Source organism: Lycium ferocissimum, chromosome 7, assembly GCF_029784015.1.
Source record: "Lycium ferocissimum isolate CSIRO_LF1 chromosome 7, AGI_CSIRO_Lferr_CH_V1, whole genome shotgun sequence".
NCBI lineage: Eukaryota > Viridiplantae > Streptophyta > Magnoliopsida > Solanales > Solanaceae > Lycium > Lycium ferocissimum.
In genome coordinates this window covers 47601675-47672845 of record NC_081348.1, presented here as the reverse complement: position 1 = coordinate 47672845, position 71171 = coordinate 47601675, and the positions used below count along the sequence as shown (strand labels likewise).

The following is a 71171-nucleotide window of genomic DNA, read 5'->3' as shown; positions in this document are numbered from 1 at the left end:
CAGCTTCGGTAGAGGATTTTGAGATTGTTGTTTCTTCTTAGAACGCCGAGAAACCAAATTTGGACCGAGGAAGATTGCAAAACCAGTAGTGGACCGAGAAGTGTCAAGACACCCAGCCCAATCAACATCTGAATAAGCCACCACCGCATGAAAGATCATTTGCTCGCTTCAACACAAGACCATGATTTGCGTGATCGCGCGATTACCTAAAAGTAATGCTCGCCGACAAGAAGAAGCATTTAGCAAGACTGCAAGGCATGCGACGAAGAGAGAGACGAGATTCACTGCATAAGACATATCAGGCCTAGTCACACTCAACTACTGCAATGCTGCGACCATATTGCGATATTCAGAAGGATCAGATAATAGTTCCCCGATGGCAACGAGGTCCTGGATGATAAGTGTGTGTGAACAGATTTAAATTAAGGATATAAAATTTTGTGATCAAGTCCTGAACATATCTAGTTTGAGAAAGAAACATAGACTCTGAAGACCACATAACCTATACCTCTAAAAAATAATGAAGGTCACCAAGGTCCTTCATTGGAAACTTATGGGAAATAAGAGAAATAGCGTGGTGGAGTAAAGAAGAAGAGCTCCCAGTGAAAATAATATCATCCACATAAAAAAGTAAAATAAGAATATCAGTGGAAGAAGATAAATTACAATCGAAGAATCAGTCTGACTACAAGTAAAGCCCAAAGAAAATAAAAAACTAATTAATTTGTTAAACCAGGCCCGAGGAGCCTATTTCAACCCATATAAAGATTTATCTAATTTATATACATGATTAGGATAGTCGGGATGAATAAAACCTGGAGGTTGAGTCATATAAACATCTTCAGCTAAATCACCATGTAAAAAGGCATTTTTAGCATCTAACTGGCTAATGACCCAATCATTTGTAATGGCAAGAGACAAAATAATACGAATAGCAGTGGGCTTTACTACGAGGCTAAAGGTACCATGATAATCTAGTCCTGCCAGCTGTCCAAAATCTCGTACAACCAATCGAGCTTTATGACGCTCAGCTGAACCATTAAAATCATAGTTGTGGGCATAGTATAAAAAGTTGAAGAAGAAGTAGAGAAAATAGGTGTTGCTTCATCAAACGGGTTAGGACTTGGAGGAGTTTGTTTGGCAAGGCGGGCAGGGATTGGCGTTGAACGATCCGTGGTGTCAGTGGAGACGACCGAGGTCTCAAGACTGAAATAGGACGGGATTGGAATTCCATGAAAAGCCATGAAGGCCGACGAAGAATAGGGCGGCAAAGAGGCTAGCTAGTGTTTTTGAAGAGAAAAAAAATAGAGTTTGGCTCTTAATACCGTGTGACAGAGTCAAAGATGGTTGGAAGGCTCTACCAATTGAGAGCCCTGGGTTTGATATATAAAATAGAGAATTTTACATCCAATATACATGTGGTTCCTTATACAAGAAGGACTCTAAAATATCCTCTATCAATTAACTTTACTACCCAATAGGCAGTTGAGAAAATGCGCAAAAGTTGTTTTAAAAAATGAAGTTTGCTAGCAAGGTTAAGGAGTTGTCAATGTACGTATTAAGCCTTTATAAATCTCAAAAATCAAAGTTATTCCCTCTTACATGGCTGATTATGAATAGTTGGCAGCTAATGATTTCTACTTTATTATGTCAGTTCGTCAAGTTAAAGTTCATGTTTCAATGACGAATACTGCTAGGGGAGTGAAGAATAGACCAATTGATGATAGAAGAGTGAATATCGTCGAGTCCAGAGGCCCAAAAGCTCTAAAGGTAAGTTCAAATCAGAAATATAGTTAGGATAGTCTCGCACTTTAATCAGTTTCGAAAGAGTTCGTTCGTGTTGGATGAAGTATCCCCACTGAGTAATAGGTCTAGTAGTTCACGCAAATTCAAAAAAGTTATCATGAACGAGCCACGTGTGGGTTTGGGTCTAACTTTCTTGGGATTTCTAATCACGTTTGCTTTTACTCGTCGCTGGCACACCTTTGCAAACTATTTGCCATTCATTTCGTATGGTGATATAAGTCTAACGAGATTTTTTGAAAAGAAAGAAAAAACGAATGTCGAAATGTAAGTGTTAACAACAGCGAATTTTAAGTTCGACTAATTGATATCATCACGTAATACAAATAGTTTAGCTGAACAATTTTCCCTGTTTTATTGCGAATAGAATATTTTTTCTAGTGGAGTTGTTTTGTTCTTTTTTGTTTCGTTAATTGTACTATTGTAGTTAAGGTACCAACTAAATGAGTCAATAAAGCATAACGATTAACGAGAAGCCTATCAGCCATGGTGATAAAATATGCCTTTGTCCTTTTATCACCAAATTCGTTTGTACCTATTATTTTGATTTATTTTATTTTGATTTGCTTCTTTATTTCTTATAGTTGATAAAATTCATTATTTTATGACTTTTGCTTGTCTATTATCTTTGGTTGTACATAGACGAGTGATTAGAGATGAGTAAAAATTTCTCCACTATTCTTAAATTAAACTTACTGTTTCAATAATTATGAGTTTAAAATCTTATTTTTATTGTAATTTTATAAGTTTTCACATATTCGTTTATGTTTTATGTCCAAAAATTGAGTTCAATTGAACCCACCACACCAAAATCCAATTGCCTATTGGTAGGGTCATGGTCACATTTATGTCTGACTGATATACAATGTAATCTATGAGTTCACGTGAACCCAATAACTTTTACCCATATTCATGTTAAGAAATTCATTAAATATCTATAATATCAGAATTCAATTATTATCAGATATTAACTCGAAAAAGTATTTAATTTGCTTTCATATTGAACTGATCAATTGGTGGTGCTCTTATCCACCTCCCAACAGAAGAAAATATTAAACGAGAAAACAAAGTAAGATAGAACTGTAGGATAAGGGAATAAATTCGAAAATGACCATCAATGGATCATATATTTATTATGGTTTGAATTGAAATGGTGACATTTATGGTTGTTGGAGGAAGACAAGTGGAGATGTTGGTTCAAAATTTTTGCTGGAAAGGTGGTAATATTTGTTATCCTTTAGCGTTACATCAATTGAATTAATTCAACATAACATATGCGCTTGGACATAAACTGAGTGATATTTTAGAAAAAATGAAATTAAAGTTGAAGTTGAAAATGATATTTAAACGTGGAGCGGGATTCCTTTGTCATCAAAAAATGGCATTTGAAAACTGAGGTCTCTTTGAAAATGCATTTACTTGAAAAAAAAAAAAAGTTAATATTTGTGACTGAGAAAAAAATTTCACATCTTCAATAACTACCCAAAAATCATTGTAGTGTATAACCAAAAAATCATTCTAGTAAAAAAATATAAAAAAAATCCAAACGGGCCCTAAGAGTTACAAGATAAAGTAAGAATATACAATAGTTAACCGTAATTGAGTGAAATTTCTAAATTTAATGCATAAATCTACAGTGATATATAACTGTTGTTGGCGTAAATGTTCGTTTCTGAGTATTTTCTTTTTCATGTATGCCCTTTAAATATTTTTGCTTGGTGTCTACGTGCTTAGGAATTAGGATGAATAAATTATTCAAGATTAAACTTAATGATAGTTACAATTCTTGTTTTTGGTAGATACGTATATTAATAACTTGAAATACAAGAAGCCAAGACATCTAAATATTTACCCTTTTAAATCACAGTTTGCTACACATACTTCTAATTATATATTCATCTTATTTTTTTCCATGACTTTGTTCAACTGCCCCTTCAGTATTTTTGGGATTAAAATTGTTGATAGTGTTTTCATCATGACATTTCAATTTTTTTTCTTATAATCCTTAAATTGAAAAAAGAAATATTCCAACTAGAACAATCTCTCGCCAGGTTCTTTATTGGTGAAAATATTCCATACTTATTCAGTCATGTCCTACTCCATATTTATAATAATGTCCCACAAATTTATAAGAATAGAAAAATGTTCGTCTACCTAGTATATCTTAATAATTCTATAAACTTGTAGTATTAGAAACAAAAACTTCTAACTTTGCCTCCTACAGTTGTATCAAATTCTCAATAATTGTGTACCAATAATAGGTGACCAAAACATATAGAGTGTTAAAAATTTGATTAATGAGTTCTAGTTATTTAAACGTTGTACAAATAGGATTAGATGTACCTGCTTTTGTCAGCTAATATTGCGTTTTTCAACCACCAGTAATTATGTGTATGCTATACCTATTTAAAGAAGTCATTTCTAGCCATTCTATATCACTATCCAGGGTGTACTGTCTTGATTCCAAATCTACATTACATTTACATGTATCTTCTTCTAAGTTTTAATTTCAGTATATTTTATGATTTTAATTCCTATTCACTGCTTTAGCTATTGGAGATGGCCTTTAAAGTATCAAGGGGTAAGTTGGTAGGAGAAGTACTTTTAGGGGGTAAAATTAGTACGTACTTCAAAGTTTAGGGGATGTGGAATTGATTTAATGGGTTCAACTCAACTTTGCCTCTCCCATTTTTTGTTTACTTGAAATACCCCTGCCACTTCTTTCAGTCCTTCAGTATATTTTTAGTTAATAATGTCATTTTAATTAGTAGGGTAACTAGGTGCACGAAATATCTCGCGTTCATGCGAAATTTGAGGAAATCAAGGTCAAAGAGTTGTAATATAGGCCGTCTTCGTAATGTTAAAAAAAAAAAAATGGATGACTAGGCTAATTATCCTCCTAGAAGCTTACAATGAAGCTCTTCCTCCCCTTAATCACTATCGTTGCACTTCATTTTAAAACGGGGTTTAAGCAGAGCGTAAGATATCGATAATTTTATGAGTTAGATTAAAATCGCCACCTAACAATTATTAAGGTTGCGTGTTATGGTACTTAGAATACTAAATTGTGTTGTCTGACTCCGTTAAAGTCTACGACGCTTAAAGATCTAACTAAGAGTTTCAACTAAATCAAAAGAGAAAATGTTAAAGTACATTTCGAAATCCACAAAAAATGGTTCGTTTTTGGGCTCTAATTTGAGAATATAGTGATTAAGTTATATATTATCAATTATTATTCCAAAGAAACTATATGCCGTAGGAAATAAATAAAGGATGAAAAAAGGAGTGGACCACAAAGAAATAATTTATCACAGAAGAGATTTGAGTACACATAAATGAAAATAAAATTTTACTAGTGCAATTTGAAAAAACAAAACTGCTTTATAAAGATACCAAATATTTAATTTAAAATCCAAGGCACAGCAAAATAAAACATTAATAGACCTAATTAATTAGAGAAAAGGCCCAAAATCACACAATATCTTTGGCTTTAGACCCAAATCATACACTATCTTTCACCTGGAGCACTAATAGTCCTTTTTGTTTAATAAAGTGGTGCACTTTTAGTCATAACCCTAACCACCGTTACTTTTTTAACGGATGCCTCCTCACGTGCATATCACACTTCCCTGCTAAAATATTTCTCTACAAACGAATCGATGTTCTCTTGCTTCTCTTCGTCCATTCTCTCCCGATTTGCATAACTTCATTCACATATTCGTGAGACCAACTAGAAAATCAGGTGGGTCAAGTTTGTTTTGTTGAATAATGACAATAAAATGCGATCTTGTACATGAAATTTTAGCAATGGAGTTTTGAAGAAATCATTTGAATTCATTCTACAAGGATGAGAAAGACCCCAAGGTCATGGAAAGCGATCTAAATAAAGACCCAACAAAAAGTATGATTATATTCCCATGTCCGAAAATCATTGTTTTGCTAACGGGACATTACCACCGCAAGTAGTTTTTTAGTCGCTACCGCACTTCACCTCGTAGTAGCCAAGCGAAGTGCCCACATTGGCTAAGCCTTCACATCGAGCGTTGATTATTTCATGACTCGCTCGTTTGGGGATGAAGAATTTATAGAAGAAGAGGAAAAGGAATTTGTCAATGACATATCCGAGTCGATCTTTATGACGCGAAGAATTACATAAGCAAGAGTTTGAAGTTGACATATATGAGAATTCGGAAACAAGAACAAGAACAGTTTGCTCCTAGTATGGATATTGATCCGCAACAGCCGCCCATATTCCAAGTGGAACAATTGATGAAGTGTAGTTACACGAGCTAGGGTGCCTCGAATGCGTGTCATTAATAACTACGTTCATCACACAATTCAACTCCCATAATCGATTCTCGATAGTGATACATATGGCTATGGTGATGAAGTTGATTAAGATGAAGAAATAAATGAAGAGGAGGAGGAAGAGAACTATAATGAGTTAGTGGATCATCAAGACATGTCTGAATACTTGGAAACAAGAACATATTATTATGATCTTGTTATGGATATAGATGTTAATGAAGGTGATCCAAATGTTGATAATGAGGAACAAGAAATATGTGCTATTTGTTTACTTGAATATAAAGATGAAAACACCATTGGCACACTACAATGTGGCCATAAACTTCATGCTGGATGCATCAAGAATTGGTTACAGAGGAAAAAAATCATGTCCCTTTTGTAGAGCTTTTGCCCTACATTAGTCTTAATCTTAAGAATTCAATTAGAGTAATGGTTAGTATTATTATTTTTGTCATGATCATTGTAATCACAATTCTTGTGGGAATTATAGCTTCTTGTAATGTGAATACTGGTCATATACAGTTTAGCATTGAAATAAAAAAATTGATACTCTAAATAAGAGGATTCAAAGAACATTTTGTTTCATGTCAAAAGCGCTTACAACCCCCAAAAAATAGTAAAACAACGACCTAATGTCAAATTTCAAGACCATTCACAAAAATCAAGAAAGAACATCACCATTTTTCAGCAAAAACAGCAGCGAAAAACCAGCAAAACAGCTGTGAAAAACCACCAAAACAGCATTCTAATTGCAGTCATAAACAGCAGCCAAATTCCAGCTTAAACAACATGCAAATTGCTGTTATTTTCAGCAAAAACAGCAAGTAAATTCTAGCAAAAACAGCAGCCAAAATCAGCATCCAAATTGTTGTCATTTTCAGCAAAAACAGCATGTAAATTATAGCAAAAAATAGCAGCCAAACTCCGGGAAAAACAATATCTAAATTGCCATCATCTTCATAAAAAACAACAGCCAAACGAACAAACACAACAGCTAAACAATTCCCGCACCAGCAGCAAGCAATTCCTGCACCAACTTAATAAATTAGCAAAAACAACAGCAAACTTTCATCACCTGCAATACACCAGAAAAACACCATATACTCGCTAGAAAATCATCATAATGGCACAAAAATATACATAAAGAATGAGCCGTTTTTACCCAAAAAACTATTATAGCTTCAAAAAGTAGGTCCACTTTGTTGTACATTGAGAATTTTCCCAAACAAAATCTGGTCCAATTTCTACTTCTAAGATATCCCATTTGTTCCTGTTCTACTACCGCTTGTACAACTTCATCCCGTCCTCTTCTCGAAAAGAATAACAAATCATTTTTATGCTAGTTTAGGATTATTAAATAAAAACCAAATGCTATTATAACAATCGATATTACATGTAGTTTCGGCCGAAATGAAGAGGTAGTTTCTGGTGGCACAACATTATATTTGCAAGTCCTTGTATTCAGGCAAGTTTGTGACATGTACTACAATCTAGAGATTTTTGCTTTCGTTTCATCTTTGTTCGACTAGCTCCAACTTCATCTTGTTCCTTTCTTCTCACTTTTTGTTTTCTTCCTCTCTTATTATCTTTTATAATCCTTGGGCGAGAGGAGGAACTTTACTTGACTTAGGCCACATTTGTGGTCCATTCATTGGAAGAACTGAATTTTCATAAATTCTTCTATATGTTTCCACTTTGTAACAATCATGAACATTGTAATATCCCGTATTTCGTACGTCGGGATAATCCGAGTCAACCATGATAAGTTAGGGACAAGGTTATTCCGGAATACGATGAGACTTTTGACTATGATCTTGTTTTAAGACATAAGTGTGCATGATATTGTGGCATGGAAATATTAAGGAAACATTTGGGGTCAAATGTTATTTTGGAAAGTAATAAGTTCATGAAAAAGAAAAAAAATAAAAAATAAAATAAAAGACCATGTGGCCGGCCACATGAGGTGTGGGCCATGGCCACATGGATGGTTAATATAAGTGAAGCAAAGATGACTAAATAGTCATCTTCAAGACTCCCACCCTTAGAAATTTCAAGAACATTGGAGAGAAAAGAACAAGCAACCACACGGCCATGACCATGAAAAATTGAGGTCCAAAAATTGATCACCAAAAAATATTTTCTTCTAGTTTTTTCTACTAATTGGAGGATCCTCTACAACGTGGAGTAGTTGTTGGAACAAACAAAACGCTTATTCTTGCGAAATTCATTCCTAGCCGAGTGGAAGAATTGGGTGAAGAAGGTATGGTTCAATCTTCTCTTTTATATGTTATGCATGGTTTGTGTATGTTGTGAAGTGTGGAAATGAATGAAAATCATGAAAACATGGATGTTGGGAGTGTAGCCGCGGGTGTATGTGTGTGGCCGTGTATATGTTGTAATGTGCAGTGGTGATGAATTGATTGTATTTAGCATGTTTGCATGTTGTTTTAGTGTGTAGAAATGGATGAAAATCATGGAGGTTGTGTGTTGAAGTGATGGCCGAAAATGGGTGGTTTTGTATGTTAAGGAATGAACAAATTTTATTTAGTATTTTAGTTGTTGTCGTTATGGATTCTATGATGAAAATGAAAGTTCAATAGTTCAAATTGATATTGTAATGGTTACGGGCTGATTTGGAAGTTAATGTGAATCTTATGTAATTTGTGTATTCATGGTAATGACATTGTTAACATATAGATTGTTGATGTAGTTTATGAGTTTTGGAAGAAGGAAATATGTTAGTATTGTTCTCGGGTTTGGGGAGGATTTCGGGTGAATTGGAGTAATGTTGGGATTGTTGGAAATATTGTGTGAATTGCTTAAAGTGTCCTTGAATATTGTTTGAATGATTTCGGATTAGTAATTAAACGTGTGAGTATTGACGTTAGTTTGATTTTATGCGGTTGAATTGAATACAAGTGAATGTCGTCGCATTATGTGAAAGAAGGTTGTTGATGTTAAAATGCGTTTTGAATTAATGGTTGATGTTGTTAGAATGTTGGTTGGTATTGTTGTTGATGAATTTGGTTAGTGAATTCTCGGGGTGTTGCATTTGGGAAATCTTCAAATTTCTGTAGAACTAAGTGTTAGTTTGGAATCGAACTCTTAAGTGCCTTTAGCTAATGTTTGGTATTTAATGACGTATTGTAGATCGTGGGAAGTCCGCGACGTAAGTTTGGACGAGTTGGAGAGCGAACGAGGTATGTAAAGCTCGATCTTTCTTTCTTTTGGCATGTCGTAGTTGAAAGTAAGGTGTGACACGAACCCCGAGGTGACTCTATTCTTGCGATCCGAGCATGTTTATGGTTCTTATTTGTTTCTTGATATTCGTATCCTCAACATAGACGAATTATGGTTCTTATGCCTTTTGTATGATTAAATTTCAAGGTTATATAAAGAATTTTGTTCCTAAAAGATTTCGTAACTACGAATGACCGTAACTTTCGTAGACGAGCTCAGATCGCCTCGAAACGTTCGGAGGAGATTCCATAACGAATAATAACCCTAACTTTCATAGGCGGGGCGGATTGGGTTGACGCTTGTCCGTGGGTCCCGCGACTTTCTATGTTTGGTTCTAACGACCGATTTTTGAAAGAACTTGATATGACTATTTTGTTTTCCGACCCCCGAGGGTGATTATATACTTATCCCTTGAGTCTGAGATGATGATTCATATACTTATGATTCCGATACGTAGCTACGACTTCTAAAACCCTAGTTGATATGTTCCCGAGCGATCTTCAGAAGCAACTGGATTTGACTATTGGCTAGCTTTTAAATAAGGGTTCGTTTTGATTATTCTGTTGCATTGGTAATGATGATTATGTGTGTGTGACTTCTTACTACTCTGCTCGTGCGTATGATTATGACCTCTATTTACTGAGTCCCGGGCCAGGACATGTTTTCGTGCGCAGCTTTGCTATATTATCATTCACCGAGTCCCTCGATTAAGGGCCGGGACACGCTATGTATATAATGATATGATGACGATACGACTATTATACCGAGTCCCTCGTTAGAGGGGGTCGGACACGCTATCCACCGAGTCCCTGGGTCAGTAGGCTTGACACGCTATATGTATATGTATGATGATGATATGATCTCACTTACCGAGTCCCTTACTAGAGGGCCGGACACGCTATATGTATACACATACTTGGTAACGATGATTGTCTAATTGGATCGCTAAGTCCCATAATGATTTGAATATGATATGGACATGTATGAGTTATGTTTTATGGGTAAGCTCTGTGGTTTTCTGGTTATTGTACTCATGTTCCTTATTCCTTACTTCAGTACGATTCTATTTACTGTATTCCATGCTTTACATACTCAGTACATATTCCGTACGACCCCTATCTTCGAGGTCTGGGCGTTTCATGCGTGTACTGTACGATCATTTCGATTGCCGCCGCTTAGGACTTCCATCTCCGTCTGTGGAGCGCTCCCCTTGTTCAGAGCCCGTATTTTGGTACTTCTCCGTTATATATGTATATGCTTATTCGGAATGCGGCGGGGCCCCGTCCCGTCATACGACCCGTTATTACTCTTAGAGGTCCGTAGACATAAATGTGGGTTGTGCAGTAGCATTGTGTAGTGGTGTTCGCGTTCGTATATTTTCGGGCCGTATATATGATATATGTATATATGTGCGCGATGTTGTGCCTTTATGTACGAATAAGTTCTTATTACGTTGATTATGATCGATTATAGGCGATATAAGGTGGGTACGAAAGTGCCGGCTCGGGCACTTGTCACGGCCTACGGGGTTGGGTCGTGACAAACATAGTCAAGAATGTTATCCTTTTTAGCCCAAATTGCTGCAATAGCATGCTTGCAAGGGATCCCAGTGAGACTCCATTTTCTACAACTGCAAGATTTATTCTCCAAGTCAACTGCCTAATTGTCCGTAATTGTAGCTCCTAAAATTTCATAGCTCCAGTGATTAGATTTTCTAGGATATATTCAAGAATTTTGCAATCTGATTGTTGTGTAATATATCCTTGATCCTAGGACAAACATCACCCGATTTCCATTTATGTGCTTTTTCCCTATTAGCTTGCATTCTAGCCATGAGTAGATAGCGCACTTTCTCCAAAAGTGTCACAATTGGCTTGTCTCGAGCATCAAGTATCATGCTATTAAACACTTCACACATATTATTTAGTAAGATGTCACACTTAGCATCTGAAGAGAAATGCGACCTAGACCATTCGCTAGGTTCTTTGTCATTTAACCAAGTAGCAGCATCAAGATCTAACTTTGAATTTTTTTCATGCAATCATCAAATTTTCTCACAAGACAAGACTTTGCGAAACCCAAAGTGCCTTTTTTAATGTGGAACCGCCAAAGCCAGCCTTTTTAAAATTGTTATGAAGGTGTCTCACACAAAACCTATGGCTCACATGAGGCAAAACATCATTAAAAGCTTCAATAAGACCTTTTTGTTTGTCTAACATAAAGGTCCAACCGATCTTATGTATATGCAAATCAGCAGCTAAATGATTCAAAAACTAGGCCCATGTCTCTTTGCTTTCCTTTTCTACAATTGCGTAGGCAACAGGAAATATATTGGTGTTACCATTGATGCCAACTGCAGATAACAACTGAGTCCCATACATTGGACCCTTCAACCAACATCCATCCACACCTACAATTTTTCTACAACCCGCTCTAAAGCCAAGCTTACAAGCAAAAAACAAATATATATTCTCCGAAATCTCTCGTGGCTCATTGGGGACCTCATTATCAACAGCTTCATGTAAATCGTCGCCCGGATTTGTTCTATCAATTTCATTGCAATAGTCCCACATCATTTTATATTGATCTTTAATATCACTGTCAATTAATGCAATCGCTTTCATCTTAGCTCGTTTAGCTTGAGATAACGTCACATAAGCTCTTAGTTCAACACTTACCCTGTCCCTAAATTCCGCCACTGTCCAATTCCTGTTTGATCCAACTTCTTTGATGTACTTTCTTGCAATGAAAGATAAAGTGATCGTTCTATTTTCATGATGCCACTCCTTACAAGTATGTGTAGGATTGTAAGTTCTAATCTGGAAAGTCTTATCTCTTTGCATTCTAGAAGCCTTGATTTTCCATTTGCACTCTGGATGGTGTATACAAATTGCCTCCATTCTTATACTATCATTCCTGTCCCATCGGATATACTTTCCATTCTTAATCTCACGAGTTTCTACAAAGATTTTTAAAGTCCTTCTTTGTCTCAAAGACATATTCTAGACCTAATCTTCGGGTTATCTCCATCGGTCTTTGGATTGTATCGAGGAAAGTTGAAACTTTCGATTCTTTAATCACTATCCAAACTCTCCGTGTCTTCGAATCAACACAATCGTAATCCCCCTCTATATCAACGATCTTTCTCTTTATTTCAAAGACTAAGGAGCTCTCTTCCGTATAGCTTTGATTCTCTTCCACGTGTATCAACTAGAACATCATCGCCTAAACCAGTCACTAAAATCATCACATGATGAATTTTCACACAAAATCCGTTGTTTGTCATTTTCTCCAATATTTGATTGATTTCTCGAATCCACTTTGTCCATTAGAAAGTAAGAATCCAAATGGTCAAAGTATATTTCAAGCACATTGTCCTTTTGGATGTTTTTGCCAACTGTGTAGGCTTCAAAATCTGTAGAGATCAACTTCCATCGATTACGAGGCCTTCCAAACCTATGCCAAAAAGTTATCTAATCATTTGCGTAACTACATATCTCTGCCATCTTCTTGAATTCAACAAGATTCAATTATGCTGTGTTTACATAGTCAATGAAATCCATGTTTCCTCCAACGTAATGCTTATCTGGTGTACGCTTCATAATTCCCCCGTGATAAATTTTCACAGTGACAAGCGAAGACTCGGTTATTGAATCTGAAATTTCAAATATTAAACTTCATAAGGTGTTGTTGCAGACAAAAATAAAACGTATTGGTTGTTTTTTGAAAACGAACTAACGTGATTAACTAAAAGCTAAACGTTAACAATATTAAAAACTAACAGACTAAACTACTTTGCCAGAGAAAGAGCTTCCAAAAAAATCAACAAATTTCAAAAAATTATTTCATCAAAATAAATAATACAAAAACGTGTTCTGCTATGTTGTGCCTTAAATTTAGATGAGAAACACAATACTCAAATTCTAACCCAAAAAGATTCTACAACCTTAAAATAGAGAAAAATTCTCACCATAGAAAGAAGGTGATTGTGTATCACTGTTGCGCCTTAAGAACATTATTACTTCATGATAATTGTTTGTTGCTATAGATACGATTCAGACTTGATATGCGTTTGTTGTTCCAATTTTAACTTTTGGCTTCAATAGGGCCGAGTGTTATGCTCTTTGGAAGAAAGGAAGACAGAGAGACAGAGCATATACGTTTGGAGGGAAAGTAGTAAGTTTGGAGGGAAGTGTGATATGCACGTGAGGAGGCATCCGTTAAAAAAGTAACGGTGGTTAGGGTTATGACTAAAAGTGCACCACTTTATTAAACAAAAAAGACTATTAGTACTCCAGGTGAAAGATAGTGTATGATTTGGGTCTAAAGCCAAAGATATTATATGATTTTGGGCCTTTTCTTTATTTAATTAAGTGGGAATTTAATTTTTCTAAGCTTAAAAGATCTGATCTCAACTCGAGACAGGTCGAATATAACTTCTAATCCTCCTAGGAATAGAAGATCATGATCACTCACGTTGTAGGTCATCTTGAAAATGTCATTTTCTTCTATTCACATTGTAAGAAACCAAGAGATTTCATTTCCTCTCTTCAACTATCCAATTATTATTGATTAAATTATTTACCCAAAGCGCTTCAAGCCCAAATATTGCCTACCTGTCTCGTTCTATGTCTAGGAGGCATCAAATGTTTGTCTATTAAAACGAGGCCTTCTAAACATAAAGAAAAGGGAAAAGGACACTACTTAGCCATTAGGAATTTGTTTAGCTCGTGTTTGGGCTTTTTAGCGATTTGGCCTTTCGACCCAAACTATTCCCAGGCGCTAGCCTACTTACTACAAAATTAGTCTTTTTTGTCGCAACTACAAAAGATTAGACTTTTTTTGTGGCGACTTTAAGATGAAAAAGTCGCCACTAAAGGTTCATTACAAAAAGATCAAATTTTTTGTGGCGACCTTGATTAAAAGTCGCCACTAAAGATCGGTGAAAAAAATTCATGTTGAACCTTCAAAAAATATCTCAAAACATATATAATTAGTAAGTATACGTTGATTGATGCTTCAAGAAATATTCCAAAACATGTATAATATGTGTATAATTAGTAAGTATACATTGATTATCCATTTATTAAACAAAAATTATACAACAATGATACATTTTCTATGCATATACAGTAGCGATACACATCTTATACAACAATAATACAGTTTCTATACATATGCTGTAATTAATTGAAAAATGTCTAGAAAAATGAAATTATTTTGAAAAGACTAAAGATGTCTTTTAAAATTCTTGGGCCATCCGCGTCAATAGTTTCACCCGATGGCCATTTATGTCCCTTTCCCTGAAGAAAAGCCTAAGATGTTGCTTATGTTATCTTATTTATTAAGCCTGAACATACAAAAACACAGGAAAGAACTTAAAACAGTTGGCGCATAATACAGAAAAGCCACCTAAGTTGTTAAGCATTCATTAATTAAATTTAGTGATTGAGCTCATATAATGTGCGAATTATGTATTAGAGACTTGAGAACAGCAGCAGGTCTCAACTCAAAAAAACAGGGGCAATTCGCACGGTTCACCTATTTTGGGGTGGTCTTTAATTTTTGTCCATCAAATTGGAAATCTTTAATTTTGTGCTTCGTCTAAAAAAGTGGTCGAAAATAACTCGAGGTTCTAGGTTCGAACTCAAGCTTAGAAAAAAAAAAAAACGCAAGGTAAGTTTCGCAAAAGTTATGCCTTATAAGACATAATTTGCCTTTAGGCGTAACCAAATTCTGCCATATAAGGCAGAACTTTCGCGAAACCTTGTCTTGGATTTTTTTTTTCTTTACTTAGCTGGGGTTCGTACCTAAAATCTCGGGATATTTTTGATCACTTTTTTAGGCACAGGCCAAAAATTAAAGATCAGCGCCTTTGAATGACAATCCACCCAAAAAAATGAAAAAACAGAATAGAGATTGCCTGATGGACCAAGCCCACATAACTTTAAAAAATAATTATGTTTTCAGGAGGTGGGCCTGAGCCCAAATTCTGTCCAGACTTATAAAGCTACTTTACATTAAAAAAAAAAAAAAAAAAAAGGGAAAAATTACTTGGTGTAGCTTCTTCTAATAAGTAATTATTGATAATAACTATCTTTGGTAACAATTACATTTCATAGTTACATGATACATCAAGAGGCCGTGGCTGGATGGTTATTGCGTGTGGGCTCTGCCCCTGCCCGCGCAAGTTCGAACATAGCCGACCACATTATTTGGCTTCTTGTCTTGTATCTAAATGTATTTGCTTCATATGTATTTTGAATGTACACAGTGTATTTTGAAATTTTGTTGAAATACATTTAAATACAATTAATACATTGAACTTCGCGGCAACTCGAATACATTCAAATACAGCCAAATACATGTGATGTCAGATAAGGTTGGATACAACTGACGAGTGTATTCAAATACACTCAAATACAACGAAAATGTCAAATGGTAGCTACAAATTGTAAATATGAAAAAGGTATTTATGGATGGTTAATTGCTCTTAAAAGGTAGTTATTTACGTAAGTTGCCCCCCCAAAAGAAAAAATAAGCAAAATTTTAATTGTTATTTTATTTGTCTAACAATAATTTTTCAGTGATTTGGGCTTTCAAAATCAAATTTAAATATTTAAATAAAAATTAATATACAACCTAAAAAATAATACACTTTCTTTTAATTTTAAAAATTGTTGATAATACACCATCTAAATTGAAGAAACTATAAGAGTTATAAGAGTTCAGATATCTTCAAATATTAATATAAAAGAACAAATAAATTGATGCATTTAAAAAACACTTTATATAAAAGTCTGACACACGTTAATTTAAGCATAGTATATAGAAATGTATCATATAATTCTATCAAATTTACATCTAAGGAGAGAATCACAAATACTTTTAAAGAAAATCAATCCTATATAAAATGTTTCTAAAATATGTACAAAAAGTGTGTGTATATATATATATATCAGTTTGATCAATTTTTTATTTTAATTTACTCCATCCAAATCAAATTAAACCAAAACCAAAACCTAGTTTTTTTTTTTGTGATTTTTACACTCTATATCAATTAGGGTAAACTAATTATCCGATTTAGCCAACTTTTCTTTTACCCACTGTAGCCGGCGGAGAGGCTGCCGGTGAGGTCGTCTCCTTCATCTTTTTCGTTGTACGATCGGATTTATACCGGATCTCCACCGGAGAGGTCGTCTCCTTCATCCTCTCCCTTGTACCGCCGAATCTCCACCGGAGAGGTTCGTCTTCTTCATCCTATCCCCGTACCACCAAATTTCCACCGGATCTCCATTATTATACAATTTTATACTTGTAGAAGCGTGTGTAAACATCTCTTATGTATAAACATCTCTTGTATAAATTTATATAATATTGTATACAAGCGTAAACGTATCTAGAAACACCTCTTATGCATTATTATACACTTTTATACAAGGTTGATACATTGTCTACGGTCAGTGTATAAAATTGTATATTTTTATATATTGTTGTATATCGTGAAAAAGTGGCTATGCAGATGTAATTTAAACATATTGCCAAGTGGATATAATTTCTTATGCTGGATTTTATATTATTAAAATTTTCCCTTTTTTCATCAGTTTGATTTGTCTTTTCAATTGGGTAAGATTTTCGGTCTGATTTGATCATCCTAAATATATTCAGTACTATAATTTTGAAATAAAATAGAGTTTAATATTTTTTTTCAAAATAAGGTGGTAATTCTATTTTTGTAGCATGGAACACCGCCTAAATTGTCCCTCTTTTGTCCGCCATATTTTATAGCTCTTCCACACAAAAGCAAAGTTGGAAAAAAGAAAAAGAGTGTCACTTCCCGTGAAATTTCCTTATTCAAACACTACTCTTTATTCCTCTCTTTCTTCATTCAATTTCACCCTTCTTTTCCCGTGATCTCTAAAGCTTTTGTAATAATCACTTGTGGGTTTTCATTATTTTCAAAAAAAAAAAAAAAAAAAAAAAAATTTTTTAGCTTGTATACAGTTTAAAGTTTTCTTTTTTATACTCATATACAGTTGAAAGAAACCAACTTGTTATCATTTCAATGGAGTTTTGAGCTCTCCAGTTACTGTTGATCCTTTTTTCAGGTTTCCACTTCTACCCTTTCTGTATTATATAAAAAATTTGCACTTTTATCTTTTTTTCTTCATTCAATTTCACCCCTCTTTAATTTTTTGTAGTAATCTGTTGAAGAATGAAAAAAATTCCCTCATCGGTGGTTAATGAGATGGATGGTCTTTTTATATCCTCATAAGCTAGCGTTGAGTTAGGCCATGATCCATTTTTTTACATAATCATTTGTGTGTGTGTGTTTTTTTTTTTTTTTTTCAATTTTGACTTTGTACTCCACTTCAAATTTCTTTTTTATACTTATATATACAGTTGAAAGAACATTTCTTGTTTTCATTTCAATGGAGTTTTGAGCTTTTCATTTGCTGTTGATCCTTTTTTTTTTCTTTCAGGTTTATGCTTCTACCCTTTGTGTATCTCTGTATGTATGTATGTTTTTTTTTTTTTTAAACAAAAAATTACTTCTACCCTTTCTGTATCCCTTTATGTAATATATATATAATAATCACTTGTGGGTTTTCATTATTTTCAAAAAAATTCAACTTTGTGCTTGTATCCACTTCAATATTCTCTTTTTTCTACAGATATACAGTTGAAAGAACCTTACTTGTTTCATTTCAATGCAGTTTTAAGTTCTTGATCATTTTTTTTAGGGTTGCTTCTTCAACCCTTTATGTAATATATTTCCTTTTAAATTCATTTTCACCCCTATTTTCTTATGTGTTCTTGAAAGTTTTTAGTAATTATCACTTGTGGGGTTTTGTTATTTTAAAAAAAAAAAATTCAATTTTGGCTTTGTTACCACTTCAAATTTCTCCTTTTTACTCATATACAGTTGGAATAACCTTACTTGTTTTCATTTCAATGGAGTTTTAAGTTCTTGATCATTTTTTCAGGTTGCTTCTTCTACCCTCTCTGTATCCCCATATGTAAAAAAATAAAAAAAATAAAAAATCAATTTTACCCCTATTTCTCATGTGTTCTTTAAAGTTTCTGTAATAATCACTTGTGGGTTTTCATTATATTCAAAAAAATATGACTTTGTCCTTGTAACCACTTCAAATTTCTCTCTTTTATACACATATAAAGTTGAAAGAACCTTACTTGTTATCATTTCATTGGAGTTTTGAGCTCTCCAGTTGCTTTTAATCCCTTTTTTCAGGTTACTGCTTCTATCTTTTTCTGTGTACCTTTATATATTTTTCTCTAATTTCATTAAAAAAAATATGCACCTTTATCTCTTTTCTTCATTCAATTTCACTCCTCTTTAAGCTTTTGTAATAATTACTTGTGGGGTTTTGTTGTTTTCCAATTTTTTTCAACTTTATCCTTGTATTCACTTCAAATTTCTCTTGTTTATACACATATACATTTGAAAGAACCTTATTGTTTTCATTTTGAATTGAGTTTTGAGCTCTTCTTTTGCTTTTGATCATTTTTTTCAGGTTTCTGCTTCTATCCTTTATGTATCCCTATAGTTATGTTTATCTTTCTTAAATTTTAAGCATCTATATATTTTCGGGTATGTTTGATGTTTACAAGAAGCTACAAATTGGTTGTGTTATATTGGTTTTGTTCTTCTGCTCTTTTGTTAATTGCTGATGAAGTTTATTTATTTGTATTTGGTGAAATAGCTTTGTTGATTTACCTTGTATTAAGTAGGAAGATTTCTTGTTATGCTATCCGATTGAAGAGTTAAATTTAGATATATTTTTTGGCTTGCCCAACCTTTTTTTTTGGTTCTGCTTCTTTTATGTTGTCTTTCTAATAAAAATTGGATGATAAATCGGTGAATCGTGGATCGTATTACATATATATACCTCCTTTTTCTTAATTATGATAAGCTTTATCTTGAAACTTTTGAGTTATTTATGTGAACCTTCTCTTGTAAAATTGTGTGAAACAAATTAAAACTAAATTGGTTGAGCTTTGTAAATACAGCCAAGTGCCAACTAAAGAGAGAGATTTTAGATGAAGCAGAAAAATAGGCGAAATGAAAAGAATTCATAGAAGTAGGTATTGATGAATATGCAAGAAATATTAAGATAAGATGGAAAAAAATTTGTGTTTATTATGTTCTTTGAGGTGGTTGTGAGCATTAGTAAAAGATCTAAACTAACTAATTTATCAACATTTATTTGCGTTAACTTTTGAACAGCTGGCTGTTCATGCTATAAAAGATGAACCACGGTAGACAAGGTTAATCATGTACTCTACCTACTTACAATCCAAGAAACTGCATGATGCTTTTATTCAGCTTGTTATTGTAGTAATGATACTCCCTTTGGTCCAAAATAATTGATGTTTTAGCTTCTAAAAATTGGTCCAAAATTATTGATGTTTCACAAAATCAAGAAGGTATTTAGTTCCCAAATTTTCCCTTAACACATTCCTAATCCCCATGATAATTATGTCAACCTAAAAGGAAAAGAAAATAATAATTAAGGGTATTTTAGTCAAAACCCCTCTTAATTTTAGGAGTAAGTGAATTCCTCAATCCATATGAAGTGAATTCCTCAATCCATATGCCGAAGCCTAAGACATCAATTGTTTTGGGCTGGAAGCAGAGGCGAATCCAAGATTTCAAGAGGATGAGTTCACCTTGGATTTTTTTTTTTTTTTAAAAGAAAAGACGCAAAAGTGCATTTTGTAGGGTTCGATCCCACCACCTTAAGGGATTAAACCCAACACTTAACCAGTGCTCCACTCCAGGTAGTTTGACCATGTGTTCCTTCAGTTAATATTAGATATATTTTAAGGATTTTATACATAATATACCGAGTTTAGTCAGGTGACCATGTGTTCACGTGACCCATTTTTAATGCATAGATTCGCCCCTGGCTGGAAGGAGTAGCAACAATAATGGAGAGGAGATAACGTATTGCAATTAACAATGTTGACGCTTACTTTATCTTAAAGTGTCTGATTTGTTATCTAATATTTCTAATATTCGCTGTTTGTATCAGGCGTAGGATGCAGGACGCAAGTACCCAGTAAAGTCGCTCTTGTTGATCTTTTGGAGTTGAACATGATCGCTCTCCATTTCGGAGAGTTTCTGAAATTTGTGTATTTCCTTTTCATATTGCTTTGTTAGAAATGGGTTAGAAAGTTACTGGCCGACGCGTTAAACTTCGTTTTTCTCAGTCTTGTCTATTATTTTTATAGTGAGAATGGCTAGTTTGCCTGGTAGCAGTGAGATTACAGAGTCAATAGAGGACCCTGCATATAAAATGAATGAAGGTGCACTTTATAACACGAAGCCTATAAAAAAGTATTGTATTGAAGATGATATTAATAAACTGTTTGAGGAGATGGAGATTAGGAATTCCAATAGGGGTGTGATGAGTAAACGTGCGATGAAGAGGCCGATGAGATCTAGCCCCTTTCATGCATCAGGCATAGGAATTTCTGGGCCTGCAAGTTTGAAGCAGGCCTTGAGAGGATTATGTATCTCTCAGGCATCAGAGCTGGCTGCTGTGAAGAAGCAATCATCAAAAGCATCCAGGATTATGCATGATGATGGAGGTATGCGGAATTTGGTGGAGATATCTCTCGTCCCAGAGAGTAGTATGGTGGATTCTTTGCATAAGAGTCCTGAATCTAAAAATGTGCCAGTACAAGAACAATGTACTTTTGCAACTCGTTCTTGTCCTCTCTCTGAAGATGCATCGGAACATAAGGCAAGTGAAGTTCCAGCAGAAAGTGAGGCCCTTTGTCAGTCAAATGGCCAGAAAACGACATTGGAGTTACCACATTCTTCGACTGGCAACTGTACTGATAAAGTAGAACTAGTACTGGAACAGATCGTGCCTTCTGTAAATGAATCTCCTGTAACTGCAATTGTAGCAGACAGGGAGCACGAGCAAGATTTACATTTTGCGTCTTGCTCCTCCTTTTCCGGTGCAGGAAATAAAGTCATTAACCCTACCTCTAGAACCTCTGGTAGTCCAAGTCTGACGAAACCAGTTTTCAGAAGCAAAACCTTTTTCAAGAAGAAAGTTTTATCTTCTTTACCCAGCCGTCCGAAACATTGTAATGGTGGAATCAATAGTGATTGGTCTTGTAGCACAAATGAGTTTCCTTGTCAGACACCTAAATATGCTCTGAGGAATAACTGTAAAGAAGAGGATAAGGAGAGTAGCATAGAAGTTAGTTCATCGGGTTTGAAGTCTGGTGTTGCTAAACTAGGTCTGAGCTCAAATAGTAACAAAGCAAGAAGTATAATTACAAAAGCTGATGAAAGATCGAGGTCAAAGGAAAAGTGGCAGATGTCTCAAAGTTCAAAGAGTAGTATTGGGGATTATAGCAGCAACACAAGTGTTAGCGATGAAAGCTATCTCAGTGGGTCTAGTCGCAGTGGTTATCGGCCTCATATGTCAAAAGATTTGAGATGGGAGGCTATTATTGGTGTTCAAAAGCAGCATGGAAATATTGGCTTAAGTCATTTTAAACTGATCAGAAAACTCGGAGGTGGGGATATTGGGAATGTTTATCTCTCCGAGTTAACAGGCACAAACTGTATGTTTGCTGTGAAAGTCATGGATAATGACTTACTGACCAGCAAGAGGAAGGTGACGAGAGCTCAGACTGAAATAGGAATTCTTCAAATACTGGATCATCCGTTTCTCCCAACTCTCTTCGCCCATTTTACCAATGACAAATACTCGTGTTTAGTGATGGAATATTGTCCAGGTGGTGATCTGCATGTACTGCGACAAAAACAACCAAGCAAGAGTTTCTCCGAACAAGCTGCGAGGTAATTTTTCCTAAATGGTGTACTTATTTCCTGAAGTTATTTCTTTTTGCCCCATTCTCAATATGGATTACAGAATGAAGTGTAAATAAATGAGCAAATGAAATAAAAAAAATTCCTATAAAAACATAACTCCGAGGTTCATTTTTCTTAAGATGCATTCGTTTTGTGACGGAATGACACCATGCACATTTTGGAGCCAATATTAGAGAATGTCTCTGTTCACAGTCTAAAAGAATCTCATTCCATGTCGCACAAAATTACTTTTACTGATAATTTGCTGATGAATGATAGCTTGGTTTTTGCTATCACAATTATTTAATGGATAAGAACTCCAGTGGTGTGTGCTGTTCAAAACGGTGTTCTATAACCTAGCGTAAGCAAGATGAAATTGGAAAGCTCTCTATTTTTTTTTTTTTTTTTGAATTTGAAGAGGCTGAAAACTTATAGTAATTGTTAAAATTCCTTTTAAAGGGGGAAATTTTTGTCCTTAATCCATAGGGCTTGGATAAGTGATAAGATATCCTCTTCACAAATTTCCCAGATTAATCTATTAAGCCTTTAAAAAGGACTACAGGTCTTTTTGCGCTAAATTGTTTTATAAAATAATTGGCCAATCAATTATGTAAAAATCATGTGGGTCATTTGGAAAGAGAGGAATAGGAGGGCACTTGAAGGGTTGGAGCTTGACTATGTAAAAATACAGAGTAGTGTTTTGTCTTTAGTCTCTTTTTGGTGTACCCGCGAGGTCCCGATTTGTATAGAGAATTGTATCTCTTTTGTTGAGAACCATATTTTGTTTTAGGTTCTCTTCTTTTAGTATACGGCTTGTATACGGGGTTTCCCCCAATTGTTAATAAAATTATTTACCTTATCAAAAAATAAATAAATTGGCCAATCAAAAGTATCTAAGTAATTAGTTTGCATTACTGCTGTTTGCTTTTTCTGCTATTACATTGAACCAAAAATTGATTTCTTGGTTGCACAAATTGTAAAAAGTGAGATGAAGATATTTATTCCCTATAATTTTGGATCTTCATACAAGTTGTGTCTTCGTCACGGGAGGTCAATGAAACTACAAAGTCACAAATGAGGGAGGTTTTCTATATTACCTTACCCAAAAAAAAAAAAAAAAAAAAACGAACGACAGAGTTTCTGCATCTTTAAAATTTTAAGGCTCAGTATGGAAATGTCAGAAAACCTAAGGGGTCCAATCTGACTTTTCTTAATGTTTGCACTTTTGTATCTTCTCCTTTTTGGTTTTCCCATTTTCTTCCTTAAGCATTGATCTTATGTGTTCGGCAGAAGTCTGTGAATTTCTGGTATTTGTTGCTTTCAGTAGAAGACAATATCCAGAGATTGCTAAATGGTAGGTAGTGACAGGACAGGTGCATATGATTCAGTTCAATGAAGAGGGAGAAAGGAGGAAATTGTAGGAAAACAAATGCTCAAGCAGTGTAGTGAATAAGTGGAAGTAATGAAAATGAGCTTCCATTTTTCCTGCATCCTTTCTTATAACAACACCATATTTGAGTCTTCATCTCTTCAGATATTAACATGGTTTTCCCTGATTTTATTTCACGTTTTAAGACGAGAAATTCGAAATAGTCTTAAATATTTTGACCTTTGGATGTTATTTCGATTTTATGTGCAGATTTTACGTTGCTGAAGTTCTTCTTGCATTGGAATACCTTCACCTGCTTGGAGTTGTCTACCGGGACTTAAAACCCGAGAATGTGTTGGTTCGAGAAGACGGCCATATCATGCTGTCTGATTTTGATTTGTCTCTTAGGTGTGCTGTTTATCCTACCTTGGTAAAATCATCTTCACCTATCCTTGAGCTTCCGAAAAAGTCTAGTCCGTCGTGCTCAGCTAGCTGCATTGATCCCTTCTGCCTACATCCATCCTGGCAAGTATCCTGCTTCGGCCCCAGGTTTTTATCTACGGAAGCAAAGACACGTAAGCTAAAGGCTGACCTAGCTGCACAAGTCTCACCTTTACCACAGCTTGTTGTGGAGCCAGCCGACACTCGATCCAACTCATTTGTAGGGACCCACGAGTATCTAGCTCCGGAGATTATCAAAGGTGAAGGTCATGGCAGTGCTGTAGATTGGTGGACCTTAGGCATCTTTCTTTATGAGCTTTTATATGGTAGGACTCCTTTCAAAGGGACAGGAAATGAGGATACACTAGCCAATGTGGTTTCTCAATGTCTCAATTTTCCAGCTAGGCCTATTGTTAGCTCTCATGCAAGAGACTTAATCAGAAGGTTGTTGCAGAAGGAACCCGAGAATAGATTCGGAGCTGTGAGAGGGGCAGCAGAGATAAAGCAACATCCGTTCTTCGAGGGACTTAACTGGGCGTTAATCCGATGCTCTACGCCTCCAGAAGTACCTAGATCATACGACTTGGCAAATGTCGTCCCTGATGCCAACCGACAAAATAAGGAGAGTAGCAAGTGTCAAAAAGAGTTGAGAAATATAGGAGAAGATATTGAGGTTGAGATGTTTTAGCAACACTGTAGTCTGTAGGTATGAGAAGGGATAGGTCTGGCTTTACATTTTACAGATTGTGTCTGGTATGTGTAACTAATAGGCAGTTTAACATAGATATAGTGTACATGTTCCACAAAGTGCAACACATGAAGAAACATATAATGTATACCATGTTTCATAAAGTTGTTGATTGTGCTATGTATCAGAGGATGTAACTTTATCAGCCCAATTGAAATGGAAAACTGGAATGTGCAGCGACTCCAGGAAGTTACCAAATATTCCTATGTGGTCATGAATCTTGATTTGATCCTTCTGAATAGCTTTGCTCGAGTAGTGTTCTACATTTTCACCTCAATGTGAAAAAAGAATTTTACATGAGAGTAGACACTGAGGCACAACAGTCAACTGTAACCAAATGAAGGCTGATTTATACAAATGTTCCCTTTTCAGGCAACTATTTAAATTCTGTCCTATTTTTAAAAGTTGTGCAAATATAGCTCTTGGGACTGACCTAATGTCCACAAAATTTCATGCCGTGGTCTAGCATTTCTTCATAATTTTTCAGTTTGCTTAAAAGGGATCTCTACTTTGCAAGAGAAATAAAAAATTAGTCATTTATTAAACAACTGTCTCAAAAAGGCACAACTAGCGAAATTTTTTGCCAAATGAAATGGGATTAGAGTGCATTGTGAATCTTTTAATGATACGGAGCTTGCGATTTTTTTCAGGATTTATCCTATCATTAGATGATCGACTTACATCCCCTATATCTTAAAAATCTTACTACATAATTATTAGTCTGAACAATTTTTTAGTTTAGAATGGTGTTTTTGATTTTTCAATAATCACGAGGTACTATCCGTAACTAAATATATTAAAATTCAATATCTAAATGACACATTAAAAATAGAATTTCACACATGTTTAAATTTACACTTTTAAATATTTTCTCATTTCTTTAATATCTTTAGCTTTTTCATGCCTAACCAGAACCAACCACCATTGGAGTTGAATGATGAGGTCCATACTCAATAGTACACTCACAATTCCAACCACTTCAAAATTACCAAACTGCCATCACACTTACTATGCTACTCATCACTCTCTCAAACTCCCATTTCTCAATATTCACATTCCTTCTAATAAATACACATTTCATCTAAAAGAAAGTCATAAAAGAGTAATAATTAAAGCTTCAATGGAATCAACAACAGACCAAAATACAAAACCATTTTCTGTTCTCTTTGTTTGTCTTGGTAATATATGTAGAAGCCCTGCTGCTGAAGGTGTTTTTACTGATTTGGTCCAGAAAAAGGGTCTTGATTCTAAGTTTAAGATTGATTCTGCTGGTACTATTAATTATCATGAGGTATTTTCACTTTGGGTGTCTGTAAATTTAGCAACTATTTATGGTTTTGGAATGATTTTGCTGGTAGTATTAATTATCTTGAGGTATTTCCACTTGGATGTCTGTAAAAATAGTAATTTAAGATTGATTATCATGAGGTACTTCCACTTGGGTGTCTGTAAAATTTGTAATTTAAGGTTGATTATGCTGGTAGTATTGATTATCATGAGGTACTTCCACTTGGGTGTCTGTAAAATTTGTAATTTAAGGTTGATTATGCTGGTAGTATTGATTATCATGAGGTATTTCCACTTGGGTGTCTGTAAAGATTGTAACTTATCTATGGTTTTGGAATTTCTTGGAGTTGATTCTGCTGGAACTATTACTAATTATCATGAGGTATTTCCACTTAGGTGTCTGTAAAAATTGTAATTGAAGATTGATTATGCTGGTAGTATTGATTATCATGAGGTATTTCTACTTGGTTGTCTGTAATATTTGTAATTTGAGATTGGTTCTGCTGGTACCATTAATTATCATGAGGTATTTTCACTTCGGTGTCTGTAAAGATTGTAACTTTTTATGGTTTTGGAATTACTTGGAGTTGATTGTGTTATTACTATTGCTGTTGTTTTTGTTTGTAATTTAGAATTGATTATGCTGACTGGTAGTGTTGATTATTATGAGGTATTTTCACTTTGGGTGTCTGTAAAATTTGTCATTTATGATTGGTTCTCCTGGTACTATTAGTTATCATGAGGTATTTCCACTTGGGTGTCTGTAAAAATTGTAATTTAAGGTTGATTTTGCTGGTACTATTAATTATCATGAAGTATAACCACTTGGGTGTCTGTAAAGATTGTAACTTTTTATGGTTTTTGGAATTTCTTGGAGTTGATTTTGCTGGAACTATTACTAATTATCATGAGATATTTTCACTTGGGTGTCTGTAAATTTTTTATTCGTTTATGCTTTTGGAATGATTCTGCTGGTACTATTGAGTATCATGAGGTATTTCCACTTGGATGTGTGTAAAAATTGCAAATCTTATGGTTTTGGAATGATTCTGCAAGTACCATTTATTATCACGAGGTATTTTCACTTGGGTGTATGTAAAATTTATATTTTTTTATGGTCTTGGAATGTCTGGTGGTACTATTGATTATCTTGAGGTATTTCCACTTGGGTGTCTGTAAATTTGTAATATTATAAGATTGAGTCTGCTGGTACTATTAATCTATGTTGCTCAGACTCCTCAAAATGCCGCCAAGTGCATGTCGGATCTTCCAAAAGTAGCATTTTCGGAGGATCTGACACGGTGTGGCAGCTTTTTTGGAGAGTCCGAGCAACATAGCTATTTACCATCATGAGGTATTTCCACTTGGGTGTTTGTAAAAGTTGTAATTTAAGGTTGATTATGCTGGTAGTGTTGATTATCATGAGGTATTTCCACTTGGGTGTCTGTAAAATTTGTAGTTTATGATTGATTCTGCTGGTAGTATTGATTATCATGAGGTATTTCCACTTGGGTGTCTGTAATAATTGTATTTTAAGATTGATTATGCTGGTAGTATTGATCATCATGAGGTAATTTTCACTTGGGTGTCTGTAAAATTTGTGATTTTTTTATGGTTTTGGAATGATTTTGCTAGTATTATTAATTTTCATGATGTATTTTCACTTGGGTGTCTGTAAAATTTGTAATTTTTTATGGTATTGAAGGTGTCTGTAAATGATTCTGCTATCACTATTACTAATTATCATGAGGTATTTCCACTACTAGGCATAATATTATCTTTGTAGTTTTCTGCCCTTCGATTACCTGTTACTATATGCTGTCTCTTGTACTTCGTGTATTGTATTAGTTTGCTGCAGTTACTGTTACTTTTTTTCATAATTCTTATCTATAGTATTTTGCCATGGCTTCCCTACTTTCGTCAATTCTTATCTGACCCATTTTCTCATGTCTTTTTCTTGAGCTGGGGGTCTTCCGGAAACAGCCTCTCTACCTCCCAAGGTAGAGGTAAGGTCTATACACTCTACCCTCCCCAGACCCCACTTGTGGGATTGCACTGAGTATGTTGTTGTTGTCTGTAAATTGTAATTTGAGATTGATTCCGTTGGTATTATTAATTATCTTGAGGTATTTCTACTTGGATGTATGTAAAAATTGGTACTTTTTATGGTTTTGGAATGATTCTGCTGGTACTATTAGTTATCATGAGGTATTTCTACTTGGGTGTCTGTTAAATTTGTTTCTTTTTATGGTTTTGGATTGATTTTGCTAGTATTATTAATTATCATGAGGTATTCCACTTGGTGTCTGTAAAATTTGTAATTTAAGATTGATTCTTCCGGTAGTATGGATTATCATGAGGTACTTCCACTTGGGTGTCTCTAAATTTGTAATTTTTAAGTTTGATTCTGATGGTACTACTGATTATTATGAAGTATTTCCACTTGGGTGTCTGTAAATGATTCTGCTATCACTATTACTAATTATCATGAGGTATTTCCACTTGGGTGTCTGTAAATTTTGTAATTTGAGATTGATTCCGCTTGTACTATTAACTATCATGAGGATGCTACGGTGGATGTGTGGGCATACTAGTAGAGATAGGATTAGAAGTGAAGATATCCAGGACAAAGTGGGAGTGGCCTTGATGGAGGACAAGATGCGGGAAGCGAGGCTTAGATGGTTCGGGCATATGAAGAGACGTGCGGATGCCCCAGTGTGGAGGTGTGAGAGGTTGACTATGGATGGCTTTAGGAGAGGTAGAGGTAGACCGAAGAAATATTGGGGAGAAGTGATTAGACAGGGCATGGCGCAGTTACAGCTTACCGAGGACATGACCTTAGGTAGGAGGTTGTGGAGAACACGGATTAGGATAGAAGGTTAGTAGGTGGTAGAGCATTGCCTCACTTTTCTTTCCTTACTAGTAGTCGTAGTATTTCTCATGTAGTTTTTAATCCTTTGATTTTTGTTACTATCTACTATCTTGTGTTATTTGCTTAGCGTACTGTTTTGCTGTAGTTTCTGTTCCTTTTTCCTTTTTAACCTGTTTTGTTTTTGCTTTATCCTGAGCCGAGGGTTTATCGGAAACAACCTCTCCAAGGCAGGGGTAAGGTCTACGTACACTCTACCCTCCCCAGACCCCACTTGTGGGATTTTACTGGGTATGTTGTTGTTGTTGTTGAGGTTTTTCCACTAGGGTGTCTGTAAGATTTGTGATTCAAAAATGATTCTGCTGGTACTGTTAATTATCTTGAGGTATTTCTACTTGGGTGTCTGTAATATTTGTAATTTAAGATTGATTCTGCTGGTAATATTGATTACCGTGAGGTATTTCCACTCGTGTGTCAATAAAATTGGTAGTTTAAGATTGATTCTGCGGGTACTATCAATTATCATGAGGTACATCCACGTGGTGTCTGAAAAATTTGTAACTTTTTATGGTTTTGGCATTTCTTGGAGTTGATTATGTTTGCTGTTTGTTTTTGATTGTCTTAAAGGGGAATGATGCTGACCCAAGAATGAGGGCTGCTGCTAAAAGACGTGGAGTTGCGATAACTTCTATATCTAGGCCGATTAGGCCTTCTGATTTCAAAGATTTTGATCTCATTCTTGCTATGGATGAGCAAAACAAAGGTGGGTTTTTGCACAGCCCCTTTGTCAAATTCTGGGTTATGGGTTTCTAGCTCTTCTTTCTTATTGGGTTCTTTTTTTTTTTAATAACCGTGGGGTCGGGTCAGCTTGCTTGTACCTGGACTAATTCCACGGACCAAGGCTTGGACAAATACGAAAAAAGTACCTTGTAGTTTTGCCTCCACTTGTTTTTGAACCCGAGACCTCATGGTTCTTAATCCACTTCATTGATCACTAGGCCACACCTTGGGTGCCTTATATTTGGGCCTATCTTGTACATATGTACTGTATCAAGAACTGATTTGTTTTTTTAACTCACAGCTGATATACTTGGGGCTCTGGAGAGGTGGATCCATAGAGAGCCATTGCCAGCTGATGCAGCTGAAAAGGTTCGCTTGATGTGTTCCTACTGTAAGAAGCATGATGAAACTGAAGTTCCAGACCCTTACTATGGTGGAGCTCAAGGTTTTGAGAAGGTAATGTGTGATAATCTCATAACCCATCTATCTTGTTACGACATGAGAAATAACCCAAAAGCTGCATGATTTTCACATTTTAGATGGCAGAAGGCTTCTTGCTTCTAGCTATAGAGGAGAATCTCACAGTACTTATTTTGTAAACTTTAATGTTGGAGTATTTTCATAGTTATAACACAAAAGATTATGTTCAATTGGCTTGAATTAGGAAGTTAATAAGACTATGCCAAGTTATACCTCAGAAAATACAGCAGCATAATGTTTTTAAAGACCCAGAGCTCTTATACACTATTGTTAATCACATTTTCATGGAAAGAGTGGATAATAAACAAGATAGATCATTGAGTTTGTCCTCAACACTTTAGGAGAATGAAGAAAAAAACTCTAATTTATGTGTTTTCCGAAATTATGAGCCAGTGACTTACTATGCTTAGTTTATATGTTATCTATCATATAGCCTGCTGTCCTTTTCTTGTGGTAGAAGACTACTCTTGCAAAACTAGTGCCATTGAAAGGTGCACAGCATAGCCGCTGTACTTATCTTTACATGCATTAAATCCTAATTCAATAGAAACTTATCCAGTTTCTCACCTTATATTTCCTTTCATCCTAATAGCTTAGGCGGCACGGAGAACAAAAAAACAAGGAATGGTCACTTGAGTTATAGCCCTCATATCTAACTCTCCCTTCACTTCTTACCTTCTCATTTTCCCATTCTTCTAACTCACTAACCCTATGTTGCTTGGACTCTTAAAAAATATTGCCACATCCGTGTCGGATCCTCCAACAAATGTACTACTTTTGGAGTATCCGACACGCAGCCGAAGGCATTTTGAAGAGTTCGAGCAACATAGCCCTAACCCTTTCCAGTCCCTCAATCTCTCTGAAGTCATTCATTAACTCCCTTGTCCTAACCTCAAGCCTCCGCAACACCTCCTTGTTCCATTCCCTTCAAGAGCTTCGGTTCCTTGCTAGACAGAATGAGTCAAATGACTTGATGACTGCCTCACCACTGTGACTTTCTACCTCCAGAGTCTCTCATTCAATTACATGTTCAAAAAACGTGAAAGGAATCATGTTCAAAAAATGTGAAAGGAATCTGTCTTCTTCTCACTTTGGTAGAGTCTAGCAAGATGGTAAATAGTCTGAAGCAAGTTTGAGTAAAGGTACTTGAACCATGTTCGGCACCATCTCCTAATTAGTAGAAACCAGGAATGTGTCAAATCCTCATTTGGACCTTGATTTATCCACCCTGTTCCATGTGAACTTTGCACCGCCCAATGGAAGGCTTACAAACTGAGACGTTGGAACTTATGTTATGTTCGCACGAAAGAAATCAAGAAGTTATATCCCTCTCAATGGTCTTACACTTCTTTCAATATTGTTGTTCTTTTAGTTTGATTTCATAACAAATTTTTATATGTCTATTAGATTATGCCGGCTATGCATGTTTGCCATCTTTTAGAAGAATTTTTGTCAGTAGACTTCAGCCACAAGATAATAGACTTTTATCTCCAGGATATCTCTTCCAGCTTTTCCACTTCTTGTAGTTCCGTAACAGCATCAGGTTTCTCTGCCATTTCTCAGTCTGATAAATCCCTTTGCTCACATTACGAAAGCCATTATTTTATTCAGCATGTTCTCTTTTTCTCAGGGCATCTGAAGGATTCCAAATACCCTTTTTCAACTTCAACTTCAAATACTCCTTTTCTTTTCTAACTTCAGCAGAATCATATCCAAACGTCTTTCACTCCTCAATTTTAATTTAGTATCTTCAGCGTCCTAGCCAACACATTATCAGGAATCCCCTATCTACAAACGAGTTCCACCAACCGTAAACCATGTCAGCAAACCCCTTGGGACTCCACCCCAGTGGCCGAACCAGGATTTTTATTAAGGGTGTTCATACTTTTAGGCCAGGGGATGGGTGAGGAAAAAAAAAAAAGCAGCGCATGAATAATTTGAAGGTGCAAGACTGACCTTTGCCCGAGCAAAGTCAAACACTAAATTCTAAACAGGAAAAAAAAAAAAAAAAAAAGCAAATTGTAGGAGCCAAGGCGCGAACCCGCACCTCTAAGTAAGATTTGAACACCCTTAGCTGCTGGGCTATCTCTCTCTTCTTTGTCAAGGGTGTTCAATAGTTAGTATATGTCCAAAATATCTATTATTAACCTATATACCCGGAATTTTTTTCCGACGGAGGGTGTTCATCTGACCACCCTTGGGTGTGTGTAGCTCCGCCCCTGCTCCACCCACATGATTTTAAATCTAAAGGCCTCTTTTTGTTCGTTGTAGAACCTACATGTCTTATGAAATAGTCCTACATATGAGTCCTGATGCTTGTCTTTTCATTCCATTTTCTTCAGCCTTAGAACTTTTATAGGTATCTTCAAGAAAGAACATAGGACAAAATAGTCCAAAAATTTGTAGGCTATCGACAAGGATCATTTTGAATTATTTAATTAGGAAAATCCAATCAAGGAGGCATTTTGGAGATCTCACTAAGAACTCGAATGTTGTTACAAGGACTTTATATCTAGAAGAAAATCTAGAAATTCATGTTTCAGATGGTGCACGAAAAGGATTTCTCGGGAAAGCTTAGGCAACCAAATGGAAATTTGGATACATTTGTACTTTCTCAAGGTCTTCTCAATAAGCCAAGCACAAATTGTCTTTTCTTTTCTGTTAAATGATGTCTACAGATAGGAAAACTCTTTTGCAGTGACGAGTTTCTACAAATGGACATTTCTGAAGCTCTTAAAAAGACCCTATTATTATCACTGGGTATGTTGTTGTTGTTTGTATTGCGCCGCACCTCAACTAATTCCACGGGACCTGTTACCTCCCACCAACACGGTGCGGCTAATTCCACCGGGTACCTCCTACCTTACACCAAGACAGGTACCTGATAACTCTACCCACCAAGGCTTGGACTGATAGGAAGAAGCACCTAGTATTTTGCCTCCGCTGAGATTTAAACCTGGGACCTCATTAGTTCTCAAAACACTTAATTGACCAATAGGCCACACTTGTGGGTGCTGACCTTATTATTAATTTAATATGATGGTGTTTTGCTGGTACTGTTTGTATATTATGTGTTGACACTATTTACTAGGGTTAGTCATAGTTTGCTTTTGTTAGCGATTAATCTTGTGGTTGATGCTTCCTGCCAGCGACATGTATCTAATGCTCAACTCCAACACTTGCTCACAGGTACTAGATCTGCTTGAAGATGCTTGTGATTCACTGTTGGAAAGCATTGTGGCAGAGAACAAAATTTAGGTTCAAGGTCTATTTTTATCACCAGTATTCTTACTGCCAACTAGGCAGTTGGTTATTCAAAGCATATAGCATGCACTCTTTGCTCATTGTTTGAACTACCGCGACTTGTATAGCCAGATTCCGGTCTATCTGGCCCATGGTATGCACAGTTTTATGTTGATTGTTGACCTGACAAGTGAAGCAAAGATGTCTACAAATAGAAATTTAAAGGTTAACTATGGACCTTCTTGACATTACTCCATGTACTTTGTCCTGTTTCCCATCTCCCCCTTTGCTCGCTTGTGAAGTAGGTCTTGTAGATAAAATGACCCACTAGCACCTGCCGATTCTGCTGAGCTCTGCTGAAGATCTTTGGTCATGAGACATTTTCTTTTTTGCACATGCTATTTTCCTTATGTGGTGGGAAGCAGGGGGAGCTAGTAAATCCCTCTAGCTGGAAACTTATACTGCGCAAATTGGGTAAAAACTAGTTCTTTTGGTTATATAAAAGGTGTTAATCCCCTTGACACGCGGGAAAATTCTAGTGAAGTGGCAAAGAGGTGCAAAAATTGTTTTAGGTCGTAGGTTTAAATCCCAAGTGTGATATTTTTAATCCACTTGTATGAAATCCTGGCTCCCGCATGGGTGAGAAGTCTAAAGTACCAAGCACCCGTTGAAGAGGTAGACACAAAATGGCTCAAACACCACCATTATTGCAAAAATAAAAATAAAAAATAAAAATAAAATAGATATGCTGTAAAACTACTGACAAAGTTAATAGAGCAAATGTATCTCTGCCTGACTGTAGCAGAGTATACAAGCTTGATACGAGAAGCACATGCATTTTTTCAAATCCCAATTCCATGAAGTGTGTGAAATTTCTTATTCAGTCGAGAGAACTTCGTCAGCAACACTGGCACAATGCTTCTTTTGATTAATGATCACATCTTGACCATCTTTATGGTAAAGGCTTCTTAATAGCACTTTTTAAGTTTGAGCTTCAGCTATTGCTTGTTATGAGGTCCTTATTACTGATTTGGTATACTCTAAAAATGCCTTTGGTACAATATTGACGATCTCACAAAGATGAAACTTGAGTTAGTTCTCCGGGTAAAAAAGATATTAGACATTCCATCTTTTCACATTAACACTTTTGATGTTATTTGACTTGCCCTGAATCGGCTAGTAAATAACTTCATAGATAGATGGGAGATAGAAAAATAGAAGAGAATCGAACACAAACTTTTTCAACTTCAAATCCTCTATTTTAGTTTGGAATAATGAAGAAAATTGGCAAACAAACAATTTGCAAATAATATTTCAATGTTTGCACTTAATATGTCCAAGTGCCTACTTAGATATCCATGTAGGATGAGAAAGAAAACTAGATCTCATTGGCAACCAGATCATCATTGTGGAGATAACTACTACAAGCAGGGACAGGGAAGTGAAAAGGAGAAAAGAAAATCAGCTGAAAATAAAAAAAGAAAAATCAGATACAATGTGCTGAGACTATGGCTAATTTATAAGAGGGAACAAAATTTTAACACTAATATGTATATCTCACAGATACAGTAACTATACAAAGAACTCAAGTAACAACAGCAAATAAGCTTCAATCACGAGCAAGTTGGAGTCGACCATATGGATCTTCACTGACTATTATCGTTTCATTTGAGCTCATCTCACGCCAGTATTACATGAAGGCTTGATCAAGGAAGAAAAATAAAAATTTCATATGATGTAAGACTGTTTGACTCCTTTTCGTGAACGTTTTCGCCTTGGATTCGAACTCAGAATGTTTGAAAAGGCACTTAGAAGATCTGTATCTTCCACATTGATTACCATCTTTGCAGCCTCTGGAGTAGCAATAAGCAGCTTTGCCACTAGGTATCCTGCAATAGACCATGTCTGAAAGAGACGTGCCTGTTTCCCAATGAACCCTCCTCGCTTTGTATCATAGTATTCGGGCCATCTGTCTCTGGATAAGCGTCTCTCCGCAATCTTAATTGCTTTTTCAGCGATTTCAGGCCTCTTCATTTTTATGCATGCCACAGTAAGCTGAAAACAGTTCCACATTTGAATACTCTATATTAGAACATTTCTGTGAATGCGCACACGAGACGACAATATTATTTCAGTCAAGAGTTATATACTTCTGATTGGCCTTATTCTTATATTACATCTAACACATGTATAACTCATCCATTGCACAAATTTTATTAACGTGACTCGAGTGCCAACAAGACATGAAAGCACTAATAAAGGAATCAATTTTCAAATCTTTTTATGATTAAATAAAATCACTAGTAAAATTGTAAGACCCTGTTTTTGTCACTATAATATGATGTTTTGATCTTATCATCTATGGATTTATCGCAAGATCATTGACCACTCTATCTGCTGCTGAAGGCATTTTTAAACTTAAGCGGTAAACAAATAGAACAGACACTTTCCATAACAACCGCACTATATCTGACACAAAATAAAATTTCATTCCAACATAATGCAGTATATTAAACTTGTGAACACCACTCTCGTTCATTTGTGCGTGAAACACTCATAGTGGTGACTCTGTAAATCATAGGAATAAGTTGACGGAACACAAGACGAATAGGTGTTTGGAATGTGGACTAGATTCTGATCTGGAGCTTTTACGCATTTTGCCCCTACAGATGGAAATGCTGGTGCCACTCCTCCTTATACTAGAGATCACCTCCAATATTTTAAAAGGTGAAGCTACTAGAGATCACCTCCAATATTTTAAAAGGTGAAGCTAAGACTCATCTCTAGGTTCACTTGACCGTGACCCATGCTCATTTTAAATTTATTCCTTTATATAACGCACGTACATACATATATCGTATTACATATATATCTTATATCTATAGATACATACAAGTGCGTGTGTTATTTGTTTGTAATTAAATTCAGATATTTAACTTTAGCTGTCATACATTTTTTCAGTTCCTTTTGAATTTTTATATTTAATGTATTTTCATATAATAAATGTCAAAAAGAACGTGGAATTACTGAAAGCATGAAATCAGAGGTGTGCACACTAAAGAATGATAACTTACCTGCCAGAGCAAAGTTGGCCAGGATCCTCCATTATGATAAGACCAAGGCCTGCACCAATAGAATAAAAAATTATCAGCAAGGTAAATTACAACGAGGATAGAAAACAACATACACATTAGAAGAAAAAAGAAAAGAAAAGAAGGCATTACGTGTTTTTCGGATCACCACCAGTAATAATGCGCCATTCCTGGCCTTCAAGAGCAGGATAACATATCTTCAGTGGCATATCAGCTACTAAGTCCTCCCATTTGGCTTCAATAAGATCTAAAATAGCATGAGACTGATCTATGTTAGCGAGACTGCTTACAATGGACCATAAGTTCCCGAGTGAAAAGAACCGGAAGTCCATGTGAGCTGGCTGCAAGTTTCCGATAAGATAGCCCCCTTTACTAGGCATCCATTCGACCAGCCAGGGAGGAATTTGATCTGGATATATATTAAACTTATTGATTGCGTCGTATGAATATTCCTCTGTTTTGTATCTATAAATCTCGTTCAATTTTGTCACATCGATCCAGTAGTATTCCCTAATATGAAATGACAATGCTAACAGGCGATTGTTAAGTGCTCTAACAAGGTCTGTTGATTCTTCCTCTGGAGAAAGCATCTCCCGTGCACAGAGTAAGGCTGAATAATATAACGCCTGCAAAGCATGAAACGTCATGCACATAATTATGCAGAACCTCCTAGGAAGAGAAGAAGAGATACAAACACATGTCTAGACGAAGCGATGGAATGAAATAAAAAGTTTGTAACACTACCTGGCATATGTACAACTAATAAACATAATGTAACCTATCACACAATATTGGCTATGCAATGTGATAGCTTAGAACCTACAATGAGTATAGGAGTGGAAAATGGGCGGGTCAGATCAGATATGGGTGGTTCCATAACGAGTTAAAGAAAAACGAATAAAATATCTGATCCACCCATATTTAACACGGATAAAAAATGGGTTACTTGATCCACATTTGATCCACTTTTAAGAAGTCAGTTATCCAAAACATGTCTAATGGGTCGGGATCGGATAGTTACTTGTTTTTTTAACCATTTTGCCAGCCCTAAGTGAGTATCTATATCTAAACATGAATAATTTGACCTTTCCTTTCGTCTCCTCCTCGATTGTATTTGTTAATAAAGGTAATTGCATCTGGTATAAATTCTGAGAATAAACTTGCACGTTCTGCTGAGATCATTCCAATGATGGTGGTACTTAACACAAATTTATAGGGGAGGTCATAGACTATGTAATCAGAGAGAACGTGCTCCTCCGTTTCCTAAAAATCAATCAAATAGGCGTCAATTTGATATATTAGTTTCATAGTTATCATCTACGGTGAGAGGTTGTCAGGATGAGTATCACCCTCATATCAAAAGTTAGATGTTAGGTCTTTGACATGATTAATCAGAGAGGTCAGATAGGTGTGGGAGGTAACATGTCAATGACAATGTTTCCAAAAACAGGAAAAACATAAAAAGGAGATAGCATTTTAGAGTTTAATACATCAAATAACTGATTTCGATAAAAGATATGACAACCTTGCATGCAGACAGGGAAAATGAAAAGACCTGAATTTCCAGAGGGTGGCCATGGATTCCCATGCGGCGATCTATCATGCAAGAACCGTCAGTCACCAGCAAAGTCGGAAACATATCAAAACCATCTGCGAGACATAGCCTAAGGACCATCTTTATTCCAGTTTGGACATCAACCCTCTCCTGAAGAGAAAGATCTCCAGAGCATTTCCCGTATGCTCGAAGCAATATAATCCACCACAATCCTGGAATTAATTCAAAAATAATATAAATCTCAAAATCTACAGATAACCATAAAACTTTCTATAAAAAAATGCATCAAAAGTTACTAATGATCACCTGAATCAACAGGTGCAACTCGACCAATTGCTGCCTCACCGAAGTCTGGATCCAATACATCTTCTGTTGCATATTCGTCATTATCAAGTGGAACCGTACGCACTTTGAAGCTGGCTGGCATAAGTCCTTGACCTGGACTATAGCAATCCATTGTTTTCTCCCAACTCTGTTTGACATAGAAAAAGGTGCTTACAATGCCAAAAACTTATGACAGAAACTTTTCCAACCTCACCAAGTTAAGATAAGTGATTCTCCTAAATGAATCTCGCGCAAGTCAAGCATTTTGCTTATACATTGTACTGTAGAACTATTGCTAATGGCAACCTAAGGTTCAAAAAGAGCCACCTTTCACGTGAATTACATTTCATTGCAGCTAATCAGACAACATGCAACACATGGAAGTTATATATTATGCATGTTAAAGAAGTATGCGGTATGTATAAAAACAAGAACAGCAGTTCAAACGAAGTAACTAGGGAATAGCTAAGAAAGTTAATTATACCAGGGGCCAGCAAAGCAGTAGATATTACACACAATTGCTTAATTGGAGGGAAATTTTCCAGCAGAGAGACTGCATATATTCTATATTTTGGGGAGTAGAACGTGACAAAATTGTTACTATGAGCACAGAAACATATGATGCTACTGAAAGGAATCCAATTACAACTGAATTATCATCCTCATAAATAAATACAAAAAAAAAAAAAAATGTTAAAGTGCATTACAACAAACATCGAATTCCAATATGAAAGCAGGCAAAGCTGAACACCAAACAAAGTAGTTGATTGAGATAACTAGAGTCATTTTACCTGCAACTGAAGCGTGTGAAGTATGAAGTTCTTCACGATATCATACTCTCCTTTTAGTAGGAAAGCTATCCCAGAAGGTATAAAATCACGTATAAATACTTGATCATAGTTTAAAATAGTTGCTTCACTTAGATCATTAGCAGCTATAGTTCCAACTGGGGTGCCACAGTAATAAACCATAGCAGCTCGCAAGTAGTGCCACGCTTCATCCTCAATAGACTCCGTGCTGGTTCTAGGCTTACCATTAACTGCGGCAGCAGTTTTAAAACCTTCATTGAAAGGCCTAGTTCCATTTTCCTGTTTCTTGATCTCTTCATCTGGAGTATGATTTGGAATCTTCGAACTCGCAGTGTGCATTGATTTTCCATTTCCACCTTTAATGATTGTCTCACTGACTCTTTCAGGTTGTTGGCAATTACAGATCAACGAATTGGACCGATTATGAGGCTTTTCTCCGCGGAAAACACTATGTAAGCCACGAAAAGCATTTAACCTTGAGCAACTTCTCCACTTACTTAAACCCTTTATCTGCATATACCTCAAGTCCCCGTGATTTATACTTTTAAAACAACGCTCATAACAAAGTAAAGAGTTTGATTTCGCCAAGATAGAACTTGTCCTGACTTGACATGAAAGCTCGCCGGATAAAAGTTGTAGGGCTGCTTCTGAAGCACCCATTGTCAGTAAGAATCTGAAATTGATGATGCCTTTAGCTTTGCAGCTATTATAATAACTTGTGGATTTAATCAATGCATTTACATAAAATAACATAGTTTAATACAGTAAAAGGGACAACTTTAACATGAGCCAGTCAATTTAGAAATAGGCTAGTTGAAGAATTGAATAAGCAGAACAGACATAACCCAAATTGTTGCAGCCACAACAGTTGCTTTTCTAAATAAACTCAGAGTGACAGCTGCAAATGGTCATCATCATCCCTTAACAAGAAGACCCTTTTTAATGGACATTTCAGCAAAACTGAGAAAGCTTCAATAATAATAAGAAAAGATCCAGTCTTTCTCAAAGATCTTAACTTTCAAAACAAAGAGATATTCACTGAGCTAACTGCAAAGGGCCATCATCCCTTAAAAAAAAGACCCCTTTTTATGGACATTTCAGCAAAATGATGGAGAAAAGTGGAACCATCCTGCCAGTTTATAAACCAAGAAAGCTTTAAAATAAGGCATTAGGAAAAAACCAATCTTTCTCAAAGATCATAATTTTGCAAAATAAAGAGATATTCACTTAGATAACTCATCATCTCTTAAAAAGAAGACTTTTTTTTAATGGACATTTCAGCAAAATGATGGATAAAACTGAAACCATCATATCAGTTTAGAAGCCAAGAAAGCTTAAATAAGCATAAAAAATTACCCCATCTTTCTCAAAGATCTTAACTTTGCAAAATAAAGAGATGTTCACTAAGCTAATTACTGCAAATGGCCATCATTATCCCTTAAAAAGAATACCCTTTTTAATGGACATTTCAGCAAAATAATGGAGAAAACTGGAACTATTTAGAAACCAAGAAAGCTTTAATAATCATAATCTATCTCAAAGATCTTAACTTTGCCCAAAAAAAAAAAGAGAGAGAGATATTCACTGAGCTAATTACTGTAAATGGCCATTATCATCCCTTAAAAAGAACACCCTTTTACTGGAATTTCACCAAAATAATGGAGAAACTTATAAGAAAGTCTTTAATAAGCATAAGAAAAAATCCCATCTTTGTCAAAGATCTTAACTTTGCAAAACAAAGAGATATTCACTGAACTAATTACTGCAAAGGGTCATCATATCTTAAAGAAAAAAACCACCCTTTTTAAATTTTAATTTCAGCAAAATGATGGAGAAACTAAGAAAGTTTTCAATAAGCATAAGAAAAAATCCCATCTTTTTCAAAGATCTTAACTTTACAAAACAAAGAGATATTCTTGAGCTTGCTAAGTGAAGTAGTTAAGATAAACACTATGTTTCCCAAAAAGGAAAGATGCAGTAAAAAAAAAAAAAAAGAGCACTAGCACAAAGATATGTGGTGACAAGTAAAAGGGTTCTTGAATATGCATACCTAGTTTCCAAGATTGGAATATGATTTGTGAAGATGTTTACTTTATTATTATTGAGTTAAAGGTTAAATCTTGCAGAAAATTAACTTGGGGTTTTCTTGAATTTTCTGGGGAAATCTTGAGGCTTTTGCTCTGCTTTAATTTTCAGTGACACTCAGGTTGGCCGGTAAAGTTTATTACTATTTGTTTTTTATTACCGTGAAGCCCACGGCAAGGGGACACGTATAACCATGTACTCTATTACACCTTCATGTTAAATAATTTTGGTTCAGTGCCTGTAAAAAAGAGAAAATTGACCGTATAGTTTATAAAATATGTACACAGTATAAATAATATATATGCAGATCTTATCCCTACCTTTAGGGTCTATGGAGGGTAAAGTGTACGCAGACCTTATTCCACCTTGAAAGGTAGGGAGGCTATTTCCTTAAGACCGTCGGCTCAAGACAAAACAGGACAAAAAAGTCAGATAAGGATAAGCATATCAAAGCAATATGAAAATGAGAACTAACAAAAGTGAGAAAGTTATGATAAAACAGTCTGGAAAAAAAAGGCCCAACAAATATAAGCAGAAATCAAAGGGCAATAAACGATAGAGCAAGACTACAACTACTAGTACGAAAGAATAAGCGAGACTACCTACTAGCCTTCTATTCTAATCTGAGTGCTCCTCATGTCCGGTAAGCTGAAACTACGTCATGTCCTGTGTAATTATCTCTCCCCAATACTTCTTTGGCCTACCTTTACCTCTCCTGAAACCGTACATAGCCAACCTCTCACACTTCCACACTGGGGCATCTGTGTCTCTCTTCTTCACATACCCAAACTATCTCAGCCTTACTCCTCGCATCTTGTCCTCCACCGATGTCATTCCCACCTTGTCTCGGATATCTTCATTCCTAATCCGATCTCTCCTAGTGTGCCCACACATCCATCGTAGCATTCTCATTTCCGCGACTTTCATCTTCTGAACGTGGTAGGCAATCTATACTTGAGTCATGTTTGGTAAACTAGATGACTGCGTACATTTAGGTAAGTTTCCCTATAGATAATGTTACCTCTATTTGGTGGCAATTTATGTGTGTTTAACTAATTAAATATGAAACTTTAAGATTTTTTTTAAAAACCTTGTGACCAAAATGCGCATTAATATTTGTGTAACTATAAATCGTCTACAGTAAAATATAGTGAAATTTTTTAAATTAAATTATTTTTAAATAATGAAGTACGATATATTTTTTTTGTGTAACACATAATTTGAAATAGACAGAATACATTTCTCATCTAAATTAAATGTAGCTTTAGCCAAATTATTAGGATTAAATTACACTCCAAATGCTAACAATGTAAATACTTATAATTGAACTTTAACATGTGATAACATGTTAATTACCATACTAAATTTTCATTAACACTTATAAAAAAAATTACTTGTAATTACCTAATAAGTGATCTAATTATGAAAATACTTTTACACTATTGATGCATTGAATTTAAACTCAAATTATAATGGTCTAATTATGTGTTGCTTTACAAATTAAGAAAGCATTAACATTTTTTTCCTTCAAATTTATGCTACTGTTGTAGAAGGATTGAGAAGAAATAAATAATAAATGTAGCTTAGTCAAATAATCCTTATTATTAATGCTATTGGATAGTTCTTTTATGCCAAAATGTTATCCCACCCTTATTTTGGATTGAAGAAAGTACTAGACAACATAAAAATTGGAATTATGGATCAAGGAGGATTGCATCATTGTTGCCAATTGGCAAATTTTTTCTGTGGCCATACAATTGTTTCCAGTATCTATTTGACAATCTATACTCTTTTGTTGGCTTAACATGGTTGGTCAAATTAGAGAAAAAGGAGAATACAGTTTTGTTTATTACTTTATTACTTTTAGATGACAAAATTGGATCATTTTATGAACGAATCATAAACTGGCTAATGGTAGGGTACATGGCGGGAAGGTGGTGGAAGGAATAATAATTATTTTTTTCAATTCAAGAGTTAGATATATATACTCGTTTTGAAGCCCGATTAATTTAAAGTCGTATCGCTTTGTATCAGAATTTTTTATCCCAAACTTGAATCTGAGCCTTTTAATTGAAGATGTAGCGATCATATCTATCCCGTCACAATCTTAATGATGATGCTCTCGTAGAGTCTAGTAACAGTTTCTTCTTTCTTTGATCTTTTTTCCCATTTCCTTCAAACTGGTCCATATGATATTTTTGCATTCTAAAACGTAACAAAATCGTCATTAAGAAAAATGTAAATATGTTAGTAAATTTGACGAACTGTATTATTAAACGTGAGTATAATAACTAAGATTCAAATTCATTAAGTAATGCAAATCTTAAATTTGATGCAATTTTTTTTCACAAACGTTAACGTATCTTGTATCTTGTTAAAGTTCCATATTAGTTAAGGACAAAGAAAATATGGTTTCTATAAAGAGGCAGGGATTAAAAAACACACCTCAACTGTCACTTTTTTTTGTGCTTCATATCTGAACTATCCGAAATAAGACTTTTCTACCTAAACTATCACCAGATAGTTAGCAAATTAGTTGAGACTTTAAAGCAGGTACCAAATAAGGGATGGAATGAGATGGGATGGGAAACTAGAAAATAAAAAGACAGATAAATCCTTGAAGTGAGAAAGGAAATAAAGTTTGTAACAAAAACAAAATTGTATGGTGTGCAAAAACTGCCTCATTTCGAATCGTTCAAGGCTAAAGTTGATCCATTTTTCTTTATTTTGAAGCAAGTGTTGGTGGGAAAGATAGTTTTAAACTACTCCCTCCGTTTCAATTTATATAAATCCATTTGACTGGGTACGACATTTAAGAAAGAGGGAAGGTTTTTGAAACTTGTGGTTCAAAATAAGCCTTGAAAATTTGTGTGGCTGTAAATCATTCTTAAAGTAAATTTGTTTCCAAATTAGGAAAGAGGTCATTCATTCTGATACGAACTAAAAAAGAAATAGGTTCAAACAAATTGAAACAGAGGGAGTATTTGATTAGTCTAAAGGTATTTTTGAGCAAAAAACATAACGGCAGGCAAGGCAAAATTGGCCTATTTCAAATAGTTCAGGGCTATTTTTGGCATTTTCCCATAAATAAATAAGGAGAAAATTAGTCATCCATTTTACAAGTGTATGTATACCTCTCAACCGCAAATTACAAGCTTGTGTTGTCAATGGCGCGAGGTTTTCTTATTTCTTCACAGACCAAAACATCTTCACATTTACTCCTAAACTCCATTTATGAAACTTCAAGATTAACAAAATTCCTATATTACCCTTCTTCATCTCTTCGTTTCTCTCTTTCTACTTCTTTTTCTTCTCGGTTTCTGTGCAGTTGTTGTTGCAGTCACAGCCAAGAAAATGGCCCAATTGATATGTCAGTATACTCAGACACATTTGCAAAGCGTATGGCTATGGCTGGTCTCAAACCCCATCATCCTATTGGTCAGTTTTACCCCTCCATTACTTTTTTTTTTTTTACTTAATGAATTATGGGTGCATAGAAAAGAAAACTGGAAAAATTTGCATCTATGTAGTACTCCCTCGCAAAAAGATTGTCTTACTTTCCTTATCAGTTTGTCCTTAAACAAATTTGCACATTTCTATAATTAGAAATAATTTAACTTTATGAGATGATTTACTGCCAAATAAATATCTAAAGCTTGTTTTGGACTCCACATGTCAAAAGTCTTCCTTTATTTCTTAAACTCCGTGCCAGGTCAAACTAAGATAATCTTTTTGGGACGGAGGGAGTACCTTTTTTTTTTAATCCATTAGTGAATTGGTGTGCCTGAATTAGAAGTATTAATATCATGAGGAATTGTTTTGCGGGTCTCACTAAGGTGTTCCAGGTTTAATATATATGTACAAGAAGTAATCTTTGAATATACACAGTATAATTTTCTCTATACTCACAATTTTTTTTTTTTGAGGAAGACCCTTAGCTCTACGTGGCTAAGCTAGTATCTCACTCTTCCATTCTTAACCAGAATGTTCGGGTTTGAGCTCTGTGAATGGAGTCGCCTTTGATAGGAAACGCTTTAACCCACAGTGGGTAAAAGATTGTAACTTTATAGTTTATAGTACCTTTTTCATTACTTTGTAATTGATTAGACGTTTGCCAAGCGTATGGCTATGGCTGGTATTGAACACCATAATCGTATTGGTCAGGTTTTCCCTCTTCATTTCTTCTTTTTTTACTTTGTGGGTACATAGAAATTAGAAAGAGGAGTTGAATGTGCGAAAAAGATTGCAGCTTTATGGTATAGTACTATAGTCTGATAATTTTTGGCTGCTATAAAGAATATATAATATATGAAAGGTTCAAATATGCCCTTTCCCACTTGTGGGATTCCAATGGGTATGTTGTTGTTTTCCAAATATGCCCGTAAAGTATTCGAAATTGTACAGATATGCACTTCGTTAATAGTTTAGTTCACATATGCACTTATCGTTCAATTCAGCTCGTCTAGTAATGTTGGTATCTCAAAGGCTTTATGCAGAGTTGATTAAGAGTCAATCAAGTATTGAGCTGCATTTTAATTTATAAATTTAGTATTTGATTGAAAATGAAATGGAATTATTGTTTGTTTTCCTCTCTCCCCTTTCCCCTTATTAATCTTCTCTAGGAAAGAAAGAAATATGAGGGCATTTGATGGGGTGGAACAAGATTTTGTAAAATTGCATTGGAGTGTTTTGTCTCTAGTTACTTTTTGGTGTACTCACGAGGTCCCTATTTGTATAGAGGATTGGATATCTTGTTGAGAACCATATTTTGATGTAGGTTCTCTTCTTTTGGTGTATGGCTCGTATACGGAGTTTTCCCAATTGTTAATAAAATTATTTACTTTATCAAAAAACAAATATCTTCTCTATATTCAAATTATTCGAAGTGCCAGAAGTCAAGCAGGCAGGTTCAGTTGGAAAGATTCAAATTTAACTTTTCTGCTGGACACAACTGTCGTCCTGTGGTGCTGACAAAGTATATGGCGCATTATGGTGTCAACTAAATAAAAAAGAACTAGGACTCCTTAAAGAGGACTTGGAATAGACGCCGGTCAACGATCCAGCTAACTAAGAACAATCTATTATTTCTTGGATGGTCTTTATTGTGACCATGGAGCTGAATTTTCTTCTTGACCTTTTTTGTAGTTTTGGGCGTTTCTGGTGGCCCTGATAGCATGGCTCTTTGTGTCTTAACTGCTACATGGAAAGCCAATGCCCTTGGTGTTGCTGCACAAAAGAACGAATTCGTTGACGGGCTCTTGGCTGTGGTAATTGATCATGGACTTCGTGCTGAGAGTAAAGATGAGGCCAACCTTGTTCATCGTCGAGTCACAAGCATGGGTATATATTCCTTAACTTTTTCTTTCTCTTGAATGTAACAGCATTGCTTAACACCTTTTAATAGAGATATAATGTAGGCCTTGTATAGGAATCAAATGTGAGATTGCTTGCTGTGAATGGTCAGAAGGCAAACCAAAGCAGGGTCACTTGCAAGAAGCGGCTCGCCGGAAGAGGTCATTATGATAGTTTCAAATTTTCTTCAGCGGAATGCTATTTCTGAGCCTTGTCATATTTGTGCATGCTGGTTTTTGACCGACGATATGTTATACATTCAGCCTGATGTTAGTAGTCTTTTCATTATTGTGAGTAAACAAGTTGTTCTTTTTCATTTGTTCAGGTATGAAATTCTCCAAAGTGCTTGCATCCGGCATCAGATTGGTGTGTTGATGACTGCGCACCATGCAGATGACCAGGTATTGTCATAACAGTGTCTACTCTGTGGATTTTTCCATTTTATGTTTCTAAAAAATTAGCACTTATCAGATGGAAATCTGTTTAAGTTTTGTCATTATATCGAAAAGAGTTTCATTAATGGTATTTGAATACAATTAATGTTGCGTCATGCACATGTAAAGGTTTTGACACCATAGACTTAGCAATCGCTAATGGGATTACTCTACAGGCGGAACTATTGATTCTCAGGTTATCTCGTAATAGTGGTGTGCTTGGACTTGCTGGAATGGCGTTTGTATCACAGCTGTTCTGTACATGTCCAGATTTAAGTGCTGAAGCGAGTGGCAGCGGACTTTTATTGGTGAGACCTCTCCTGGAGTTTTATAAAGAAGATATGTACAAGGTTAGTTTTTTCAGATTGCCTTTATGGAAGATTTCCATAGTAGCCTTTGAACCTAAATGACATCTTCTAATCTGTAAGTAGAGTTGTTCAGGTTAATGTTTCAGCACCAATATTAAAATGATTAAACTACATCTGCGCATTTTGCTTAAAAAATTCAGGTGGTTATTCCTTTTCCTAGTTCATTGGAAACTTCTAAAGTTGTGTTACCTTTGTATTGCAGATATGTCTAGGTGCCAATCAAGAATGGGTTGAAGATCCCACGAACAGAAGTGCATTATTTGCTCGTAATAGAATTCGGATGATATTGACTGACTTGGCGTCACGTGAGTTGTTTTTCTTTCATTTGACTTAATTATTCACCCTGTGTTTTAGAAAAATCTTGTTAACAGAACCTGTAATTACTGTATCTTGCTCATATAATTTTCAGCTATCTTCAGATCTGAGTTGCAAGCACTTATTGATGCTTGTCGGAGAACAAGGTTGCATGTTGACATAATTTGTTCCAACTTGATGCATCGAGCTGTGACTATCATGCCTGTGAGTTTTAGAGTTTAGTTGGGAATGCATTCTAACCAACGTGCCATTGTCCCTCTATTGATACTTGATAGCCTTTGGAGCAGGTTTACATGTTTGGGAAATATCATCTATCTGCATTTGCTTTCAATTCATGCCTTTTTTTTGGGTATATTGTCGTCAGTTTGCAGTTTAGCACCTTTTTCCTTGCATACACAGTTGACATTCCAGTACCTGTTTAGAAAAGAACAAGTAACATTTTAATTTAAGTTAGCCTTTTAAAAAAAAGTAACATCTTAATTCAACTTTATTTTTGTATCCCCAACGCAAAATGAAGCCTGTGAGTTGTGTGGTTGTAGGTAGTAAAACAGAAAGCAACAATGTATAAAAATAAGGTATGCAGTTTTCTATTTGGACTGGGGTAGATTGGTAATTTCCTGTTTTCTTTCTTTGGACTTGTGGTTCGTCATAGTTACCAATTTAAATGTTACTACTTCTTTTCCCCCAGATATCTGAAAGTAAGTCCTAAAGCATTTTAGAAGTCATAGTTTCTAGGCATGCCCTGAAGGGGAGCCTTGGCGTAACTGGTAAGGTTGCTGCCATGTGACCAGGAGGTCATGGGTTCGAGCTGTGGAAACGGCCTCTTGTAGAAATGCAAGGTAAGGCTGCGTACAATAGACCCTTGTGTTCCGGCCCTTCCCCGGACCCCGCGCATAGCGGGAGCTTAGTGCACCGGGCTGCCCCTTTTTTTAGTTTCTAGGCATGCCCCTTGCATTACTGTTGTTGACTATGTGCACTTCTTCCAAAAATTTAAATTGCAGGCATTCGATGAAGTATTGTCGAAAAGAATTAGTGAATAAATAGATAACTAATCATTTGGAAAAGAAACTTAGTAGGCGTTTGGCCATAGAAACCAAAAAAAAAAAAATCACTTTTTTTGGAATTTTTGAAGTTGGAGTTGGAGTTGTGTTTGGCCATAGTTTTTGCAAATAATATTTGGTTGTTGAAATGTACTTTTTCTAAAAAACATGAAATATGATTTATACCCCCGAACTTCTAAAAACTTGCAAAACCACCCAAAGCAATTAATAAACATAACCCGTGCGAGAAATATAGCAACTATACTCAAGATCAGCTTATGTAGTGCTCAAGGCTGATGGTTTCTTTCCATCAAAAGGCTGCAACTGGGGAGCCTACCCGTGTACACAAAAAATATAGCATCTCTAAATATGGCTTGTTGCGAAATTCCCACCTGCTTCTTTTCTTTTAAAGGCTTTTTAGCACATGATGTTCAATGTTTGTTGGAGTGGAGAGCAACTGAGCAACATAACTAGTGAAAAAGGTTGTATGAACTTTTTGGGTAAAAATTGAGCAACATAAAAACTTTTGGGGTAAAAATTGAAAACAGAAAAACAAAAGTAAAGGTCCAAAACAGAAAAACGAAAAAGTGAAGAACAAGTTTTGGTTGTTTTCCAAATTCCAAATACAACTTGAAGTTGTATTTGGAATTTTTAAGGCCAAACACATAAAGTGAAAAAAAATTCCGGAAAAAAGTGAATAATTCTCATTGCCAAACGGGTCCTTAGAAAGGAATTCTTCAATGACTACTGGTACTGTTGGTAAATGTATTTTAACTAGAACACACACATGTAATATTTCCTTAGTATTGAATCTCATCTGGTTAAGAGAAACACTATATATTTCTGTACCTTGTCTATAACCTGATGTTCCCTCTCTCTCATTCTCTGCCTCCCCCACTAATTTTTTTCTTCTGGAAAGCAGGAAGGATATGCGGTGATTGAGTTAGGAATCCTCAATCCTTCAGAATTGAAGGACATAATTCTCTCCAAGTTTATTGCTTTGTTATTGCAGGTATTGCAACTTTCAGCTTTTACTTTAATCAGTTTATCTCAGACAACATATTTTGTTGTAGATAGCTTTCTTCGACCTCTATCTAATGATAGATACCTACTCATTGCCTCTTGTTTTCGGTATTGATAGTTTGTTTCACAAAGGCAAAGGCCTGTCAGAGGCAGTGCATCAAAATTGATATTAGACTACATTCGGACTTCACCATGCAAGGTGAATATAATCCAATCTAACTCGATCTTTGCCTTGTGGGCAAGAAATTCCTTTATTTTGAAGTTAGATTGACGATTTTTAATAACACATTGCCGAATGTACATCACTTATGACACCTTGCAGACTGCTGTTACTGCATCCGGTTGTTACCTTTGTCCTGCTCCTGGCTCCAAAGGCACTAAAGTATTGGTTTGCTGCTCAACTGATGCTGATTTGACCTTAGAGTTGTTAAATCCATACTTGACTGAAGGAAAAAACTGCTCTATATCAAATGAGGTAGAGCAAATTGTAGCAAATGGGAGGTCATACTCAGATCAGTTCCCTCAAAGTACACTCGGAATGCAATTTTTGGACTTAACATCTTCTGATACCGTTCTAGCTGAAGCCAAAAGGGAAGGCATTCTTGGTGAATCTACCTACAAGAGCATTATTTCTCTACAGAGAGAGGAAAGCGATAATTTCAAGTCCAAAACTATTATTGTGCTCAAAAACAAGATGGAACAGAAAATAGAATACACAGCTTCTGCTCCAAGCGAAGTTCTCCATCCTAAAAAAGTTGGGTACTTCATGAACAGATTTATAGTGAAGTGGTATCTGAGCAAGCAAAACGCTAATCAACTCCAAGATTTTGAAGAAGAAAGATGGAACTTTTGCAATTCTTGTGTCCTTGGCCATGATCTGGTGGCCAGGGTACGTTACATGGTCGATGCTGATTGGTTGTACCTAGCAACATTATCAAAAAGAGGGGATGGAAGCAACATAAACTTGTGTTCTGCTTGTACAAAGAAATCAGCTGAAGGAGCTCTCCTCTTATTGAAATCCATTCCGGTTGCTGCACGAAGAGCTTTACCTGTCTTGGTCAATGTGGATGGGGTGTTGCTAAGCATACCAGTAAGTCGATGTCTTTTTTACGTCTTTCTTTGTGATACTAATCTGATAGTATTCTTCCTACAGCTAACAGACCTCCCTGGTACAACTTTTCCTTATCATTTTTTCCCTTTCTGCGTCACTGAACAAAGACAAAAGGCATGATAGCACAAAACTTTCTGGTTATAGCTAGCTAAACCACCACTGACTTGATCCTTCTTCTCTTCCACTCTGCAGCCCTTTGTCTTATCTCCCTTGTCTTTTTCTGGTTCTTTTCGAGATTGAGTGCGCACTTGATCAATTACCATTACATGTCGTAAAATAAAAAGTCACTCGAATAGCTCCCCATTCATTAATATAAATGTTTAAAACATACCTGTCCATATACATATAAGGAGAAAAAGAGAGTGAATGGCAATGTCTGATACTTAAACTGTATGGTTCACTAGACTGGTAACATGCAACTGGTGTCTGGACATGCATACTTGATTTTTCCTTTTCCATTTCTACATTTCCTGCCATTTTTCTCATCAACCTTTCTCACGAACTACCTGATATCTGTGAATATGATTGCTACTATTCTTGTGATTCACAGCCAACCTAAAGTCGGGCTGATTACATGTAGGTTTACTAGTTGTGACGGCGTTAAAAGTGTAACCACAATCACAGAAAAACTTGTATTCTTATTCCACACTTCAGTATGCTCTCTTATCTGAGTATATCAACTGATAGTAAGGACTAATTATTTTCTTTTGGCTTCTGTTTTCTCAGAGTGTGGGTTTCCAGCACTGTCCTTACTTGGTGGCGTCCGCTACGTTTAAGCCAAAGATACCGCTGGGTGGAGGTTACAGTTCATTCCTCTAGTTGTTTTACATTGTAACCAATGTAAACTTGTTTAGTGACTTATCATGATTAGTGTAGCTGGCCCTCCAGCACCCAAGGTGGAGCAATTCTCTGCTGGAGATGGGTAATTGGAGGGCATTGTTCAATTAGGGTGCAATGACACGTCTAACTAAAATTACCATAGCTACATTTGCATGTAAAATAATTGATAATTAACGTCTTGTAATTTACAACCAAGGGTCGGCCCAGTGGTCAATGAAGTGGATTGAGAACCGGGTCTTAGGTTCAAACTGTAGCAGAGGCAAAAACACTAGGTGACTTCTTCGTTTAATTCAAGCCTTGATCGACAGAGTTACCCAAAACTTGTGCTAGTAGGAACTAGGAAGTAACAAGTACCCTGTGCGCGCGCAGCGTGCAAGAGAAAGAGTTAACATCTTGTAATTCTTGTGGCTGGCATCTTATGCTTCTCTTTTATATATAAATTGCTTTTTGGATGTTGTTAATACATTTTAAGAGTCGGGTTAAGGCCGCTTTTTGGATATTGTTAATAATGTACCATCTTAAGAGTTGGGTTAAGGCTCGGACCTTGTTTTAGTCTATAGCAAAAGCTAAAGTTACAACTATGTCACCCATGGCAACATCAAATAGTTTTGGTAAGCATTGTCCCGGAACAACGGGAAAATTGTCTTCATATGGCCTATAAATCACATGTTTGAGCCACAACCAATGATGCTTGCGTTAGGATAGGTTACCTACACCACAACTTGTGCTGCATCTCTAACTCGAATACTGCATGAACATGGCTTGATTTGTGCACTGAGTTGCCTTTTTCAACTGTTTGATTTCAAAGTCGCTGAGTTAGGTGTCATTTGAGATCTGTAATATTGCAATAATAGAAACCAAGAAATAATCACTTTGGAATCTTTTAGAAAGTCAAGCTGAATAAAACATTAATTTCCAAATCATAAATTCCAAATCTTTGGAGCATGAAACATATGCCTCCATTGACATCTAAACTAAACAAAACAAAAACTGCTACCCTACAATACAAATCCTATCACATCAAATACATTTTACATGAGAAGGGGAATGAAAATGCAAAATTAACATGGGGCAATTAACTAGAGTTGTACAATGCATTTTCTATAATAGGCAAAAGAATATACATTTCCACGAATCTAACTACATCAAATTGTAGTGTTTAGGCATCATCAGTGTGGTTATCATTGTCATGGTCGCCTTCATAATATTCATCGTCACGCTGGATATGCTTATCTTGGGAGTGCTCTGTGAATTCAAGAGTTAACATAAAGAAAGCAAAATCAGAGTTAGATCACTTGTAGTTCCACATTTGAGCATGTTGTGTGCTTATAGTCAGATTTCTACTTACGATCCACACGCTCATCTGGATTTTGCTCATCTTCATCAAAATCAGGAATATAAAAGTCAGGCGGTACCTACAAAAATATGAAAATTTTCAGACTCCAGGCAAGTCACTATCTTTCACCAGAAAACTTCAGCACCCATCACAATCATGGCTAGATGCATTCAATGCATTTATAATGACAGTTACGGCACATAGCAAATGCAGATGGCTCTTTTTTATGCATTGGAGAAGCATTGACAATGATGGTGTATGATTGTCGCATAACAATAGAAAGCTGAAACTGCCCTTTTCATGATTGTGTATTTTCAAGATCAACATAAATCGCAAAAAGGCAACCACTATATGGAGCAAAACGTATCTCAAATGCAGTGCTGAGGCATTCCGAGTACATATAAACACAAAACATAGCATGTAATTATGTACACGTACCATGTATGCGTGTGTTCTAGATTACTTGGCAACATGAAACACCAAAAGATGCACTTGACTTACCTCTTGCATCTGTACACCGGGAGCATGCTGGAGGCAACGAAGATTTTCCATTACTTGCATTTTTATGGTGCCAATGTACGATTTGCTATTCAGGTTCTCCTGTTCAATCAATGACAGGTTATTTGAGCAACATCATGATGCCAATTTGTTAGCTGTTTTACTACTTTCTGAAAATGCTTAAGGAGACATGACACGACCGAATCAAGCAATCTGGTCATCTTATGGTTAATACAACTGTAGTGTGACAAATGGATATAATATTGTAAATAGATTTTGAGGAAAAAGACTCCGAAGCTTGAGCGACTAAGATGATGATATGCTGGGCAAGTTAAAAAAAAAAAAAGCAACAAATAATTTCAACTTACTATGTGCCCACTAGGAATCTTCAGTGAATAATCAGGGCCAAAATATTTGATGTAATCATTGTCTGGTATATCTGCAATTATTTACAGATTAACTGTGTGAAATAAAATTCTTACTAAAAATATCAAACCATTAAGCTCATTTTCAATAATATTGTATATGCAGATAACTTGAACTTCTTTCTAGAAAATGTGAACCATTAAGCATATTTCCCATAACATCATATAAGCTGATATTTTCTCATTCTAAGTAGAAATCAATTGTTAAACAGCTCAAGTCCAAAGCAAGGAAACAAATTCCAACTGCAGCATCCATATAAACCTTGCAAGGTTATTATCTAGTCACACTTTTGACCAAAATCACCAAATATTAACGTGAATGGATGAAACTACTACATTTTCTACTTCTTTTTATCAGGTAATAGAAGGTTTTCTAATTTGCGTACACAAGATCAGTTCAGTATATGAAGACTAATTCTCCCTTTCTTTATGTTTTCTGTGAACAATTGCTAAAGACTCGGCTTCCAAGTTTCTGATGAATCCACCCAAGGTGCTAAAGGATTAGTTGCAAAGGACGGTTTACTTGGTATCCTTGTATATGATAGTCACACACTTAATCCCAAAAAAAGTGGGTTCCGATATAAGTGAGGAGTTCCACGATATACCAAATTAACCTTCAACATCAAATTCGCTACACAGTGAACATCAGTCCACTATCTAGCTCAAACATGGAAATAAAGATTCTTCTCTGCACTCTGTCCGTAATGCAATTCCTTTGCTCACAGCCAAGTCAAGCTGCAAATGTTTTGTGCTGTTCGAATCCAAATTATTCCAATACTACTTTTTTTAGAAGCATTCAAATTAACGCAAAATAGTTTTCGGGTTTAAAAAAGGAATTTTCAGGTTCTCTAAAACCAGAAGTTCTCTAAATCACATATACCTATACATGCATACAAATCTCGAACCTGACCAAAAGAACTACCTAATATCAAACATAATGCAAGTGTAACAATAATAACTAGAACTTAATACCGCGGATATCAGTAAACTGTCATCCTGTTCTGCATAACCACAACAGGGAGATAACCATTTTTGCATTTGGATCCCGACTAAGCCACTGACAGTCATGAGACATTACAACAACAAGCATAAGAGGCAGTGCAAAAACATCGTGCAAAAGTATAGCCAGCTATTCATACCATTAGGAAGTTCTGTGTCCAAAAGAACTCCTGTTTCCAGAGCCCAACAACGGGCAACATTCTCTTTTGTGTATCCCCCACCTCCAGTTACCTGTAAAAGGTCCCATGCAGTCAAACAGATGCAGGTAATATGTTATGAACCAGAAATGCAATTTGATTTGAGAAACACCCACCAGCAGCGGCAAATTAAATTTCTTCACAAACCTTACACATTCAGCATGTCCTGTAAGAAGTATACATTGATAGAGATAGATTAAAAATCACCAGAAGACAAACCAATGCATTTACTCTAACCAAGAGCTTAATATTGAGAGTTGAACAACAATCCTGAAAGTGTTTAAAATGAGAAACCAAATACAAGTAAAAAAGCACCATCAATGGAGAGGTTGAAGCAGCCCAAACGATCACCAGCAAGCGAATCTGCTCCACATTGCAGAACGATCGCGCCAGGTAAATATGTTTCGACAACCTTTGAAATAATCTATGAAATGACATGTTGCAAGCAAAATGCTTTAATAAATAACCAGAACATAGTAAAACTAATATGGTAGAAACTTTATTTATGAACTTACTGTTTTGAAGAGTCTATTAAAACTGCCGTCATCTATTCCATCCTTGAGAGGCACATTTATGGAATAGAATCTTCCATCTCTTTCCCCTGTATCCTTCAGAATAAAACCACGGTAAGCATAGCTAATGGTGTTCATAAGAGGGGTCTTCCCTAAATGCAAGGGGTAGGAGTTTCATCCTTATGGATGAATTTACACTATCAAGAGCAAACATAAAATTCAGATGCTCCTGTGGTATAAATGAATTTCAATGTTTACCTAGGCTGTGCGCAGCAACTAAAGAGCCAACAACGATTCCAAGTTATTGAACTCTTTGCCATAAATGAAAGGCAGTACATGTGTTTCTCAGGAAAACTCATCTCATCTTAGTTATTGGTTTAAGAATTTGGCAATCACAGTTCCAAAAAAAATTTGGCAATCACAGACAAACTATGCCGGCAATAACTGAGTAGGCCAAAATCCCCATTTTCCTAAATTTCCCTTTTTTAGCATTTTATGATAGCACAAAGGGGGGGACTCTGCCCAAAAAGCAGTGCACAACAGGGCATAACCCAAGGAATTTATAATAATGGCATGTGATGACATAAAAGCTACACAACTTGAGAATGTCTTGATGATGTACATAGTATTATTAGGGCCCGTTTTGTTTGCTGCATAAGCTAATATAATACATGTATTAAACATTAAACAATGTTTAAGTTATACATTGTTCGGTTACTCGTTTTTGTTGTTTCCTAAACTCTGCTTTAGTCATACATTGTTTGGTTACTTATTTGGTTGTCCTAAACAATAATATCCGTATAACTTATGCAGGAATCCTGTTGCCCTAAACAATAATACCCGTATAACTTATGCATATGCAGGATAGAATGTGGAATAAGAATGCAGATTAACAATACATGGATTAAAGCTATTAAATGACAAAAATAACCCTTCATGTATGTAGTAACCAAAATTTTATTTTGTCAAAAATCAAAAACACGTTTTGAAATATACACACTTTATAATTTTTAATACAAAAAGCTAAAATTTCACTAATAAATTATCTCTAAGAGGAAATCTTTATATTACAATCCCTGCATTACAATCCTTCATTACTAATCCCTATGTTACAATCCTTGTATTACTAATTCATGTATTACCCTTACATTACAATCCCTGCATTACTAGTTCCTACATAACTTGCTTCTAAACAAAATCACTCCTTAATGCAGAGGTAATTTTTTTTGCATACAAGGTGTACATAAAGCTGCATATCTTGAGAAGTATCAACGTTTTCACTGCTTTTAAAGCTGAGATTAGTAGTAACAATATCAATAATTGATTTACATCCAAGCTCTTTGCCTTGATATTAGATTTTAATGACAAGGTACCTAATGTTTTATAGAAACTACTCTGGTTGCCACTTTACTTCTTTTCCGACAAATTATTTCACCTTTTTCCCTTGGAGGAAAACCCAATATATCAAAACTTGCACACACTAAGCATGTTATGGTTTCTAGATCGATATGAAATGCTTTTCTTTATAATGTTCCTGCCCTGCGCACTTTGACATCTATGGAGTACCTGAAACCTTTCACCAATACAACGCTCAAGGCTTAGGCAGGTAGAAATAATTCATCTACGGTCGTCATTGTTGGGATTCAAACCTTTGTCCCCAAGGTTGTTACTCCCAACTCTTCGACTGCGAGCCACCCTCAAAGGGCTTACTATAACATCCTTTTAACATTTCACATTTTGACATTTCAAAGATTCTTCTCCTATGTCTTCATCTCTAAACTAGGTAATCTCTTTTAGGAATGGAAGAAGATATTTTTTATAGCAGAGATATCAAAACCAACTTGCACGCACATCGACCAATCTACCAGATATCTAATACCTTCACCAACAGAGGTATTGGGTATGGGAGGAGTAATCCTACACACTTCTATATCGAATAAATAAGCTTCATAGTTCTTAATCTCCATATATCCAAAAGGTTGTAGAGTAAGGTACAATCACTGTAAAAAATAGCACAAAAGAGTCGACAAAATTCAAATGAAGCCATACGAAATTAGCTCATGTAAGTTTGTCGAAGTTAAAAGAAAAATCTAGAGAACAAAAAGAAGAATAAACCGTGAATATAGAAGTACCTTCATATCACCAGTTCCAGGAAAGAACTTGTCCCCATACTTGTGGAAACTAACAGTCATAACCCTGCAAAAACATTTACTATTAGAAACTTAAGATTCCAGGTGTAATATTTTGGACCGCACTAATTTTGGTAAATATTTATCCCTAGTTAAACACGTCACCCAAAAAAAAAAAAGGTGAACTTTTTACACCAAAAAGATTTATATAAGGCTGACCTTTAACAAGCACCTAGCAGAGCATTAATGCACTTACCAAATTTCAAAGAATAAATAACATTTGAATAAAAATGTCAAAGCAATAGAACATAGCAGCAAAAATATTCCAACTGTGCAGTAAGCAAGCAAATCAAATGGTTAGAAGCCATTTTAAAAATTGAGTATTCAACTGGTGCCTAGGTTCGAGCTTCATACACACAGCTACTGAATATATAAGCAATTTAATTTTTCAATTGAAAATGTGTAGCTTTAATTTATTCCTATATGAAGGTAAGACAGAGATGCTCCTGAGAGGCTGCATCTACAGTATTATAAAAGAACTTCACCACGGATTTCTTACTAGCAAAGTCGATCGTCATTCAGCTTCTTGGAGTCTCAGTCTAGACCCAATAGCTACTACTTTAAACCTTCATGTGGATTTAAGATTTATCCTCAGGCTTGACATTACAGAGAGAGAGAGAGAGAGAACAGAGAAGGAAAAACAAAAAATTGGAGAAAAACTACAGAAAATAGTGCCACCTGTCAGTGAAATAAAACGCCTCTTCTACACCATCACCGTGATGCACATCAATATCAATATAGAGCACCCGTGGATGATACTTTAGAAGCTCCAATATCCCCAAAACTAGATCATTGATATAGCAAAATCCTGAAGCCGCACACTTCTTGGCATGATGCAATCCACCAGCCCAATTTATTGCAATGTCACAAAGCTGATTATTCAATCTACGTGCAGCATCTGCCACTAATCTTTGTTAGCAAGTGAATTTGAGACTCCAACAGAAATAGCATGCTAACAAGGCCGATTTACCTATTGTTCCACCAGCATATATTTGACAAAACTCGAATAAGTTGTCAAATACAGGGCAATCTTCTCCAAGAGTATCTGATAAGTAAACACAGGCAATAGTTCAACATCACATTATTCAAACAAATCATCCAAAAAGAAGTGATGCTGAAAGGCATAGTCTCTAGAAAAGATAATGATATCAAAATTAGTTTCCATTTTGATTTTATGGTGAGTAGTTAACTACACCTATTCACCAGACTAGAAAAAGTTGGGAAAAGACCAATCAACCAAGACATAGACGACAGTTCAAGGAGTCCAGCAAGCGTGAACTATGAAGATATACTCCTGAGAAAAAGGGTGGTTCTATGATAAGTAAAAGTACGGCATATTTTCTCTTTATCTCATTAGGTAAATTCTCATCAAGAAAAAAACAGCTCTTTAATTGTAGAAAGTTCTTTAACTCTATCAAAGGTTTGTTGGACTCACTTCTAACATATGTGATGACTAAAAAAAAGGGCAACCCGGTGTACTAAGCTCCCGCTATACCGGGGGTCCTCGAAGGGGCCGGACCACAAGGGTCTATGGTACGCAGTCTTACCCTGCATTTGTGGAGGGTTATGTAGCAAATTATAGCATGAGAACTGAATGGTGCTTGAAAATTTCCCTTAGACCTCATTGAAGTGGAATATGGAAACACATCAGGGGTCTTTGGCAGAATATTGTGACCAAAGTCAGATTCAAAGTGGGTAGTGAAATGAAGTTTCCTTCTGACATTTTCGTACGCGCCAGAATCGGAGGTTCTGAATTGGTTTAGAATATAATGGGTTATGCCGAGTTCAATAAAGGAGGCATTGCATACACGAAAGTAACGAAGTTGCTTTGACTACAAAACCATGCATGTCTCTTGGAGCTTTTTTTTTTTTTTTTTTTTTTTTGATAAGGTAAGATTTTATTAAAAAACAGTATCAAGATGATACTGTGAAAGTACAAGGAAGAAGCAATCTACATTACATTAGAAACCTAAGTAGTCTAGCATGTCCACCATGTTATCTAAATTCATAACAATATTTCCATTTTTCCAATAATACAACTGGTGCAAACAACTATATTTCACAGATTGCAACTGCTCCTTTTTGCCTTCAAAACACCTCAAATTTCTTTCTTTCCATATAGTCCAAGCCATGCATGTCTATTGGAGCTAATTGGATGATCGGGCTGAGGGCTGCCCCCTATTTCCCTCACTCTTCCTTTTTCCTAATATGAACCTTGAGTCATCCAAGCTTTTCTGACTCGACCTGGCCTGGTCACCCTAAAAGGTTGGCACTTCAAAAAATCGAAACTCTCAGCCGTAGTTTGGAGACCTATCTTCAGTAGGGGCCCTAGTCTTTTAATTAGAGTAGCGGTCACGAGAGAACAAAGCTGGAATTTCAAAAGGAAGAGAAAACACAATGCATGAGATGTAGCCCCCACTAGCTATTATATGGGTTCTGGGGAGGAGGAGGATATGAGAGCTTTTGAAGGGGTCAAGAGTCATTTTGTACCTGTGAGGAGTGGTCTCATGTCTCTAGTTTCCTTTTGGTGCACTCATGAGGTCCTTGTTTGTATAAATGAGTGGGTGACTTTTGTAAAGAACCATATTTTGGACTAGGCTTCTCTACTTTTTCGTATACTTGTATAAAAGACGGGCCACGGAAGAAAATGTAGCAAACCAAAGACCATATGAGGTGGTAGCATGGTTCTCATGGGTAACCACTTATGATATGTCTCATTATGGACAACCTGCAAAGAGGTTATCACTTATACAGATGCTAGTTGTGTGAAAAAGAGAATGAAGATACCTAGTTCCAGCTCACTATCGACTAGTTTGGAATACTTTTGGGAATGCAGTAGGCCACCCCTAAGACAACCAGAAAGTTTCACCCGAGCTGGAACATAAGAGGACTGAACAAGGAGAAAAGAAGAATGTGGAATTCAATCCCCCCATATATATGGAGTGCATGGAAGGAGAGAAACTAGACATGGTGATGAAATCAAAATATTTATATTTACTGGATGGCTGGAGTAAATCAGAATGAATAGATGAAGTTGACAAACTAATATAGTTCATTAGGTCCCAAAATTAGTAGAAAGGACTACTTTTGTACATCGTTGTAGTATTTAGCACCCTCTTACTAATAAAAGGAGTGGGATGGTGGTAGTTGTTCCATATGCTCACCTCCAACCTGCCTCCCTTCAATCTCTAGAAATCTATGAAGACTTAGCGGAAACTAGAGCACAAAAAAAGATTAATTTAGGTGGTACCAATTACATGGATTAAGATCTGGTCATGTCCATACGTTCTCTAGCAAGAAAACTTTTTTGTGCTAGAGAACCTAATTTTTTATTATTCATTGAGACATGTCTGAGTGGAATAACATGGATACTGAGGATTCACTGAGGACTCAACTAGCTTAGTATTTAGGTCTAGTTTTTGGTGGTGGTGGCGTGCTTGTATTATCGAAGACGATGAGTACTAGTGCAGCAAAATTCCTATGAATAAGTACGCAGCTCAAAGATGATATTTTAATGAAGAAGAGATGAAATAAGACAAAGTTCAACACTTACATCTTGCCATTTCACTAGGGAACAAGTGCTGAGTATCTGGGGTTATTCGGTTCAAGAACTCTACATAATCAGCTGAATGAAACTGCGCTAGCTCCACTGGGTATGCTTTATGAGGCCTCTACACAGTGCAATAAAAAATGTAAACCCAAAAAAAAAAAAAAAGTTAACAGTCAAAAACACACCTGAACTGTCACTTTTTCGCGAGTTTCACACCCCAACTACCAGTTGTTCTCTTTTCCTGTCTGAACTATCACCATCTATGTATTAAAACACACCTCGACTAGGCCAACTACTAGCTGTTCCATTTTCCTACCTAAACTATCACCATCTACTCAACTAGGTATGTTTTAATACATAGACAGTGATTTTTTTTTTTTTTTTTTTTTTTTTTTTTTTGGGGACAAGGTAAGAGACATAAACAGTGATAATTCAGGCAGGAAAAGGACATAAATGGTAATAGTTCAGGTAGGAAAAAAGGGAACAACTGATAATTGAGGTATGAGATTCGCGAAAAAAGTGATCGTTCAGGTGTTTTTGACCATTATGTCAAAAGATTTATAAACTTCACAAACACAGAAGAGAAAAGGTAAGAGTTACAAACATAAACTTCCATCTTGCTGTGTAGACCATAGGCTAGAACCAGATGATGAGTCATACACAACCTGTGTGGCTTCATTGGATGGTTTGGACCAAAGTATACGCTTCCGACATCACCTGTAACAAAAAATCAGCTTACATAAACAACAACAACATAGTGGGAACAGGGGTAGGCAGAGCAAATCTCTGTCCGGATGAATTTAAAAATCCTAAGTTGGAATGTAAGGGGGTTGAATGAGGATGCGAAGAGGAGCACTATAAAATCCCTCAATCGAAAGTGGAAGGTCGACTTGCTCTGTTTGCAAGAAACAAAAATTCAAGGCATCAATAGCAATACAGTTCAGCAGCTATGGGGTAATAGATGGGCTGATTGGGTGGAACTTGAAGCAATCGGTACAAAGGGGGTATGATAGTGATCTGGGATAAAAGGAGATGGGTGAAAGTAGACTCACATCAGGGCTGCTTCACAATTACTTGCATGCTTGAGAGTACAATTGAGAACTTCAGGTGGTGCTTCACTGGCATCTATGGGCCACATACAAATCCGGAAAGAGAGGAGATGTGGGATGAACTAGCAGGGATAAGGGGATTATGGGAGAACCAGTGGGTCCTAGGGGGTGACTTTAATGTCTGCAGATTTGAAAGTGAAAGATTCAATTGCACAAGGAGATCAAGAGCAATGGAGACATTCTCAGATACAATTCAAGACCTTGAGATCATTGATTTGCCATTGCAGGGTGCCCAATATACTTGGTCCAGAGGAGACAACAATCAACAAGCAGCCAGAATCGATAGATTCCTCATCTCACCAGAATGGAGTGATTCTTTCAAAGATGTGCGACAGATTGCAATGCCCAAGGTGATCTCAGACCATAAACCAATTTTGCTGGAAAGTGGGGACTGGGATGCTACTCCCTCCTATTTTAAATTTGAAAACATGTGGCTGGAAGTAGATGGCTTTCTGGATAAATTGAAGACTTGGTGGCAGAACTACAATTTGAATGGAAGGCCAGACTTCATTCTTATGCAAAAACTGAAGAGCCTAAAGAAGGATATCACTAACTGGAACAAGGAGGAATTCGGGAAGTTGGAGACTAGGAAAGGCAGAGCACTAGATGAGCTGATGTTACTTGAACAGAACACAGAGGGCAGGCAATTGAGTGTGGCTGAGGCTAGTCAAATGACAAATTTGAAAGTCGAGATACAGCAGTTGGCCAAAATAGAGGAGATCTCATGGAGGCAGAAGTCCAGATGTCTTTGGCTCAGGGAAGGTGACAGAAACACTAAATATTTTCAAAGGATTGCTAACTCAAACAGGAGGTCCAACAACATAGACAAACTACTGGTGGACAATGTCATTATTGAAGATAAGGAGACAATTAAAAGGAAGACATTGGAATTCTTTGAAAGACTGTATACTGAACAGGAAAGCTGGAGGCCAGCTGCCAACTTTGATGGAATTGCATCCATCAATACAGAAGAAAGCAACACTCTAGAAGCAGCCTTTGAAGAAGAGGAAGTATTAGCAGCAATCAAGTCAAGTGCTCCTGATAAAGCGCCTGGACCTGATGGTTACACTATGGCTTTCTACCAGTGCTCTTGGGAATTTATTAAGGCAGATTTGCTAGCAGCTATGCAGTATTACCACCAACATTGCTGGATGGTTAAGTCCTGCAATGCCTCATTCATAGCACTTATTCCCAAGAAGAAAGGGGCAATGGAGCTCAAGGACTATAGGCCAATTAGTTTGATTGGGAGCACATACAAAATCATAGCAAAGGTTCTTGCAGAGAGGCTGAAAAGAGTGATGGGAAAACTAGTCTCAAACCAACAGAATGCTTTCATAAAAGGAAGGCAGATCACAGATGCCTCACTCATAGCAAATGAGGTGCTTGATTGGCGATTGAAACAAGGGAAAGCTGGACTATTATGCAAATTAGATGTGAAGAAAGCTTTTGATCAATTGAATTGGTCTTACCTCATAGCTATACTCAGGCAGATGGGGTTTGGTGATAGGTGGATAAAATGGATTCAATTCAACATCTCTACTGTGAAGTATTCAGTCCTAATCAATAGGAGTCCAGTAGGTTTCTTCTCCCCACACAGAGGCCTAAGACAAGGTGATCCCCTATCACCTTTTCTGTTCATTCTAGCTATGGAAGGGCTAAGCAAAATGCTGGATAAAGCTAAGGAATTGCAGTGGCTGAGAGGTTTTGATATAGGAAGGAACAGAGCAGTTAACATTTCACATCTACTTTATGCCGATGACACTTTGATTTTTTGTGAGGCTGACAAAGAACAGGTCCGGTATCTAAATCTCACATTGCTCATCTTTGAAGCAGTCTCAGGGCTTCACATTAACATGCTCAAAAGTGTAATCTACCCTGTTAATGAGGTGCTGAACATTGAAGAACTGGCAAGCATATTAGGTTGTAGTACTGGAACTTTTCCTACCACATACTTGGGTTTACCACTGGGGGCTAAATTCAAGGCAAAGGGCATTTGGAGTGGAGTCATAGAGAAGTTTGAAAAGAGGCTTGCTTCTTGGCAGATGCAATACCTTTCAATGGGTGGCAGACTAACACTAATCAATAGTGTGCTTGATAGCATACCAACCTATAGTATGTCACTCCATCCCATCACCAGTAAGGCTTTGGAACAGCTGGACAAAATTAGAAGGAACTTTCTATGGGAAGGGAATAACACCACTCACAAATTTCATTTGGTCAAGTGGGATAAAGTCTTGCTGCCAAAGGATCTGGGAGGCCTGGGCATCAAAGACCTTGCACTACACAACAAATGTTTACTAATGAAGTGACTATGGAGATACACACGAGAGGATCAGTGCCTATGGAAGGATGTCATTATTGCCAAACATGGAGCCTTGAACCACTGGTGTTCAAAAGTCTCAAATGAACCTTATGGGGTTGGTTGCTGGAAGAGCATAAGCAAACTATGGGATGTGTTCTCTCAGCACAAACATCTGGTAGTAGGGAATGGCCAGCACATCAGTTTTTGGAGAGATAAGTGGTTGGGCAACACCCTCTTAAGGTTGCATACCCCAACATTTTTCAGATAGCCAATGAACCAGATGCTACAATTCAACAACACAGAGATGGAAACACATGGAACCTCAACCTAAGAAGGAACATTCAGGACTGGGAGATGGAAGAACTGATCAACCTTTTAGCAGCACTTCATAATGCCACAATCAACAACCTGGTGCCAGACCAACTAAAATGGGGGAATAGGAGGAAGGGGGAATTTTCAGTTAAGGTTGCATATAAACTTCTTGGCCCTCAGAATGCAATCACAGCTCATTGGCCTTGGAAGCTTATTTGGAAAGTCAAATTACCTCCTAAAATTAGTTGTTTCAGCTGGACAGCACTACATGAAGCATGCTTGACCCAAGATAACCTAGCCAGAAGGAATTTTCATCTGGCAAATAGGTGCTATATGTGTTTGAAGGTAGCAGAATCACACAACCACCTTTTCATACATTGTCCAGTGGCAACAGAGTTATGGAATATGTTTATTACACTTTTTGGACTCAATTGGATCATGCCACAGAGTATCAGGGATGTTTTTGAAAGCTAGAGTTGCTGGAAAGTTGATAGCACCATCAAGAGAATCTGGAAGATGATACCTGCTGCTATTTTTTGGAGCATCTGGAATGAAAGGAATAGGAGATGCTTTGATGGAATATCAACTTCATTCCAATCTTTAAAAGCTAAATGTCTTATGTTTTTGTATAGTTGGGTTTACTTGTCCCCAATAGATTCCCCTGTTACCTTTATGAACTTTATCAACTCCTTAGCTCTTAACTAGACATGTACTGGAGATGATAAGTTCCTTTTGCTACTCTACTTCTGTAACTACTATGCATCCACTTGATGCCAGCAATGAAATTACTTACTTTATCAAAAAAAAACAACATACCCACAGAAGTGGGGTTTGGGGAGAGTAGAGTGTACGCAGACCTTACCCCTACCTTTGTGGGGTAGAGAGGTTGTTTCCGATAGACCTCGCTCAACGACGCAGTACCAAAAACAGGTTAAACAGAAAAAATATCAGCAACAACATGGCAAAATAAACACACCAATGAAGCGACAGATAACAAATAAAAACGAAGGAAGGAATACTACGCAAGTACAAAATAGTAATACTACTAATACCGAGAGAGGAGACCAGCCCCCTGTCTCTCCCACATAAAGTTGCTACAACACTCGGCTACCTACTAACCTTCTAGGAGCGAATCTAAGTATAAAAAATGGGTCACGTAAACCCATGGTCACCCGACTAAACTCAGTATATCATATACTCCCTCCGTTTCAATTTATGTAAACCTATTTCCTTTTTAGTCCATGCCAAAAAGAATGACCTCTTTCCGTCTTTGGAAAAAAATTTACCTTTATACAATGATTTATAGTCACACAAAATATATATGCCTCATTTTACACCACAAGTTTAATAATCTTCTCTTTTTTCTTAAACTCCGTGCCCAGTCAAATAGGTTCACATCAATTGAAACGGAGGGAATATATAATACTTAAAATATATCTAAGATTAACTGAAGGAACACATGATCAAACTAGACTGAGTGGAGCACTGGCTAAGTGCTGGGTTTAATCTCTTAAGGTTGTGAGATCGAACCCTACTAAATGCACTTTTGCGTCTTTTAAAAATAAAATAAAAATTCTAAGGTAAACTCATCCTGTTGAAATCCTGAATTCGCCTCTGTAACCTTCTACCCTAATCCTCGGCCTCCAAAAGTGCTATAACAAAAAATCAGCATATATAAACAACAGAAATGCTAACAATCAAAATGAGCAGGATTTTAGGGTTTGTGAAGAGAAAACTATACCGTCATAGAAGTAGGAGATTTTGTCCTTTGACCGCATTGTAGACTACCGGAGATTTCGCCGGCGGGAGAGATTCTCCGGCTTGCAGTCGGCTATTTGCTGTGAAATGAACACAACGGACGATTTGTGGGTTTATATCTCTGTGTATGTAATTCGGAAAAAGAAAAGCTCATTGAGTAATACTATATTATTATTATTATTATTATTGATAAAAACTTTGCTAATTAGCTACTACTATTATTTAGCTTTATGTTAAAAAAATCAGAATTAACTTAGTACCTGTAACTTGTAAGTACCTTAAATTTATGAAATTATGTTTGTATTCATTGTTTTTAAAATTATGTTATATGGTGTCATAAATTCATGGTTATATAATTATGAAAAAGTTCAATTTTTGTAACTACAGATTTGGTGATTTTTGCGGGATTGCATATTTTATTTCTCCATTATACATCTACCCTCCACCAGTCCCTAACTACCCCCACCTACTACGTCTTACCACCACCCAACCCCGCCCTACAACCACTCACCCCCACCCTACCACCCACTACCACCCATTACCCCCACCCTTATCGATCCCACAACCACCCACCTCTCCACCACCAGTACCACCCACCAATGACCATCTCTACCTACCACCTACTTATTTTTTAAAGTTCCTATTTCTGCTTTATCTGAATTTTATTAATATAAATATATAATTATTAATTTCTAATTAAGAGTTTAGGGATATTTTAGTAAACTTACATGTTATTATACAATACCAGACAGTCAAACCAAACAATAAAAATGTTCTTAAACCACAACAAATGATATAGTCTATCCAAACATTGTGTTCATTAATACTATACAATACAATACAATACAATACCATATTGTACCATACCATACCATACTGTACATTAATGAACCACGGGAAACAACCATCCAAACTGAGTGTAAAATAATTTGGATTATATTAGATTGATCAATTGAATGCCCCTGTCTTGGGGGTGGTGTTTAATTTTTGACTCTGTTGGGATCAGACCCAGAATTTCTGGTTTCGTAGACCAGCGAATAAGGGTATTTTGGCCCATAATTTTTTATGAAATGAGAAGTAGGGACAAAAATTAAAGCCGTGCAAAAAATTGTATTAAATTCAACATATATTAGTCCAAATAAATAAGGTGCTAATTATTGCAAAACTAACTGAAATACCCCCCAAGAACAAAATAATTACCCGCCCCATGCCCCTTCTAAACTAATTACCCGCCGTACCCTCGCCCAAAACTATTTACCCGACATGCCCTCCTCGCCCAAACCCCTTCCTCCATGATATCATCGCAGTATATTTATATATCATGATGATATCTTGGAGGACTAAGAGAACGAGTGAAGCAGACCTATATGATACCGTCTCAGTATATAAATATACCATGATCTGAGAAGTGTCTCATTGAAGAACTGAAGCAGTCCTTCATGATACCATCATGATATATGTATATAAGACGATGGTATCGCAGAAGTTTTTTTTGAGAAAAGTGTGTCATTTTTAATAAATGAACATGATCATTCATAATACCGTCTCGGTATATTTATATATCATGATGGTATATTGGAGGACTAAGAAAAGGACTGAAGCATCTTCCATGATACCATCTCAGTATATTTATATACCATGATATGGTATCATGGAGGACTAAGAGAAGGACCGAAGCATCTTCCATAATACCATCTCAGTATATTTATATACCATGTTGGTATCATAATTGGAGGCATCTCGAGTAAATATTTTTAATTTTTTATGGGGGTACGAAAATAATAGGGGTATGGTTGGATAATTATTTTAGTTTAAGAGGCATCCTTGCTCTTTCCCCTTAATTATTTAAGTCTAACAAATATGGATTTAATTGAAAAGTCCATCCTACTCAAGCTCATTTAATTGGATTGTAAATGACGAGCCCTTTTTGTTAAACCCAAGATGATGTCTTATTTAAGAGGCTTAGTTTGGTGCCACATGTAAAATGACATGCCAGGCAAGTCAGTGAATGAGCCAATAGGGTCATGACACATGTCAAAATGACACAACATACATAGTCAAATCAAAGGCCAATGAAAATACGTGTGTACAAGTGACAAGTTCCGATCAATCAAATATTACCATGTCAACTTCAATCTGATTGGTCGAGAGGAGTTCGCCTTTATCACAATTTCTCCATCCTACAACTATAAATAAGGGTATCATAATTCAAGAAAAGGACGGGAATTCTAATAATAAGCCATAGAGAGCTCTTGGATCAAACGCAATTCTCTACAAGATTCAAGCAATTAAGTATTTCTCTAGAAGTTCTAAAGATCAAGACGAAGATTCAAAATCAAGATTCAAGCAGTTCAATTCAAGTACAAGTCAAGATCAATCAATCAAATTCAAGATCAAGCTTAAAGCCATTGAACTCAATTACTTTCCTTCCAAAGTTCATCTTACACCATTAATGCATTTTGACCTATTAATTACTTTTCGTTTTTTTTTTTTAAATTACCTATTAATATTTATATACAGAATTATGTGAAATTAGTTGAGCACTTCCTTCAAGAAAATAACTTATTCTAGACATCCCCAGTGATTCTTTTCACCTTTTATTTTCACTTTTTTAAAAATAAATAAATTTTGTGACTAATGATTAGTAGAAATTGTTTAAATTGATTCGAATCTTAAAAATACCCTTCCTATTAACGGTTGTTCCAAAACAAGAGAAAAAAGACCAATTTTGCCCTTGTTCATATATATATTTTTTTCCTTTTTTTTGTGTGTGTGTGTGGGGGGGGGGGGCGCCGAGGTGAATATGTGAGAAATGTAATAATCTCATAAGAATTTTGGTCTTTTTTTAAGCAATATTTAGATTATTTAAATTATTGTCTACATAATAATATAATATATAAATTATATATGTAATTGAGTATTTCAATACAATATTTGATATTTTTGTATTTTTCCATAAAAACCGAATATATATATTTTTTTAATAAAAAATACCTATCAAATACCGTAATATCGAAATTGAAATGTCAAAAATTCCAATTTCGGTATTATGAAAGTTTACACACCCTTAGCTTCTTGTCTTAACATTTATGGTTCTTTTCTTTTTAAATGTCCGTGCATTTTTTTAAGAAAGAATAATATATTTTGAGGAGGAAACATGGTTAACAAAATGTGAATAGGATGCAATCCTTGCATGTTAATGAAACAGACATTAGTATGTCGACAATTTTTTTTTTAATAATATTATTAGATATTTTACGATCAAAGTAGTCTTTTGAAACGGTTATCATCCCATTTTAACCCGGGATCGAAATTAGGAGCATGACATATTGGTGATTCCTATTTATTGATTTATTTTTTAAGGAGTCGCCACCTAATTGATTTTAAGGTGAATTAGGGCACCTAAACATTAACTAAGGTAAAGCTAACTAAACCTCCGTTAATGGTCTGCTTAACCAGTGTGATTCTAGGTAAGGGTTCTATATTATCCTAAAGGGAAGGGGTTAGGCATCCTTTAAGATCCGTTAACTTACGGTTATCCGACCAAACTTAGGTTAATTAATTAAGAGTAAAGACGCAAATATGATACTTAAAATTTAAAAAATGGCTTGTAAATATTGCTATATTTTTTTTTTGAAGGAAAATGTAACAATGTTGTTTAAAACTTACAAAAATAATAATTTGCATAAAAAGATGTCTTTAAATACTATTTAGAATAAGATTTATAAAGGTTGTTAAAACTTTAAATGAGAATATATAATAATGCTATATAAGAATGAGATTTGCAAAATATATTAATTTGTATATAAACAGAAGAAAAATGCAAGTTTAAGCAATATTTGATAAATATTTAAAACAAACTCAAATGATGAGATATTAATTGATTTTTTTTTTTTTTTGCATTTAAGAGTATAAAGGTATAAAAATAGCTAATATGAGTCTTCTTAATCCCTTTTATTATTCCTTATTAAATATACTTAACTTAAAAAATATGTGATTAATTCAAACTTAAAGAGTTATTTATAAATATACTAGAGTTTATATTTACATATTATTGTTTTGAAATTTTAAAACAAGAATAAATCATGATTGATAAAAATATATAGTCATGCTATTTTGTAAATCAATCATTCCCAATAAAATAAATATTAGACATTATAAATAATTTAGAAATAAAAGATGAGAAAATGAAACTTATTGAATTAATTT

The 71171-nt window shown here is 35.8% G+C and overlaps 5 protein-coding genes across 11 annotated transcripts; 3 read left to right on the top strand and 2 right to left on the bottom strand.

Moving 5' to 3' along the window:
* Positions 1 to 17088: 17088 nt before the first annotated feature.
* Positions 17089 to 24966, top strand: LOC132065449 (serine/threonine-protein kinase D6PK-like). 3 transcript variants are annotated; one of them, XM_059458854.1, is made up of 4 exons: positions 17089 to 17292; positions 17388 to 17459; positions 20409 to 22198; positions 23850 to 24966. In XM_059458854.1, the coding sequence occupies exons 3-4, from the start codon at positions 20613 to 20615 to the stop codon at positions 24706 to 24708; spliced, it is 2445 nt and encodes an 814-aa protein (XP_059314837.1). In that variant the 5' UTR covers positions 17089 to 17292; positions 17388 to 17459; positions 20409 to 20612; the 3' UTR covers positions 24709 to 24966. The 3 variants fall into 3 exon arrangements, with proteins under 3 accessions (XP_059314837.1, XP_059314835.1, XP_059314836.1); XM_059458852.1 differs by having other exon boundaries at positions 17089 to 17459; XM_059458853.1 differs by lacking the exons at positions 17089 to 17292; positions 17388 to 17459 and having other exon boundaries at positions 19951 to 22198.
* Positions 24967 to 25667: 701 nt separating this feature from the next.
* Positions 25668 to 33699, top strand: LOC132065448 (uncharacterized). Of its 2 annotated transcripts, none has more exons than XM_059458850.1 (4): positions 25668 to 26059; positions 29552 to 29687; positions 30006 to 30160; positions 33374 to 33699. In XM_059458850.1, exons 1-4 carry the CDS (start codon positions 25703 to 25705, stop codon positions 33440 to 33442), a joined length of 717 nt encoding a protein of 238 aa, XP_059314833.1. In that variant the 5' UTR covers positions 25668 to 25702; the 3' UTR covers positions 33443 to 33699. The 2 variants fall into 2 exon arrangements, with proteins under 2 accessions (XP_059314833.1, XP_059314834.1); XM_059458851.1 differs by lacking the exon at positions 25668 to 26059 and adding an exon at positions 28324 to 28345.
* A 1089-nt stretch (positions 33700 to 34788) lies between these two features.
* On the bottom strand, positions 34789 to 41416 carry LOC132065447 (neutral/alkaline invertase 3, chloroplastic-like). 3 transcript variants are annotated; one of them, XM_059458849.1, is made up of 7 exons: positions 41258 to 41416; positions 39190 to 39880; positions 38381 to 38546; positions 38075 to 38286; positions 36652 to 37145; positions 36502 to 36550; positions 34789 to 35482 (listed from the first exon to the last, which is right to left on the bottom strand). In XM_059458849.1, the coding sequence occupies exons 2-7, from the start codon at positions 39865 to 39867 to the stop codon at positions 35156 to 35158; spliced, it is 1926 nt and encodes a 641-aa protein (XP_059314832.1). In that variant the 5' UTR covers positions 39868 to 39880; positions 41258 to 41416; the 3' UTR covers positions 34789 to 35155. The 3 variants fall into 3 exon arrangements, with proteins under 3 accessions (XP_059314832.1, XP_059314831.1, XP_059314830.1); XM_059458848.1 differs by having other exon boundaries at positions 39190 to 40336; positions 41258 to 41415; XM_059458847.1 differs by lacking the exon at positions 41258 to 41416 and having other exon boundaries at positions 39190 to 41184.
* A 2989-nt stretch (positions 41417 to 44405) lies between these two features.
* On the top strand, positions 44406 to 52227 carry LOC132065445 (uncharacterized). Its single transcript, XM_059458844.1, has 11 exons — positions 44406 to 44730; positions 46438 to 46632; positions 46721 to 46805; positions 46970 to 47045; positions 47255 to 47428; positions 47649 to 47751; positions 47856 to 47965; positions 49724 to 49813; positions 49943 to 50023; positions 50147 to 50914; positions 51662 to 52227. Exons 1-11 carry the CDS (start codon positions 44460 to 44462, stop codon positions 51752 to 51754), a joined length of 2046 nt encoding a protein of 681 aa, XP_059314827.1. The 5' UTR covers positions 44406 to 44459; the 3' UTR covers positions 51755 to 52227.
* Positions 52228 to 52674: 447 nt separating this feature from the next.
* On the bottom strand, positions 52675 to 67098 carry LOC132065446 (histone deacetylase 9). 2 transcript variants are annotated; one of them, XM_059458845.1, is made up of 14 exons: positions 66946 to 67098; positions 62086 to 62198; positions 61485 to 61602; positions 58902 to 58976; positions 58610 to 58829; positions 57875 to 57938; positions 55746 to 55838; positions 55546 to 55654; positions 55347 to 55396; positions 55174 to 55264; positions 53978 to 54048; positions 53613 to 53711; positions 53124 to 53190; positions 52675 to 53020 (listed from the first exon to the last, which is right to left on the bottom strand). In XM_059458845.1, the coding sequence occupies exons 1-14, from the start codon at positions 66980 to 66982 to the stop codon at positions 52935 to 52937; spliced, it is 1293 nt and encodes a 430-aa protein (XP_059314828.1). In that variant the 5' UTR covers positions 66983 to 67098; the 3' UTR covers positions 52675 to 52934. The 2 variants fall into 2 exon arrangements, with proteins under 2 accessions (XP_059314828.1, XP_059314829.1); XM_059458846.1 differs by lacking the exon at positions 66946 to 67098 and adding an exon at positions 66067 to 66903.
* Positions 67099 to 71171: the final 4073 nt, after the last annotated feature.

Coding starts and splice junctions, on each gene's coding strand:
- LOC132065449 (XM_059458854.1), top strand. CDS start 20,613: ATGGCTAGTTTGCCTGGTAGCAGTGAGATTACAGAGTCAATAGAGGAC. Junction 22,199..23,849: donor TTCTCCGAACAAGCTGCGAG/GTAATTTTTCCT, acceptor TTTTATGTGCAG/ATTTTACGTTGCTGAAGTTC.
- LOC132065448 (XM_059458850.1), top strand. CDS start 25,703: ATGATGAGGTCCATACTCAATAGTACACTCACAATTCCAACCACTTCA. Junction 29,688..30,005: donor TATGGATGAGCAAAACAAAG/GTGGGTTTTTGC, acceptor TTTAACTCACAG/CTGATATACTTGGGGCTCTG. Junction 30,161..33,373: donor GAGCTCAAGGTTTTGAGAAG/GTAATGTGTGAT, acceptor ACTTGCTCACAG/GTACTAGATCTGCTTGAAGA.
- LOC132065447 (XM_059458848.1), bottom strand. CDS start 39,960: ATGTTATTTTATGTAAATGCATTGATTAAATCCACAAGTTATTATAAT. Junction 37,146..38,074: donor GCCACCCTCTGGAAATTCAG/GTCTTTTCATTT, acceptor CATGCTTTGCAG/GCGTTATATTATTCAGCCTT. Junction 36,551..36,651: donor GGTGGTGATCCGAAAAACAC/GTAATGCCTTCT, acceptor CTATTGGTGCAG/GCCTTGGTCTTATCATAATG.
- LOC132065445 (XM_059458844.1), top strand. CDS start 44,460: ATGGCGCGAGGTTTTCTTATTTCTTCACAGACCAAAACATCTTCACAT. Junction 47,429..47,648: donor ATAAAGAAGATATGTACAAG/GTTAGTTTTTTC, acceptor TTTGTATTGCAG/ATATGTCTAGGTGCCAATCA. Junction 50,915..51,661: donor GGGTGTTGCTAAGCATACCA/GTAAGTCGATGT, acceptor CTGTTTTCTCAG/AGTGTGGGTTTCCAGCACTG.
- LOC132065446 (XM_059458845.1), bottom strand. CDS start 66,982: ATGCGGTCAAAGGACAAAATCTCCTACTTCTATGACG. Junction 55,655..55,745: donor TTAATAGACTCTTCAAAACA/GTAAGTTCATAA, acceptor GTCATTTCATAG/ATTATTTCAAAGGTTGTCGA. Junction 53,021..53,123: donor TCCAGATGAGCGTGTGGATC/GTAAGTAGAAAT, acceptor TTGAATTCACAG/AGCACTCCCAAGATAAGCAT.